Raw genomic sequence first — 72,089 nt, 5'->3', positions numbered from 1 at the left:
GACAATACTCAAACCTATTATTATTTGTATATTATCCTCAGTTTTCTGTCCTTGTTCTTATCGCAGCGCTTGATTTAAAAGTCACCTGCTTCATTGCAAGAAACCGAAGCTGTTTGTCACGTAAAAATAAAAAAAATAATTCAAAGATACCAGACCAGTCATAATAACGCGCGATACGTATGAGGTAACTTAGGCCTAGGACTTTTAACTATTGTTTGTTCGAGTTTGTCTACAGATCGCGACAACATTCTACATCGAACTTCAGTGCACGTTCAAATCCTACTGGACGTTTCAACGAACTTCTACCTAAATATCGATTCACGAAGATGTTCGGCACGATTAAACCTCAGCGTGCTAATCCAAGACGCACGTTAACACCTGACATTCACCCAACAAACACTTTCGCAGCGGGGGACTTTCTGCAGAGAAACTATTTTATTTAAACGTCATTTTTTGTGTATTGAAATTCCGTACAAAGCGCAAATGCAATGTAGGTCAATCGCTTCGTTTCTATTTCGCCAGATGCGTTAATCTCGCACAGATGTGTTAATCGGTTTATATTTTTAATTTCGAAATCGACGTTCCTTAATAATCGCATTTTTCTCATTTTCGAAAATATTATAAATACCGTCGCACGGCCTTAAGCCAAGAGAGACCAGAGATAGTACGAGAGGGAACGAACAAATTACGCGCATGCTAAGAAACATTGTACGTGTATTAAACCAAGGTATGTTTGTTTATCGTTTTGTGTAATAATTAAAAAGCCGCAAAGGTAGTTTCTTTGGCAGATGTTTTTAATAGTCTTAGGAGTCAGATAAACGGCAGTGTATTGTTCTGCACACTTAGGTCCCTGCAGAAATTGGCGACACCCTTTGACGTGATATTTGAACACGCAAATTTAAACCTTCTGATATATTAACTGCGCAATTGAAAAAGTAAAATTGTAGTCATTTTTCTACAATTTTAAGAAAAATAACTTGTGAAACGAGAAATAACCATGTCAAGCAAGTTTTTCAGGTTTGTTCCGCGTAAGATATTTTGGCAGACAGGTACAACGAAAGAAACAAGCAATTGGGTATTTCGAAAAGGTTTGGTGCATTTTTTATTGTGTTAAAACGTTCTATAATTAAGCTCAATGCCAAACTGCTTTGAAAAGCATGTTTTGTTGAAACGCAATTAAGTAAATGTTAATGATTGTTACATAATGCCTCCGGCATTTTAATGGTTACGTCATGTTATGTCAACCTTATATAATGTTGTGCGGATATTATTGAATAGGCCTACGTTTTCAAATTTCACCAAATAGGCTAATACATGACTCCGAATCGTCAATTAATTATTTTTTATTGCGGGACTAACGGCTTCTTAATACCCGAAATCGAATTAACATCGGACGTGGATAATCCTATTTGTTGTCTGTGATAAAGGATACGGTATAACAATGATTTTAGATTTGTTATTGTCATGGTTAATTCCAAAACGTAAACTTTTATATTAATTAATCAACTTGTCAATAGGAAAAACAACAGGAGAATTACATTTATACAGAATGGTGTTTTCAGTGAGCAATCACAGGGCTATCGCGCTCGTCGCGACGCATTCACTTAATGCACACATCTTTTTCACATTTCCGGACAACAAGTCCGAAGCGCAGCACGAGACTGCTAGTCGCACGGCGCACCTGACGCCTCAACTTCGCAAGTGACCAGAAGCCACACGCTTGGTTGCTGAGCCTGAAGCCATGCATTGTGCAGTGGGTGAATTAAAAATCCACTTAGTGATTTAACCATTAGCTCATTTTGCACTGGTAACTTTCAATGCGACTATATTTTTTTATTATTTTTCACAGACCGCAGCTTGACACATTCCTCACACACCTTTCGCTGCGTGTCGACAAATTGCCTTGTGGGAGATTCGTGATTACGGCCAAAACACGAATTACATTTCACATTGCAACACCTTTCCCATAAAGCCCGTCACCTAGTGGACTGTATTAAATGCCAATTCTGGAAATTACTAAAGACATGTTTGATTTTTTCACTGTTAATTTGAACTTTTGACACATGACAATACTCAAACCTATTATTATTTGTATATTATCCTCAGTTTTCTGTCCTTGTTCTTATCGCAGCGCTTGATTTAAAAGTCACCTGCTTCATTGCAAGAAACCGAAGCTGTTTGTCACGTAAAAATAAAAAAAATAATTCAAAGATACCAGACCAGTCATAATAACGCGCGATACGTATGAGGTAACTTAGGCCTAGGACTTTTAACTATTGTTTGTTCGAGTTTGTCTACAGATCGCGACAACATTCTACATCGAACTTCAGTGCACGTTCAAATCCTACTGGACGTTTCAACGAACTTCTACCTAAATATCGATTCACGAAGATGTTCGGCACGATTAAACCTCAGCGTGCTAATCCAAGACGCACGTTAACACCTGACATTCACCCAACAAACACTTTCGCAGCGGGGGACTTTCTGCAGAGAAACTATTTTATTTAAACGTCATTTTTTGTGTATTGAAATTCCGTACAAAGCGCAAATGCAATGTAGGTCAATCGCTTCGTTTCTATTTCGCCAGATGCGTTAATCTCGCACAGATATGTTAATCGGTTTATATTTTTAATTTCGAAATCGACGTTCCTTAATAATCGCATTTTTCTCATTTTCGAAAATATTATAAATACCGTCGCACGGCCTTAAGCCAAGAGAGACCAGAGATAGTACGAGAGGGAACGAACAAATTACGCGCATGCTAAGAAACATTGTACGTGTATTAAACCAAGGTATGTTTGTTTATCGTTTTGTGTAATAATTAAAAAGCCGCAAAGGTAGTTTCTTTGGCAGATGTTTTTAATAGTCTTAGGAGTCAGATAAACGGCAGTGTATTGTTCTGCACACTTAGGTCCCTGCAGAAATTGGCGACACCCTTTGACGTGATATTTGAACACGCAAATTTAAACCTTCTGATATATTAACTGCGCAATTGAAAAAGTAAAATTGTAGTCATTTTTCTACAATTTTAAGAAAAATAACTTGTGAAACGAGAAATAACCATGTCAAGCAAGTTTTTCAGGTTTGTTCCGCGTAAGATATTTTGGCAGACAGGTACAACGAAAGAAACAAGCAATTGGGTATTTCGAAAAGGTTTGGTGCATTTTTTATTGTGTTAAAACGTTCTATAATTAAGCTCAATGCCAAACTGCTTTGAAAAGCATGTTTTGTTGAAACGCAATTAAGTAAATGTTAATGATTGTTACATAATGCCTCCGGCATTTTAATGGTTACGTCATGTTATGTCAACCTTATATAATGTTGTGCGGATATTATTGAATAGGCCTACGTTTTCAAATTTCACCAAATAGGCTAATACATGACTCCGAATCGTCAATTAATTATTTTTTATTGCGGGACTAACGGCTTCTTAATACCCGAAATCGAATTAACATCGGACGTGGATAATCCTATTTGTTGTCTGTGATAAAGGATACGGTATAACAATGATTTTAGATTTGTTATTGTCATGGTTAATTCCAAAACGTAAACTTTTATATTAATTAATCAACTTGTCAATAGGAAAAACAACAGGAGAATTACATTTATACAGAATGGTGTTTTCAGTGAGCAATCACAGGGCTATCGCGCTCGTCGCGACGCATTCACTTAATGCACACATCTTTTTCACATTTCCGGACAACAAGTCCGAAGCGCAGCACGAGACTGCTAGTCGCACGGCGCACCTGACGCCTCAACTTCGCAAGTGACCAGAAGCCACACGCTTGGTTGCTGAGCCTGAAGCCATGCATTGTGCAGTGGGTGAATTAAAAATCCACTTAGTGATTTAACCATTAGCTCATTTTGCACTGGTAACTTTCAATGCGACTATATTTTTTTATTATTTTTCACAGACCGCAGCTTGACACATTCCTCACACACCTTTCGCTGCGTGTCGACAAATTGCCTTGTGGGAGATTCGTGATTACGGCCAAAACACGAATTACATTTCACATTGCAACACCTTTCCCATAAAGCCCGTCACCTAGTGGACTGTATTAAATGCCAATTCTGGAAATTACTAAAGACATGTTTGATTTTTTCACTGTTAATTTGAACTTTTGACACATGACAATACTCAAACCTATTATTATTTGTATATTATCCTCAGTTTTCTGTCCTTGTTCTTATCGCAGCGCTTGATTTAAAAGTCACCTGCTTCATTGCAAGAAACCGAAGCTGTTTGTCACGTAAAAATAAAAAAAATAATTCAAAGATACCAGACCAGTCATAATAACGCGCGATACGTATGAGGTAACTTAGGCCTAGGACTTTTAACTATTGTTTGTTCGAGTTTGTCTACAGATCGCGACAACATTCTACATCGAACTTCAGTGCACGTTCAAATCCTACTGGACGTTTCAACGAACTTCTACCTAAATATCGATTCACGAAGATGTTCGGCACGATTAAACCTCAGCGTGCTAATCCAAGACGCACGTTAACACCTGACATTCACCCAACAAACACTTTCGCAGCGGGGGACTTTCTGCAGAGAAACTATTTTATTTAAACGTCATTTTTTGTGTATTGAAATTCCGTACAAAGCGCAAATGCAATGTAGGTCAATCGCTTCGTTTCTATTTCGCCAGATGCGTTAATCTCGCACAGATGTGTTAATCGGTTTATATTTTTAATTTCGAAATCGACGTTCCTTAATAATCGCATTTTTCTCATTTTCGAAAATATTATAAATACCGTCGCACGGCCTTAAGCCAAGAGAGACCAGAGATAGTACGAGAGGGAACGAACAAATTACGCGCATGCTAAGAAACATTGTACGTGTATTAAACCAAGGTATGTTTGTTTATCGTTTTGTGTAATAATTAAAAAGCCGCAAAGGTAGTTTCTTTGGCAGATGTTTTTAATAGTCTTAGGAGTCAGATAAACGGCAGTGTATTGTTCTGCACACTTAGGTCCCTGCAGAAATTGGCGACACCCTTTGACGTGATATTTGAACACGCAAATTTAAACCTTCTGATATATTAACTGCGCAATTGAAAAAGTAAAATTGTAGTCATTTTTCTACAATTTTAAGAAAAATAACTTGTGAAACGAGAAATAACCATGTCAAGCAAGTTTTTCAGGTTTGTTCCGCGTAAGATATTTTGGCAGACAGGTACAACGAAAGAAACAAGCAATTGGGTATTTCGAAAAGGTTTGGTGCATTTTTTATTGTGTTAAAACGTTCTATAATTAAGCTCAATGCCAAACTGCTTTGAAAAGCATGTTTTGTTGAAACGCAATTAAGTAAATGTTAATGATTGTTACATAATGCCTCCGGCATTTTAATGGTTACGTCATGTTATGTCAACCTTATATAATGTTGTGCGGATATTATTGAATAGGCCTACGTTTTCAAATTTCACCAAATAGGCTAATACATGACTCCGAATCGTCAATTAATTATTTTTTATTGCGGGACTAACGGCTTCTTAATACCCGAAATCGAATTAACATCGGACGTGGATAATCCTATTTGTTGTCTGTGATAAAGGATACGGTATAACAATGATTTTAGATTTGTTATTGTCATGGTTAATTCCAAAACGTAAACTTTTATATTAATTAATCAACTTGTCAATAGGAAAAACAACAGGAGAATTACATTTATACAGAATGGTGTTTTCAGTGAGCAATCACAGGGCTATCGCGCTCGTCGCGACGCATTCACTTAATGCACACATCTTTTTCACATTTCCGGACAACAAGTCCGAAGCGCAGCACGAGACTGCTAGTCGCACGGCGCACCTGACGCCTCAACTTCGCAAGTGACCAGAAGCCACACGCTTGGTTGCTGAGCCTGAAGCCATGCATTGTGCAGTGGGTGAATTAAAAATCCACTTAGTGATTTAACCATTAGCTCATTTTGCACTGGTAACTTTCAATGCGACTATATTTTTTTATTATTTTTCACAGACCGCAGCTTGACACATTCCTCACACACCTTTCGCTGCGTGTCGACAAATTGCCTTGTGGGAGATTCGTGATTACGGCCAAAACACGAATTACATTTCACATTGCAACACCTTTCCCATAAAGCCCGTCACCTAGTGGACTGTATTAAATGCCAATTCTGGAAATTACTAAAGACATGTTTGATTTTTTCACTGTTAATTTGAACTTTTGACACATGACAATACTCAAACCTATTATTATTTGTATATTATCCTCAGTTTTCTGTCCTTGTTCTTATCGCAGCGCTTGATTTAAAAGTCACCTGCTTCATTGCAAGAAACCGAAGCTGTTTGTCACGTAAAAATAAAAAAAATAATTCAAAGATACCAGACCAGTCATAATAACGCGCGATACGTATGAGGTAACTTAGGCCTAGGACTTTTAACTATTGTTTGTTCGAGTTTGTCTACAGATCGCGACAACATTCTACATCGAACTTCAGTGCACGTTCAAATCCTACTGGACGTTTCAACGAACTTCTACCTAAATATCGATTCACGAAGATGTTCGGCACGATTAAACCTCAGCGTGCTAATCCAAGACGCACGTTAACACCTGACATTCACCCAACAAACACTTTCGCAGCGGGGGACTTTCTGCAGAGAAACTATTTTATTTAAACGTCATTTTTTGTGTATTGAAATTCCGTACAAAGCGCAAATGCAATGTAGGTCCATCGCTTCGTTTCTATTTCGCCAGATGCGTTAATCTCGCACAGATGTGTTAATCGGTTTATATTTTTAATTTCGAAATCGACGTTCCTTAATAATCGCATTTTTCTCATTTTCGAAAATATTATAAATACCGTCGCACGGCCTTAAGCCAAGAGAGACCAGAGATAGTACGAGAGGGAACGAACAAATTACGCGCATGCTAAGAAACATTGTACGTGTATTAAACCAAGGTATGTTTGTTTATCGTTTTGTGTAATAATTAAAAAGCCGCAAAGGTAGTTTCTTTGGCAGATGTTTTTAATAGTCTTAGGAGTCAGATAAACGGCAGTGTATTGTTCTGCACACTTAGGTCCCTGCAGTGTATCAGCGTTTTCCACTGTATAATAAAGCTTGTACTGCAAAAAATATTTTTCATCGAAAAGTCATATACTGCAAAATGCACAAGTGCTGAAATCGCACAGTTACATACGTTGTGCAACCGCAAAAGCAATACTGGAGTATCAGCGTTTTCCACTGTATAATAAAGCTTGTACTGCAAAAAAATATTTTTCATCGAAAAGTCATATACTGCAAAATGGACAAGTGCTGAAATCGCACAGTTGCATACGTTGTGCAACCGCAAAAGCAATACTGGTGTATCAGCGTTTTCCACTGTATAATAAAGCTTGTACTGCAAAAAATATTTTTCATCGAAAAGTCATATACTGCAAAATGCACAAGTGCTGAAATCGCACAGTTACATACGTTGTGCAACCGCAAAAGCAATACTGGAATATCAGCGTTGTCCACTGTATAATAAAGCTTGTACTGCAAAAAAATATTTTTCATCGAAAAGTCATATACTGCAAAATGGACAAGTGCTGAAATCTCATAGTTACATACGTTGTGCAACCGCAAAAGCAATACTGGTGTATCAGCGTTTTCCACTGTATAATAAAGCTTGTACTGCAAAAAATATTTTTCATCGAAAAGTCATACACTGCAAAATGCACAAGTGCTGAAATCGCACAGTTACATACGTTGTGCAACCGCAAAAGCAATACTGGAGTATCAGCGTTTTCCACTGTATAATAAAGCTTGTACTGCAAAAAAATATTTTTCATCGAAAAGTCATATACTGCAAAATGGACAAGTGCTGAAATCACGTTGTGCACCCGCAAAAGCAATACTGGTGTATCAGCGTTTTCCACTGTATAATAAAGCTTGTACTGCAAAACAATATTTTCATCGAAAAGTCATATATTGCAAAATGGACAAGTGCTGAAATCTCATAGTTACATACGTTGTGCAAGCGCAAAAGCAATACTGGAATATCAGCGTTGTCCACTGCATAATAAAGCTTGTACTGCAAAAAATATTTTTATCGAAAAGTGATGTACTGCAAAATGGACAAGTGCTGAAATCGCATAGTTGCATACGTTGTGCAACCGCAAAAGCAATACTGGAATAGCAGCGTTTTCCACTGTATAATAAAGCTTGTACTGAAAAAAAATATTTTTTATCGAAAAGTCATATACTGCAAAATGGACAAGTGTTGAAATCGCACAGTTGCATACGTTGTGCAACCGCAAAAGCAATACTGGAATACCAGCGTTTTCCACTGTATAACAAAACTTGTACTGCAAAAAAATATTTTTCATCGAAAAGTCATATACTGCAAAATGGACAAGTGCTGAAATCTCATAGTTACATACGTTGTGCAACCGCAAAAGCAATACTGGAGTATCAGCGTTTTCCACTGTATAATAAAGCTTGTACTGCAAAAAAATATTTTTCATCGAAAAGTCATATACTGCAAAATGGACAAGTGCTGAAATCGCATAGTTACATACGTTGTGCAACCGCAAAAGCAACACAGGAATATCAGCGTTGTCCACTGCATAATAAAGCTTGAACTGCAAAAAAATATTTTTCATCGAAAAGTGATATACTGCAATATGGACAAGTGCTGAAATCGCATAGTTACATACGTTGTGCAACCGCAAAAGCAATACTGGAGTACCAGCGTTTTCCACTGTATGATAAAGCTTGTACTGAAAAAAAATATTTTTCATTGCACAACGTATGCAACTATGCGATTTCAGCACTTGTCCATTTTGCAGTACATCACTTTTCGATAAAAATATTTTTTTTCATTACAAGCTTCATTATACAGTGGAATACGCTGGTACTCCAGTATTGCTTTTGCGGTTGCACAACGTATGTAACTATGCGATTTCAGCACTTGTCCATTTTGCAGTATATGACTTTTCGATAAAAAATATTTTTTTTCAGTACAAGCTTTATTATACAGTGGAAAACGCTGCTACTCCAGTATTGCTTTTGCGGTTGCACAACGTATGTAACTATGCGATTTCAGCACTTGTCTATTTTGCAGTATATGACTTTTCGATAAAAAATATTTTTTTTCAGTACAAGCTTTATTATACAGTGGAAAACGCTGCTACTCCAGTATTGCTTTTGCGGTTGCACAACGTATGTAACTATGCGATTTCAGCACTTGTCCATTTTGCAGTACATCACTCTCCCAGTCATAAATTTAGGCACGGCCCTTGTCACTTTATGTCAAGATACGCTTGGCATCAAGCTTGGGCGACGCATGTTCACCGTACTTAAATGTTGGATATATGTTCGGCGTATGTTCTACAATTGAACAAATCCAAGCTTGGCCGAGCGAGCTTTCGCCGTGCGTTTACCGAACATAGTGATACTGCCTGTCTACTTTCAAAATATGACCTCATCAAACTCGCTACTTGACCGTCTCGCACGTAACACGACTTAAATTACATAATATTTTATTGAAAGTAACAACCCAAAAACAAAAATACAGTGGCAAGCGCAGTGCAAGTACGGTGTAACATTAGGTGCACTGTTCGACGAAACTATGTACTCTGAGACGTGGTGGGCTTAATTGAGGATAAATTGCCGTTTCTTGATATTCTGTGGTCACTCCGTCAACAACTCCAGGTAAAACTCGTTTCACCGCTGTGGCGATTTCTTGGTATTTAACTGCCGGCGTCTTGCATCTTTCAATGCGTCTGCAGAACACAAAACATAAGATTTAGTTAAAATTTTGGTAACATTCTATCGTGCACAGAAATTAAATATTTGACATGTGGGAATTAAATATGTGAAAGTTGTGACAACTTCACAATCGGAAGGCTTTACAATGAGGCCCGCAGTGTGGCGTGTCTTGTGAGATTTCTAAAGCAATTTGACTCACCCAACATAAATGCCAACAGAGGATGTGATTTGAATGGGATTTTTGTTTTCCTGCGTCCAACCGCCAAAACAAAATTGAAGAGCCAGGTGTTTTGTCATAAACAGCTTTACAGAATTCCGGAAGGTGCCACGAAGTTGGTCAATGTCCATCACTTGGGCAAGTTTTACTTTGTCCTTTTGAAAAGTATCAACATACAAAATGATTGAAATGTAGAGCAGATGTCATTTACAGTGTAAAGCATGCAGACAAAAGCCTCAGTGCATTAGGTAAAAAGAAAGCTCACATTTGGTTTAGTAAGTAGAGCCATCAGATGTTCTTCGTTGACAGCTGATTGCGGCAAAATCTTTTCTGCCACACATGTGTTTTTTTTCTGTCAGAGTTTCCATTCTCTGAATTCGGTCACCAATCCTCCGCATTTCTTCCTTCACCTTTATTGTTTTGTCGATAAGGATGCCAATGTTTTCAGACAGTTCATGCTCCTGTCATTGTGACATTGTTTTTGCTGCTTGGGTGGCAAGAACCTGTTGAAAGTAAACTAAAATAAGCAAATGCACAAGCAAAGGTCCCCAGTCAATTAAAAAACTAGATGAATAATATGTGCCAGTTTTATGCATAAAAATCAGCACAAGGTTTATGGACACCTTTTTTTGCAAGAGAGGTATCGTGGAAGAAGAACTGCTTTCAGTGGATTCGCTCATTAGAATGTTCCTATCCAGATCAGCAAATCTACATTTTCTTTTCAAACAACGGGCATGTGTGCCTGAAAAGAACAAAATGCATGAAACAAAAATGCACAATTATTTGGCACAAACACACAACTTACTCCCTTCACAAAGAATGGTGGAAGGACATGTCTGCCAAGCTGCATCCGCAGAAATTTCATTTTTCAAGAAGCTTTGTACATCCAAATCGCTGGGTATCCACTTACATGCATTGGCGCCGACCATCCAGCTCTTGGGGATTTTATACAAACAAAATTTTCCATTCTAATGTACTGTGGAAGAAACAAATATACATGCAGATATATCATGTGGCATAAAGCAAATTAATGACAACGAAATGTCCTTTATATGGCAACAGAACACATTTTTAATTTGATCATTAACTTTCAGCAGAAAATAATCACCATTCAAACCACACACTTTGTAAATTCCGACATGTTTTAAGTTGACAAGGTTTTTGAGAAGACGACAAAAGGCAATATTGCTTTGACAGTTTTTTCGACTGGATATTATATAGAATTAGGAAACATATAATGGGAAGTTTGGTTTTCATAAAATGCAAATCTTGCAATTTGTTGCATAGGTTTGTAGCCAGATTTAAAACTTTTTTTCAAACAACCCAAGTAATTTTCAAATTGAAAACAGCCAATGTTTTCCAATGAACCATGTTTTTCATAATCATTACACAAGTGGATCAAACAATGAACATTGTAACTGACAAATGCTTTACCATAAATATGTGAAGATTTGCTAACAAAGTCTTTTAGCATTTGGACACATAACGAAATCTCATGTGTGTTAATGTTTGGCGACAACACACATCTCGTAGCTAAAGAAAAATGCAGAAAATGACAATACGTTTATGGCACAGCACATTTTTATCTTTCAACAGCACAGCACCACTCCCACATACAGCATAAATAGTCTAAATTCTGTTGCTTTCCAGTAAAGCAAATCAGACAGAGGCCTCGATTTTCTGTTGAATTCAAGCGGTATAAATTCCTTATATTTTGTAAGGTTGTGGTGACGTTAACATGACGACAGTTGAAGAAAGCTTAACTTGCAATTGGCGTGGTCTACCCCTCCACCAGATTAACAATCGACGCACTACACCCAAACATGCAAGATGCGTATTCACCCTTGATCTAAATTTGAGTCGCAAGTATATCAAACAGAAATACCTGACATAAAACAACTGCTGTCGTAAACCACCTGTAAATTTAGACAAGGTTTCCCGCCGTCAAGTCATTACAACAAACAACTCATTCATTACGCAGTTAGCCAAGCCTCCTAGCCTGCCCTGCCTGCTTGTTGTTCATCCAACCATGACGAAGCAGCGCATCAGCTTCGCTTTGAAATATTTAAAAAAACATTTTAGTTAGCTCGCAAAATCAACAAATATTATGGAAAAATCACTGACAATAATTTGCCCTCCAAAACTGCATGTGTCACAACCCCACGGCAGAACTCACCAAGAGAGGTACAACCAAACTACCTCAAAATACAATAAAATCAACTTCATGCTTCTATGCCCACCTTATGACAAAACAATATGATATGTGTGACACATGTATACACAGAAAAACTCCCGCCGACGAAACTCACCTTCAAGCACCGTATTACACTTCAAAATTATTTTGCGCAGAGGGAAATTATGCAAACTTAAGCACGGCGCACCATTCGTAAACCGAACGTATAAGTTTGGCTGACGTCCAATTAAGTGCTGATTGGCCGTGCCAAGCTTAAACGCACTAAACCGAGCTTAAACCAAGCTAGGCCCATACTAAAGGTGTAGATAATTTTTGACTGGGAAGCTTTATTATACAGTGGAAAACGCTGCTATTCCAGTATTGCTTTTGCGGTTGCACAACGTATGTAACTATGCGATTTCAGCACTTGTCTATTTTGCAGTATATGACTTTTCGATAAAAAATATTTTTTTTCAGTACAAGCTTTATTATACAGTGGAAAACGCTGCTACTCCAGTATTGCTTTTGCGGTTGCACAACGTATGCAACTATGCGATTTCAGCACTTGTCCATTTTGCAGTACATCACTTTTCGATAAAAATATTGTTTTTCATTACAAGCTTTATTATACAGTGGAAAACGCTGGTACTCCAGTATTGCTTTTGCGGTTGCACAACGTATGTAACTATGCGATTTCAGCACTTGTCTATTTTGCAGTATATGACTTTTCGATAAAAAATATTTTTTTTCAGTACAAGCTTTATTATACAGTGGAAAACGCTGGTACTCCAGTATTGCTTTTGCGGTTGCACAACGTATGTAACTATGCGATTTCAGCACTTGTCCATTTTGCAGTATATGACTTTTCGATAAAAAATATTTCTTTTCAGTACAAGCTTTATTATACAGTGGAAAACGCTGGTACTCCAGTATTGCTTTTGCGGTTGCACAACGTATGTAACTATGCGATTTCAGCACTTGTCTATTTTGCAGTATATGACTTTTCGATAAAAAATATTTTTTTTCAGTACAAGCTTTATTATACAGTGGAAAACGCTGCTACTCCAGTATTGCTTTTGCGGTTGCACAACGTATGTAACTATGCGATTTCAGCACTTGTCTATTTTGCAGTATATGACTTTTCGATAAAAAATATTTTTTTTCAGTACAAGCTTTATTATACAGTGGAAAACGCTGCTACTCCAGTATTGCTTTTGCGGTTGCACAACGTATGCAACTATGCGATTTCAGCACTTGTCCATTTTGCAGTACATCACTTTTCGATAAAAATATTGTTTTTCATTACAAGCTTTATTATACAGTGGAAAACGCTGGTACTCCAGTATTGCTTTTGCGGTTGCACAACGTATGTAACTATGCGATTTCAGCACTTGTCTATTTTGCAGTATATGACTTTTCGATAAAAAATATTTTTTTTCAGTACAAGCTTTATTATACAGTGGAAAACGCTGGTACTCCAGTATTGCTTTTGCGGTTGCACAACGTATGTAACTATGCGATTTCAGCACTTGTCCATTTTGCAGTATATGACTTTTCGATAAAAAATATTTCTTTTCAGTACAAGCTTTATTATACAGTGGAAAACGCTGGTACTCCAGTATTGCTTTTGCGGTTGCACAACGTATGTAACTATGCGATTTCAGCACTTGTCTATTTTGCAGTATACGACTTTTCGATAAAAAATATTTTTTTTCAGTACAAGCTTTATTATACAGTGGAAAACGCTGCTACTCCAGTATTGCTTTTGCGGTTGCACAACGTATGTAACTATGCGATTTCAGCACTTGTCTATTTTGCAGTATATGACTTTTCGATAAAAAATATTTTTTTTCAGTACAAGCTTTATTATACAGTGGAAAACGCTGCTACTCCAGTATTGCTTTTGCGGTTGCACAACGTATGCAACTATGCGATTTCAGCACTTGTCCATTTTGCAGTACATCACTTTTCGATAAAAATATTGTTTTTCATTACAAGCTTTATTATACAGTGGAAAACGCTGGTACTCCAGTATTGCTTTTGCGGTTGCACAACGTATGTAACTATGCGATTTCAGCACTTGTCCATTTTGCAGTATATGACTTTTCGATAAAAAATATTTTTTTGCAGTACAAGCTTTATTATACAGTGGAAAACGCTGGTACTCCAGTATTGCTTTTGCGGTTGCACAACGTATGTAACTATGCGATTTCAGCACTTGTCTATTTTGCAGTATATGACTTTTCGATAAAAAATATTTTTTTTCAGCACAAGCTTTATTATACAGTGGAAAACGCTGGTACTCCAGTATTGCTTTTGCGGTTGCACAACGTATGTAACTATGCGATTTCAGCACTTGTCTATTTTGCAGTATATGACTTTTCGATAAAAAATATTTTTTTTCAGTACAAGCTTTATTATACAGTGGAAAACGCTGCTACTCCAGTATTGCTTTTGCGGTTGCACAACGTATGTAACTATGCGATTTCAGCACTTGTCCATTTTGCAGTATATGACTTTTCGATAAAAAATATTTCTTTTCAGTACAAGCTTTATTATACAGTGGAAAACGCTGGTACTCCAGTATTGCTTTTGCGGTTGCACAACGTATGTAACTATGCGATTTCAGCACTTGTCTATTTTGCAGTATATGACTTTTCGATAAAAAATATTTTTTTTCAGTACAAGCTTTATTATACAGTGGAAAACGCTGCTACTCCAGTATTGCTTTTGCGGTTGCACAACGTATGCAACTATGCGATTTCAGCACTTGTCCATTTTGCAGTACATCACTTTTCGATAAAAATATTGTTTTTCATTACAAGCTTTATTATACAGTGGAAAACGCTGGTACTCCAGTATTGCTTTTGCGGTTGCACAACGTATGTAACTATGCGATTTCAGCACTTGTCCATTTTGCAGTATATGACTTTTCGATAAAAAATATTTTTTTGCAGTACAAGCTTTATTATACAGTGGAAAACGCTGGTACTCCAGTATTGCTTTTGCGGTTGCACAACGTATGTAACTATGCGATTTCAGCACTTGTCTATTTTGCAGTATATGACTTTTCGATAAAAAATATTTTTTTTCAGTACAAGCTTTATTATACAGTGGAAAACGCTGGTACTCCAGTATTGCTTTTGCGGTTGCACAACGTATGTAACTATGCGATTTCAGCACTTGTCCATTTTGCAGTATATGACTTTTCGATAAAAAATATTTCTTTTCAGTACAAGCTTTATTATACAGTGGAAAACGCTGGTACTCCAGTATTGCTTTTGCGGTTGCACAACGTATGTAACTATGCGATTTCAGCACTTGTCTATTTTGCAGTATATGACTTTTCGATAAAAAATATTTTTTTTCAGTACAAGCTTTATTATACAGTGGAAAACGCTGCTACTCCAGTATTGCTTTTGCGGTTGCACAACGTATGTAACTATGCGATTTCAGCACTTGTCTATTTTGCAGTATATGACTTTTCGATAAAAAATATTTTTTTTCAGTACAAGCTTTATTATACAGTGGAAAACGCTGGTACTCCAGTATTGCTTTTGCGGTTGCACAACGTATGTAACTATGCGATTTCAGCACTTGTCTATTTTGCAGTATATGACTTTTCGATAAAAAATATTTTTTTTCAGTACAAGCTTTATTATACAGTGGAAAACGCTGCTACTCCAGTATTGCTTTTGCGGTTGCACAACGTATGTAACTATGCGATTTCAGCACTTGTCTATTTTGCAGTATATGACTTTTCGATAAAAAATATTTTTTTTCAGTACAAGCTTTATTATACAGTGGAAAACGCTGCTACTCCAGTATTGCTTTTGCGGTTGCACAACGTATGCAACTATGCGATTTCAGCACTTGTCCATTTTGCAGTACATCACTTTTCGATACAAATATTGTTTTTCATTACAAGCTTTATTATACAGTGGAAAACGCTGGTACTCCAGTATTGCTTTTGCGGTTGCACAACGTATGTGACTATGCGATTTCAGCACTTGTCCATTTTGCAGTATATGACTTTTCGATAAAAAATATTTTTTTTCAGTACAAGCTTTATTATACAGTGGAAAACGCTGGTACTCCAGTATTGCTTTTGCGGTTTCACAACGTATGTAACTATGCGATTTCAGCACTTGTCCATTTTGCAGTATATGACTTTTCGATAAAAAATATTTCTTTTCAGTACAAGCTTTATTACACAGTGGAAAACGCTGGTACTCCAGTATTGCTTTTGCGGTTGCACAACGTATGTAACTATGCGATTTCAGCACTTGTCTATTTTGCAGTATATGACTTTTCGATAAAAAATATTTTTTTTCAGTACAAGCTTTATTATACAGTGGAAAACGCTGCTACTCCAGTATTGCTTTTGCGGTTGCACAACGTATGCAACTATGCGATTTCAGCACTTGTCCATTTTGCAGTACATCACTTTTCGATAAAAATATTGTTTTTCATTACAAGCTTTATTATACAGTGGAAAACGCTGGTACTCCAGTATTGCTTTTGCGGTTGCACAACGTATGTAACTATGCGATTTCAGCACTTGTCCATTTTGCAGTATATGACTTTTCGACAAAAAATATTTTTTTTCAGTACAAGCTTTATTATACAGTGGAAAACGCTGGTACTCCAGTATTGCTTTTGCGGTTGCACAACGTATGTAACTATGCGATTTCAGCACTTGTCTATTTTGCAGTATATGACTTTTCGATAAAAAATATTTTTTTTCAGTACAAGCTTTATTATACAGTGGAAAACGCTGGTACTCCAGTATTGCTTTTGCGGTTGCACAACGTGTGTAACTATGCGATTTCAGCACTTGTCCATTTTGCAGTATATGACTTTTCGATAAAAAATATTTCTTTTCAGTACAAGCTTTATTATACAGTGGAAAACGCTGGTACTCCAGTATTGCTTTTGCGGTTGCACAACGTATGTAACTATGCGATTTCAGCACTTGTCTATTTTGCAGTATATGACTTTTCGATAAAAAATATTTTTTTTCAGTACCAGCTTTATTATACAGTGGAAAACGCTGCTACTCCAGTATTGCTTTTGCGGTTGCACAACGTATGTAACTATGCGATTTCAGCACTTGTCTATTTTGCAGTATATGACTTTTCGATAAAAAATATTTTTTTTCAGTACAAGCTTTATTATACAGTGGAAAACGCTGCTACTCCAGTATTGCTTTTGCGGTTGCACAACGTATGCAACTATGCGATTTCAGCACTTGTCCATTTTGCAGTACATCACTTTTCGATAAAAATATTGTTTTTCATTACAAGCTTTATTATACAGTGGAAAACGCTGGTACTCCAGTATTGCTTTTGCGGTTGCACAACGTATGTAACTATGCGATTTCAGCACTTGTCCATTTTGCAGTATATGACTTTTCGATAAAAAATATTTTTTTTCAGTACAAGCTTTATTATACAGTGGAAAACGCTGGTACTCCAGTATTGCTTTTGCGGTTTCACAACGTATGTAACTATGCGATTTCAGCACTTGTCCATTTTGCAGTATATGACTTTTCGATAAAAAATATTTCTTTTCAGTACAAGCTTTATTACACAGTGGAAAACGCTGGTACTCCAGTATTGCTTTTGCGGTTGCACAACGTATGTAACTATGCGATTTCAGCACTTGTCTATTTTGCAGTATATGACTTTTCGATAAAAAATATTTTTTTTCAGTACAAGCTTTATTATACAGTGGAAAACGCTGCTACTCCAGTATTGCTTTTGCGGTTGCACAACGTATGCAACTATGCGATTTCAGCACTTGTCCATTTTGCAGTACATCACTTTTCGATAAAAATATTGTTTTTCATTACAAGCTTTATTATACAGTGGAAAACGCTGGTACTCCAGTATTGCTTTTGCGGTTGCACAACGTATGTAACTATGCGATTTCAGCACTTGTCCATTTTGCAGTATATGACTTTTCGACAAAAAATATTTTTTTTCAGTACAAGCTTTATTATACAGTGGAAAACGCTGGTACTCCAGTATTGCTTTTGCGGTTGCACAACGTATGTAACTATGCGATTTCAGCACTTGTCTATTTTGCAGTATATGACTTTTCGATAAAAAATATTTTTTTTCAGTACAAGCTTTATTATACAGTGGAAAACGCTGGTACTCCAGTATTGCTTTTGCGGTTGCACAACGTGTGTAACTATGCGATTTCAGCACTTGTCCATTTTGCAGTATATGACTTTTCGATAAAAAATATTTCTTTTCAGTACAAGCTTTATTATACAGTGGAAAACGCTGGTACTCCAGTATTGCTTTTGCGGTTGCACAACGTATGTAACTATGCGATTTCAGCACTTGTCTATTTTGCAGTATATGACTTTTCGATAAAAAATATTTTTTTTCAGTACCAGCTTTATTATACAGTGGAAAACGCTGCTACTCCAGTATTGCTTTTGCGGTTGCACAACGTATGTAACTATGCGATTTCAGCACTTGTCTATTTTGCAGTATATGACTTTTCGATAAAAAATATTTTTTTTCAGTACAAGCTTTATTATACAGTGGAAAACGCTGCTACTCCAGTATTGCTTTTGCGGTTGCACAACGTATGCAACTATGCGATTTCAGCACTTGTCCATTTTGCAGTACATCACTTTTCGATAAAAATATTGTTTTTCATTACAAGCTTTATTATACAGTGGAAAACGCTGGTACTCCAGTATTGCTTTTGCGGTTGCACAACGTATGTAACTATGCGATTTCAGCACTTGTCCATTTTGCAGTATATGACTTTTCGATAAAAAATATTTTTTTTCAGTACAAGCTTTATTATACAGTGGAAAACGCTGGTACTCCAGTATTGCTTTTGCGGTTGCACAACGTATGTAACTATGCGATTTCAGCACTTGTCTATTTTGCAGTATATGACTTTTCGATAAAAAATATTTTTTTTCAGTACAAGCTTTATTATACAGTGGAAAACGCTGGTACTCCAGTATTGCTTTTGCGGTTGCACAACGTATGTAACTATGCGATTTCAGCACTTGTCTATTTTGCAGTAGGCCTATATGACTTTTCGATAAAAAATATTTTTTTTCAGTACAAGCTTTATTATACAGTGGAAAACGCTGGTACTCCAGTATTGCTTTTGCGGTTGCACAACGTATGTAACTATGCGATTTCAGCACTTGTCCATTTTGCAGTATATGACTTTTCGATAAAAAATATTTCTTTTCAGTACAAGCTTTATTATACAGTGGAAAACGCTGGTACTCCAGTATTGCTTTTGCGGTTGCACAACGTATGTAACTATGCGATTTCAGCACTTGTCTATTTTGCAGTATATGACTTTTCGATAAAAAATATTTTTTTTCAGTACAAGCTTTATTATACAGTGGAAAACGCTGCTACTCCAGTATTGCTTTTGCGGTTGCACAACGTATGTAACTATGCGATTTCAGCACTTGTCTATTTTGCAGTATATGACTTTTCGATAAAAAATATTTTTTTTCAGTACAAGCTTTATTATACAGTGGAAAACGCTGCTACTCCAGTATTGCTTTTGCGGTTGCACAACGTATGCAACTATGCGATTTCAGCACTTGTCCATTTTGCAGTACATCACTTTTCGATACAAATATTGTTTTTCATTACAAGCTTTATTATACAGTGGAAAACGCTGGTACTCCAGTATTGCTTTTGCGGTTGCACAACGTATGTAACTATGCGATTTCAGCACTTGTCCATTTTGCAGTATATGACTTTTCGATAAAAAATATTTTTTTTCAGTACAAGCTTTATTATACAGTGGAAAACGCTGCTACTCCAGTATTGCTTTTGCGGTTGCACAACGTATGTAACTATGCGATTTCAGCACTTGTCTATTTTGCAGTATATGACTTTTCGATAAAAAATATTTTTTTTCAGTACAAGCTTTATTATACAGTGGAAAACGCTGGTACTCCAGTATTGCTTTTGCGGTTGCACAACGTATGTAACTATGCGATTTCAGCACTTGTCCATTTTGCAGTATATGACTTTTCGATAAAAAATATTTCTTTTCAGTACAAGCTTTATTATACAGTGGAAAACGCTGGTACTCCAGTATTGCTTTTGCGGTTGCACAACGTATGTAACCATGCGATTTCAGCACTTGTCTATTTTGCAGTATATGACTTTTCGATAAAAAATATTTTTTTTCAGTACCAGCTTTATTATACAGTGGAAAACGCTGCTACTCCAGTATTGCTTTTGCGGTTGCACAACGTATGTAACTATGCGATTTCAGCACTTGTCTATTTTGCAGTATATGACTTTTCGATAAAAAATATTTTTTTTCAGTACAAGCTTTATTATACAGTGGAAAACGCTGCTACTCCAGTATTGCTTTTGCGGTTGCACAACGTATGCAACTATGCGATTTCAGCACTTGTCCATTTTGCAGTACATCACTTTTCGATAAAAATATTGTTTTTCATTACAAGCTTTATTATACAGTGGAAAACGCTGCTACTCCAGTATTGCTTTTGCGGTTGCACAACGTATGTAACTATGCGATTTCAGCACTTGTCTATTTTGCAGTATATGACTTTTCGATAAAAAATATTTTTTTTCAGTACAAGCTTTATTATACAGTGGAAAACGCTGCTACTCCAGTATTGCTTTTGCGGTTGCACAACGTATGCAACTATGCGATTTCAGCACTTGTCCATTTTGCAGTACATCACTTTTCGATAAAAATATTGTTTTTCATTACAAGCTTTATTATACAGTGGAAAACGCTGGTACTCCAGTATTGCTTTTGCGGTTGCACAACGTATGTAACTATGCGATTTCAGCACTTGTCCATTTTGCAGTATATGACTTTTCGATAAAAAATATTTTTTTTCAGTACAAGCTTTATTATACAGTGGAAAACGCTGGTACTCCAGTATTGCTTTTGCGGTTGCACAACGTATGTAACTATGCGATTTCAGCACTTGTCTATTTTGCCGTATATGACTTTTCGATAAAAAATATTTTTTTTCAGTACAAGCTTTATTATACAGTGGAAAACGCTGGTACTCCAGTATTGCTTTTGCGGTTGCACAACGTATGTAACTATGCGATTTCAGCACTTGTCCATTTTGCAGTATATGACTTTTCGATAAAAAATATTTCTTTTCAGTACAAGCTTTATTATACAGTGGAAAACGCTGGTACTCCAGTATTGCTTTTGCGGTTGCACAACGTATGTAACTATGCGATTTCAGCACTTGTCTATTTTGCAGTATATGACTTTTCGATAAAAGATATTTTTTTTCAGCACAAGCTTTATTATACAGTGGAAAACGCTGCTACTCCAGTATTGCTTTTGCGGTTGCACAACGTATGTAACTATGCGATTTCAGCACTTGTCTATTTTGCAGTATATGACTTTTCGATAAAAAATATTTTTTTTCAGTACAAGCTTTATTATACAGTGGAAAACGCTGCTACTCCAGTATTGACTTTGCGGTTGCACAACGTATGTAACTATGCGATTTCAGCACTTGTCCATTTTGCAGTACATCACTTTTCGATAAAAAATATTTTTTTTCAGTACAAGCTTTATTATACAGTGGAAAACGCTGCTACTCCAGTATTGCTTTTGCGGTTGCACAACGTATGCAACTATGCGATTTCAGCACTTGTCCATTTTGCAGTACATCACTTTTCGATAAAAATATTGTTTTTCATTACAAGCTTTATTATACAGTGGAAAACGCTGGTACTCCAGTATTGCTTTTGCGGTTGCACAACGTATGTAACTATGCGATTTCAGCACTTGTCCATTTTGCAGTATATGACTTTTCGACAAAAAATATTTTTTTTCAGTACAAGCTTTATTATACAGTGGAAAACGCTGGTACTCCAGTATTGCTTTTGCGGTTGCACAACGTATGTAACTATGCGATTTCAGCACTTGTCTATTTTGCAGTATATGACTTTTCGATAAAAAATATTTTTTTTCAGTACAAGCTTTATTATACAGTGGAAAACGCTGGTACTCCAGTATTGCTTTTGCGGTTGCACAACGTGTGTAACTATGCGATTTCAGCACTTGTCCATTTTGCAGTATATGACTTTTCGATAAAAAATATTTCTTTTCAGTACAAGCTTTATTATACAGTGGAAAACGCTGGTACTCCAGTATTGCTTTTGCGGTTGCACAACGTATGTAACTATGCGATTTCAGCACTTGTCTATTTTGCAGTATATGACTTTTCGATAAAAAATATTTTTTTTCAGTACCAGCTTTATTATACAGTGGAAAACGCTGCTACTCCAGTATTGCTTTTGCGGTTGCACAACGTATGTAACTATGCGATTTCAGCACTTGTCTATTTTGCAGTATATGACTTTTCGATAAAAAATATTTTTTTTCAGTACAAGCTTTATTATACAGTGGAAAACGCTGCTACTCCAGTATTGCTTTTGCGGTTGCACAACGTATGCAACTATGCGATTTCAGCACTTGTCCATTTTGCAGTACATCACTTTTCGATAAAAATATTGTTTTTCATTACAAGCTTTATTATACAGTGGAAAACGCTGGTACTCCAGTATTGCTTTTGCGGTTGCACAACGTATGTAACTATGCGATTTCAGCACGTGTCCATTTTGCAGTATATGACTTTTCGATAAAAAATATTTTTTTTCAGTACAAGCTTTATTATACAGTGGAAAACGCTGGTACTCCAGTATTGCTTTTGCGGTTGCACAACGTATGTAACTATGCGATTTCAGCACTTGTCTATTTTGCAGTATATGACTTTTCGATAAAAAATATTTTTTTTCAGTACAAGCTTTATTATACAGTGGAAAACGCTGGTACTCCAGTATTGCTTTTGCGGTTGCACAACGTATGTAACTATGCGATTTCAGCACTTGTCTATTTTGCAGTAGGCCTATATGACTTTTCGATAAAAAATATTTTTTTTCAGTACAAGCTTTATTATACAGTGGAAAACGCTGGTACTCCAGTATTGCTTTTGCGGTTGCACAACGTATGTAACTATGCGATTTCAGCACTTGTCCATTTTGCAGTATATGACTTTTCGATAAAAAATATTTCTTTTCAGTACAAGCTTTATTATACAGTGGAAAACGCTGGTACTCCAGTATTGCTTTTGCGGTTGCACAACGTATGTAACTATGCGATTTCAGCACTTGTCTATTTTGCAGTATATGACTTTTCGATAAAAAATATTTTTTTTCAGTACAAGCTTTATTATACAGTGGAAAACGCTGCTACTCCAGTATTGCTTTTGCGGTTGCACAACGTATGTAACTATGCGATTTCAGCACTTGTCTATTTTGCAGTATATGACTTTTCGATAAAAAATATTTTTTTTCAGTACAAGCTTTATTATACAGTGGAAAACGCTGCTACTCCAGTATTGCTTTTGCGGTTGCACAACGTATGCAACTATGCGATTTCAGCACTTGTCCATTTTGCAGTACATCACTTTTCGATACAAATATTGTTTTTCATTACAAGCTTTATTATACAGTGGAAAACGCTGGTACTCCAGTATTGCTTTTGCGGTTGCACAACGTATGTAACTATGCGATTTCAGCACTTGTCCATTTTGCAGTATATGACTTTTCGATAAAAAATATTTTTTTTCAGTACAAGCTTTATTATACAGTGGAAAACGCTGCTACTCCAGTATTGCTTTTGCGGTTGCACAACGTATGTAACTATGCGATTTCAGCACTTGTCTATTTTGCAGTATATGACTTTTCGATAAAAAATATTTTTTTTCAGTACAAGCTTTATTATACAGTGGAAAACGCTGGTACTCCAGTATTGCTTTTGCGGTTGCACAACGTATGTAACTATGCGATTTCAGCACTTGTCCATTTTGCAGTATATGACTTTTCGATAAAAAATATTTCTTTTCAGTACAAGCTTTATTATACAGTGGAAAACGCTGGTACTCCAGTATTGCTTTTGCGGTTGCACAACGTATGTAACCATGCGATTTCAGCACTTGTCTATTTTGCAGTATATGACTTTTCGATAAAAAATATTTTTTTTCAGTACAAGCTTTATTATACAGTGGAAAACGCTGCTACTCCAGTATTGCTTTTGCGGTTGCACAACGTATGTAACTATGCGATTTCAGCACTTGTCTATTTTGCAGTATATGACTTTTCGATAAAAAATATTTTTTTTCAGTACAAGCTTTATTATACAGTGGAAAACGCTGCTACTCCAGTATTGCTTTTGCGGTTGCACAACGTATGCAACTATGCGATTTCAGCACTTGTCCATTTTGCAGTACATCACTTTTCGATAAAAATATTGTTTTTCATTACAAGCTTTATTATACAGTGGAAAACGCTGGTACTCCAGTATTGCTTTTGCGGTTGCACAACGTATGTAACTATGCGATTTCAGCACTTGTCCATTTTGCAGTATATGACTTTTCGATAAAAAATATTTTTTTTCAGTACAAGCTTTATTATACAGTGGAAAACGCTGGTACTCCAGTATTGCTTTTGCGGTTGCACAACGTATGTAACTATGCGATTTCAGCACTTGTCTATTTTGCCGTATATGACTTTTCGATAAAAAATATTTTTTTTCAGTACAAGCTTTATTATACAGTGGAAAACGCTGGTACTCCAGTATTGCTTTTGCGGTTGCACAACGTATGTAACTATGCGATTTCAGCACTTGTCCATTTTGCAGTATATGACTTTTCGATAAAAAATATTTCTTTTCAGTACAAGCTTTATTATACAGTGGAAAACGCTGGTACTCCAGTATTGCTTTTGCGGTTGCACAACGTATGTAACTATGCGATTTCAGCACTTGTCTATTTTGCAGTATATGACTTTTCGATAAAAGATATTTTTTTTCAGCACAAGCTTTATTATACAGTGGAAAACGCTGCTACTCCAGTATTGCTTTTGCGGTTGCACAACGTATGTAACTATGCGATTTCAGCACTTGTCTATTTTGCAGTATATGACTTTTCGATAAAAAATATTTTTTTTCAGTACAAGCTTTATTATACAGTGGAAAACGCTGCTACTCCAGTATTGACTTTGCGGTTGCACAACGTATGTAACTATGCGATTTCAGCACTTGTCCATTTTGCAGTACATCACTTTTCGATAAAAAATATTTTTTTTCAGTACAAGCTTTATTATACAGTGGAAAACGCTGGTACTCCAGTATTGCTTTTGCGGTTGCACAACGTATGTAACTATGCGATTTCAGCACTTGTCCATTTTGCAGTATATGACTTTTCGATAAAAAATATTTCTTTTCAGTACAAGCTTTATTATACAGTGGAAAACGCTGGTACTCCAGTATTGCTTTTGCGGTTGCACAACGTATGTAACTATGCGATTTCAGCACTTGTCTATTTTGCAGTATATGACTTTTCGATAAAAAATATTTTTTTTCAGCACAAGCTTTATTATACAGTGGAAAGCGCTGCTACTCCAGTATTGCTTTTGCGGTTGCACAACGTATGTAACTATGCGATTTCAGCACTTGTCCATTTTGCAGTACATGACTTTTCGATAAAAAATATTTCTTTTCAGTACAAGCTTTATTATACAGTGGAAAACGCTGGTATTCCAGTATTGCTTTTGCGGTTGCACAACGTATGTAACTATGCGATTTCAGCACTTGTCTATTTTGCAGTATATGACTTTTCGATAAAAAATATTTTTTTTCAGTACAAGCTTTATTATACAGTGGAAAACGCTGCTACTCCAGTATTGCTTTTGCGGTTGCACAACGTATGTAACTATGCGATTTCAGCACTTGTCTATTTTGCAGTATATGACTTTTCGATAAAAAATATTTTTTTTCAGTACAAGCTTTATTATACAGTGGAAAACGCTGCTACTCCAGTATTGCTTTTGCGGTTGCACAACGTATGTAACTATGCGATTTCAGCACTTGTCTATTTTGCAGTATATGACTTTTCGATAAAAAATATTTTTTTTCAGTACAAGCTTTATTATACAGTGGAAAACGCTGCTACTCCAGTATTGCTTTTGCGGTTGCACAACGTATGCAACTATGCGATTTCAGCACTTGTCCATTTTGCAGTACATCACTTTTCGATACAAATATTGTTTTTCATTACAAGCTTTATTATACAGTGGAAAACGCTGGTACTCCAGTATTGCTTTTGCGGTTGCACAACGTATGTAACTATGCGATTTCAGCACTTGTCTATTTTGCAGTAGGCCTATATGACTTTTCGATAAAAAATATTTTTTTTCAGTACAAGCTTTATTATACAGTGGAAAACGCTGCTACTCCAGTATTGCTTTTGCGGTTGCACAACGTATGTAACTATGCGATTTCAGCACTTGTCCATTTTGCAGTATATGACTTTTCGATAAAAAATATTTCTTTTCAGTACAAGCTTTATTATACAGTGGAAAACGCTGGTACTCCAGTATTGCTTTTGCGGTTGCACAACGTATGTAACTATGCGATTTCAGCACTTGTCTATTTTGCAGTATATGACTTTTCGATAAAAAATATTTTTTTTCAGTACAAGCTTTATTATACAGTGGAAAACGCTGCTACTCCAGTATTGCTTTTGCGGTTGCACAACGTATGTAACTATGCGATTTCAGCACTTGTCTATTTTGCAGTATATGACTTTTCGATAAAAAATATTTTTTTTCAGTACAAGCTTTATTATACAGTGGAAAACGCTGCTACTCCAGTATTGCTTTTGCGGTTGCACAACGTATGCAACTATGCGATTTCAGCACTTGTCCATTTTGCAGTACATCACTTTTCGATACAAATATTGTTTTTCATTACAAGCTTTATTATACAGTGGAAAACGCTGGTACTCCAGTATTGCTTTTGCGGTTGCACAACGTATGTAACTATGCGATTTCAGCACTTGTCCATTTTGCAGTATATGACTTTTCGATAAAAAATATTTTTTTTCAGTACAAGCTTTATTATACAGTGGAAAACGCTGCTACTCCAGTATTGCTTTTGCGGTTGCACAACGTATGTAACTATGCGATTTCAGCACTTGTCTATTTTGCAGTATATGACTTTTCGATAAAAAATATTTTTTTTCAGTACAAGCTTTATTATACAGTGGAAAACGCTGGTACTCCAGTATTGCTTTTGCGGTTGCACAACGTATGTAACTATGCGATTTCAGCACTTGTCCATTTTGCAGTATATGACTTTTCGATAAAAAATATTTCTTTTCAGTACAAGCTTTATTATACAGTGGAAAACGCTGGTACTCCAGTATTGCTTTTGCGGTTGCACAACGTATGTAACCATGCGATTTCAGCACTTGTCTATTTTGCAGTATATGACTTTTCGATAAAAAATATTTTTTTTCAGTACCAGCTTTATTATACAGTGGAAAACGCTGCTACTCCAGTATTGCTTTTGCGGTTGCACAACGTATGTAACTATGCGATTTCAGCACTTGTCTATTTTGCAGTATATGACTTTTCGATAAAAAATATTTTTTTTCAGTACAAGCTTTATTATACAGTGGAAAACGCTGCTACTCCAGTATTGCTTTTGCGGTTGCACAACGTATGCAACTATGCGATTTCAGCACTTGTCCATTTTGCAGTACATCACTTTTCGATAAAAATATTGTTTTTCATTACAAGCTTTATTATACAGTGGAAAACGCTGGTACTCCAGTATTGCTTTTGCGGTTGCACAACGTATGTAACTATGCGATTTCAGCACTTGTCCATTTTGCAGTATATGACTTTTCGATAAAAAATATTTTTTTTCAGTACAAGCTTTATTATACAGTGGAAAACGCTGGTACTCCAGTATTGCTTTTGCGGTTGCACAACGTATGTAACTATGCGATTTCAGCACTTGTCTATTTTGCCGTATATGACTTTTCGATAAAAAATATTTTTTTTCAGTACAAGCTTTATTATACAGTGGAAAACGCTGGTACTCCAGTATTGCTTTTGCGGTTGCACAACGTATGTAACTATGCGATTTCAGCACTTGTCCATTTTGCAGTATATGACTTTTCGATAAAAAATATTTCTTTTCAGTACAAGCTTTATTATACAGTGGAAAACGCTGGTACTCCAGTATTGCTTTTGCGGTTGCACAACGTATGTAACTATGCGATTTCAGCACTTGTCTATTTTGCAGTATATGACTTTTCGATAAAAGATATTTTTTTTCAGCACAAGCTTTATTATACAGTGGAAAACGCTGCTACTCCAGTATTGCTTTTGCGGTTGCACAACGTATGTAACTATGCGATTTCAGCACTTGTCTATTTTGCAGTATATGACTTTTCGATAAAAAATATTTTTTTTCAGTACAAGCTTTATTATACAGTGGAAAACGCTGCTACTCCAGTATTGACTTTGCGGTTGCACAACGTATGTAACTATGCGATTTCAGCACTTGTCCATTTTGCAGTACATCACTTTTCGATAAAAAATATTTTTTTTCAGTACAAGCTTTATTATACAGTGGAAAACGCTGGTACTCCAGTATTGCTTTTGCGGTTGCACAACGTATGTAACTATGCGATTTCAGCACTTGTCCATTTTGCAGTATATGACTTTTCGATAAAAAATATTTCTTTTCAGTACAAGCTTTATTATACAGTGGAAAACGCTGGTACTCCAGTATTGCTTTTGCGGTTGCACAACGTATGTAACTATGCGATTTCAGCACTTGTCTATTTTGCAGTATATGACTTTTCGATAAAAAATATTTTTTTTCAGCACAAGCTTTATTATACAGTGGAAAGCGCTGCTACTCCAGTATTGCTTTTGCGGTTGCACAACGTATGTAACTATGCGATTTCAGCACTTGTCCATTTTGCAGTACATGACTTTTCGATAAAAAATATTTCTTTTCAGTACAAGCTTTATTATACAGTGGAAAACGCTGGTATTCCAGTATTGCTTTTGCGGTTGCACAACGTATGTAACTATGCGATTTCAGCACTTGTCTATTTTGCAGTATATGACTTTTCGATAAAAAATATTTTTTTTCAGTACAAGCTTTATTATACAGTGGAAAACGCTGCTACTCCAGTATTGCTTTTGCGGTTGCACAACGTATGTAACTATGCGATTTCAGCACTTGTCTATTTTGCAGTATATGACTTTTCGATAAAAAATATTTTTTTTCAGTACAAGCTTTATTATACAGTGGAAAACGCTGCTACTCCAGTATTGCTTTTGCGGTTGCACAACGTATGTAACTATGCGATTTCAGCACTTGTCTATTTTGCAGTATATGACTTTTCGATAAAAAATATTTTTTTTCAGTACAAGCTTTATTATACAGTGGAAAACGCTGCTACTCCAGTATTGCTTTTGCGGTTGCACAACGTATGCAACTATGCGATTTCAGCACTTGTCCATTTTGCAGTACATCACTTTTCGATACAAATATTGTTTTTCATTACAAGCTTTATTATACAGTGGAAAACGCTGGTACTCCAGTATTGCTTTTGCGGTTGCACAACGTATGTAACTATGCGATTTCAGCACTTGTCTATTTTGCAGTAGGCCTATATGACTTTTCGATAAAAAATATTTTTTTTCAGTACAAGCTTTATTATACAGTGGAAAACGCTGCTACTCCAGTATTGCTTTTGCGGTTGCACAACGTATGTAACTATGCGATTTCAGCACTTGTCCATTTTGCAGTATATGACTTTTCGATAAAAAATATTTCTTTTCAGTACAAGCTTTATTATACAGTGGAAAACGCTGGTACTCCAGTATTGCTTTTGCGGTTGCACAACGTATGTAACTATGCGATTTCAGCACTTGTCTATTTTGCAGTATATGACTTTTCGATAAAAAATATTTTTTTTCAGTACAAGCTTTATTATACAGTGGAAAACGCTGCTACTCCAGTATTGCTTTTGCGGTTGCACAACGTATGTAACTATGCGATTTCAGCACTTGTCTATTTTGCAGTATATGACTTTTCGATAAAAAATATTTTTTTTCAGTACAAGCTTTATTATACAGTGGAAAACGCTGCTACTCCAGTATTGCTTTTGCGGTTGCACAACGTATGCAACTATGCGATTTCAGCACTTGTCCATTTTGCAGTACATCACTTTTCGATACAAATATTGTTTTTCATTACAAGCTTTATTATACAGTGGAAAACGCTGGTACTCCAGTATTGCTTTTGCGGTTGCACAACGTATGTAACTATGCGATTTCAGCACTTGTCCATTTTGCAGTATATGACTTTTCGATAAAAAATATTTTTTTTCAGTACAAGCTTTATTATACAGTGGAAAACGCTGCTACTCCAGTATTGCTTTTGCGGTTGCACAACGTATGTAACTATGCGATTTCAGCACTTGTCTATTTTGCAGTATATGACTTTTCGATAAAAAATATTTTTTTTCAGTACAAGCTTTATTATACAGTGGAAAACGCTGGTACTCCAGTATTGCTTTTGCGGTTGCACAACGTATGTAACTATGCGATTTCAGCACTTGTCCATTTTGCAGTATATGACTTTTCGATAAAAAATATTTCTTTTCAGTACAAGCTTTATTATACAGTGGAAAACGCTGGTACTCCAGTATTGCTTTTGCGGTTGCACAACGTATGTAACCATGCGATTTCAGCACTTGTCTATTTTGCAGTATATGACTTTTCGATAAAAAATATTTTTTTTCAGTACCAGCTTTATTATACAGTGGAAAACGCTGCTACTCCAGTATTGCTTTTGCGGTTGCACAACGTATGTAACTATGCGATTTCAGCACTTGTCTATTTTGCAGTATATGACTTTTCGATAAAAAATATTTTTTTTCAGTACAAGCTTTATTATACAGTGGAAAACGCTGCTACTCCAGTATTGCTTTTGCGGTTGCACAACGTATGCAACTATGCGATTTCAGCACTTGTCCATTTTGCAGTACATCACTTTTCGATAAAAATATTGTTTTTCATTACAAGCTTTATTATACAGTGGAAAACGCTGGTACTCCAGTATTGCTTTTGCGGTTGCACAACGTATGTAACTATGCGATTTCAGCACTTGTCCATTTTGCAGTATATGACTTTTCGATAAAAAATATTTTTTTTCAGTACAAGCTTTATTATACAGTGGAAAACGCTGGTACTCCAGTATTGCTTTTGCGGTTGCACAACGTATGTAACTATGCGATTTCAGCACTTGTCTATTTTGCCGTATATGACTTTTCGATAAAAAATATTTTTTTTCAGTACAAGCTTTATTATACAGTGGAAAACGCTGCTACTCCAGTATTGCTTTTGCGGTTGCACAACGTATGCAACTATGCGATTTCAGCACTTGTCCATTTTGCAGTACATCACTTTTCGATAAAAATATTGTTTTTCATTACAAGCTTTATTATACAGTGGAAAACGCTGGTACTCCAGTATTGCTTTTGCGGTTGCACAACGTATGTAACTATGCGATTTCAGCACTTGTCCATTTTGCAGTATATGACTTTTCGATAAAAAATATTTTTTTTCAGTACAAGCTTTATTATACAGTGGAAAACGCTGGTACTCCAGTATTGCTTTTGCGGTTGCACAACGTATGTAACTATGCGATTTCAGCACTTGTCTATTTTGCCGTATATGACTTTTCGATGAAAAATATTTTTTTTCAGTACAAGCTTTATTATACAGTGGAAAACGCTGGTACTCCAGTATTGCTTTTGCGGTTGCACAACGTATGTAACTATGCGATTTCAGCACTTGTCCATTTTGCAGTATATGACTTTTCGATAAAAAATATTTCTTTTCAGTACAAGCTTTATTATACAGTGGAAAACGCTGGTACTCCAGTATTGCTTTTGCGGTTGCACAACGTATGTAACTATGCGATTTCAGCACTTGTCTATTTTGCAGTATATGACTTTTCGATAAAAGATATTTTTTTTCAGCACAAGCTTTATTATACAGTGGAAAACGCTGCTACTCCAGTATTGCTTTTGCGGTTGCACAACGTATGTAACTATGCGATTTCAGCACTTGTCTATTTTGCAGTATATGACTTTTCGATAAAAAATATTTTTTTTCAGTACAAGCTTTATTATACAGTGGAAAACGCTGCTACTCCAGTATTGACTTTGCGGTTGCACAACGTATGTAACTATGCGATTTCAGCACTTGTCCATTTTGCAGTACATCACTTTTCGATAAAAAATATTTTTTTTCAGTACAAGCTTTATTATACAGTGGAAAACGCTGGTACTCCAGTATTGCTTTTGCGGTTGCACAACGTATGTAACTATGCGATTTCAGCACTTGTCCATTTTGCAGTATATGACTTTTCGATAAAAAATATTTCTTTTCAGTACAAGCTTTATTATACAGTGGAAAACGCTGGTACTCCAGTATTGCTTTTGCGGTTGCACAACGTATGTAACTATGCGATTTCAGCACTTGTCTATTTTGCAGTATATGACTTTTCGATAAAAAATATTTTTTTTCAGCACAAGCTTTATTATACAGTGGAAAGCGCTGCTACTCCAGTATTGCTTTTGCGGTTGCACAACGTATGTAACTATGCGATTTCAGCACTTGTCCATTTTGCAGTACATGACTTTTCGATAAAAAATATTTCTTTTCAGTACAAGCTTTATTATACAGTGGAAAACGCTGGTATTCCAGTATTGCTTTTGCGGTTGCACAACGTATGTAACTATGCGATTTCAGCACTTGTCTATTTTGCAGTATATGACTTTTCGATAAAAAATATGTTTTTTTCAGTACAAGCTTTATTATACAGTGGAAAACGCTGCTACTCCAGTATTGCTTTTGAGGTTGCACAACGTATGTAACTATGCGATTTCAGCACTTGTCTATTTTGCAGTATATGACTTTTCGATAAAAAATATTTTTTTTCAGTACAAGCTTTATTATACAGTGGAAAACGCTGCTACTCCAGTATTGCTTTTGCGGTTGCACAACGTATGCAACTATGCGATTTCAGCACTTGTCCATTTTGCAGTACATCACTTTTCGATAAAAATATTGTTTTTCATTACAAGCTTTATTATACAGTGGAAAACGCTGGTACTCCAGTATTGCTTTTGCGGTTGCACAACGTATGTAACTATGCGATTTCAGCACTTGTCCATTTTGCAGTATATGACTTTTCGATAAAAAATATTTTTTTTCAGTACAAGCTTTATTATACAGTGGAAAACGCTGGTACTCCAGTATTGCTTTTGCGGTTGCACAACGTATGTAACTATGCGATTTCAGCACTTGTCTATTTTGCAGTAGGCCTATATGACTTTTCGATAAAAAATATTTTTTTTCAGTACAAGCTTTATTATACAGTGGAAAACGCTGGTACTCCAGTATTGCTTTTGAGGTTGCACAACGTATGTAACTATGCGATTTCAGCACTTGTCCATTTTGCAGTATATGACTTTTCGATAAAAAATATTTCTTTTCAGTACAAGCTTTATTATACAGTGGAAAACGCTGGTACTCCAGTATTGCTTTTGCGGTTGCACAACGTATGTAACTATGCGATTTCAGCACTTGTCTATTTTGCAGTATATGACTTTTCGATAAAAAATATTTTTTTTCAGTACAAGCTTTATTATACAGTGGAAAACGCTGCTACTCCAGTATTGCTTTTGCGGTTGCACAACGTATGTAACTATGCGATTTCAGCACTTGTCTATTTTGCAGTATATGACTTTTCGATAAAAAATATTTTTTTTCAGTACAAGCTTTATTATACAGTGGAAAACGCTGCTACTCCAGTATTGCTTTTGCGGTTGCACAACGTATGCAACTATGCGATTTCAGCACTTGTCCATTTTGCAGTACATCACTTTTCGATACAAATATTGTTTTTCATTACAAGCTTTATTATACAGTGGAAAACGCTGGTACTCCAGTATTGCTTTTGCGGTTGCACAACGTATGTAACTATGCGATTTCAGCACTTGTCCATTTTGCAGTATATGACTTTTCGATAAAAAATATTTTTTTTCAGTACAAGCTTTATTATACAGTGGAAAACGCTGCTACTCCAGTATTGCTTTTGCGGTTGCACAACGTATGTAACTATGCGATTTCAGCACTTGTCTATTTTGCAGTATATGACTTTTCGATAAAAAATATTTTTTTTCAGTACAAGCTTTATTATACAGTGGAAAACGCTGGTACTCCAGTATTGCTTTTGCGGTTGCACAACGTATGTAACTATGCGATTTCAGCACTTGTCCATTTTGCAGTATATGACTTTTCGATAAAAAATATTTCTTTTCAGTACAAGCTTTATTATACAGTGGAAAACGCTGGTACTCCAGTATTGCTTTTGCGGTTGCACAACGTATGTAACCATGCGATTTCAGCACTTGTCTATTTTGCAGTATATGACTTTTCGATAAAAAATATTTTTTTTCAGTACCAGCTTTATTATACAGTGGAAAACGCTGCTACTCCAGTATTGCTTTTGCGGTTGCACAACGTATGTAACTATGCGATTTCAGCACTTGTCTATTTTGCAGTATATGACTTTTCGATAAAAAATATTTTTTTTCAGTACAAGCTTTATTATACAGTGGAAAACGCTGCTACTCCAGTATTGCTTTTGCGGTTGCACAACGTATGCAACTATGCGATTTCAGCACTTGTCCATTTTGCAGTACATCACTTTTCGATAAAAATATTGTTTTTCATTACAAGCTTTATTATACAGTGGAAAACGCTGGTACTCCAGTATTGCTTTTGCGGTTGCACAACGTATGTAACTATGCGATTTCAGCACTTGTCCATTTTGCAGTATATGACTTTTCGATAAAAAATATTTTTTTTCAGTACAAGCTTTATTATACAGTGGAAAACGCTGGTACTCCAGTATTGCTTTTGCGGTTGCACAACGTATGTAACTATGCGATTTCAGCACTTGTCTATTTTGCCGTATATGACTTTTCGATAAAAAATATTTTTTTTCAGTACAAGCTTTATTATACAGTGGAAAACGCTGGTACTCCAGTATTGCTTTTGTGGTTGCACAACGTATGTAACTATGCGATTTCAGCACTTGTCCATTTTGCAGTATATGACTTTTCGATAAAAAATATTTCTTTTCAGTACAAGCTTTATTATACAGTGGAAAACGCTGGTACTCCAGTATTGCTTTTGCGGTTGCACAACGTATGTAACTATGCGATTTCAGCACTTGTCTATTTTGCAGTATATGACTTTTCGATAAAAAATATTTTTTTTCAGCACAAGCTTTATTATACAGTGGAAAACGCTGCTACTCCAGTATTGCTTTTGCGGTTGCACAACGTATGTAACTATGCGATTTCAGCACTTGTCTATTTTGCAGTATATGACTTTTCGATAAAAAATATTTTTTTTCAGTACAAGCTTTATTATACAGTGGAAAACGCTGCTACTCCAGTATTGACTTTGCGGTTGCACAACGTATGTAACTATGCGATTTCAGCACTTGTCCATTTTGCAGTACATCACTTTTCGATAAAAAATATTTTTTTTCAGTACAAGCTTTATTATACAGTGGAAAACGCTGGTACTCCAGTATTGCTTTTGCGGTTGCACAACGTATGTAACTATGCGATTTCAGCACTTGTCTATTTTGCAGTATATGACTTTTCGATAAAAAATATTTCTTTTCAGTACAAGCTTTATTATACAGTGGAAAACGCTGGTACTCCAGTATTGCTTTTGCGGTTGCACAACGTATGTAACTATGCGATTTCAGCACTTGTCTATTTTGCAGTATATGACTTTTCGATAAAAAATATTTTTTTTCAGCACAAGCTTTATTATACAGTGGAAAGCGCTGCTACTCCAGTATTGCTTTTGCGGTTGCACAACGTATGTAACTATGCGATTTCAGCACTTGTCCATTTTGCAGTACATGACTTTTCGATAAAAAATATTTCTTTTCAGTACAAGCTTTATTATACAGTGGAAAACGCTGGTACTCCAGTATTGCTTTTGCGGTTGCACAACGTATGTAACTATGCGATTTCAGCACTTGTCTATTTTGCAGTATATGACTTTTCGATAAAAAATATGTTTTTTTCAGTACAAGCTTTATTATACAGTGGAAAACGCTGCTACTCCAGTATTGCTTTTGCGGTTGCACAACGTATGTAACTATGCGATTTCAGCACTTGTCTATTTTGCAGTATATGACTTTTCGATAAAAAATATTTTTTTTCAGTACAAGCTTTATTATACAGTGGAAAACGCTGCTACTCCAGTATTGCTTTTGCGGTTGCACAACGTATGTAACTATGCGATTTCAGCACTTGTCCATTTTGCAGTACATCACTTTTCGATAAAAAATATTTTTTTTCAGTACAAGCTTTATTATACAGTGGAAAACGCTGGTACTCCAGTATTGCTTTTGCGGTTGCACAACGTATGTAACTATGCGATTTCAGCACTTGTCTATTTTGCAGTATATGACATTTCGATAAAAAATATTTCTTTTCAGTACAAGCTTTATTATACAGTGGAAAACGCTGCTACTCCAGTATTGCTTTTGCGGTTGCACAACGTATGTAACTATGCGATTTCAGCACTTGTCTATTTTGCAGTATATGACTTTTCGATAAAAAATATTTTTTTTCAGCACAAGCTTTATTATACAGCGGAAAGCGCTGCTACTAAAGTATTGCTTTTGCGGTTGCACAACGTATGTAACTATGCGATTTCAGCACTTGTCCATTTTGCAGTACATCACTTTTCGATAAAAAATTTTTTTTTTTAGTACAAGCTTTATTATACAGTGGAAAACGCTGGTACTCCAGTATTGCTTTTGCGGTTGCACAACGTATGTAACTATGCGATTTCAGCACTTGTCCATTTTGCAGTACATGACTTTTCGATAAAACATATTTTTTTTCAGAACAAGCTTTATTATACAGTGGAAAACGCTGGTACTCCAGTATTGCCTTTGCGGTTGCACAACGTATGTAACTATGCGATTTCAGCACTTGTCCATTTTGCAGTATATGACTTTTCGATAAAAAATATTTTTTTTCAGTACAAGCTTTATTATACAGTGGAAAACGCTGGTACTCCGGTATTGCTTTTGCGGTTGCACAACGTATGTAACTGTTCAATTTCAGCACTTGTCCATTTTGCAGTATATGACTTTTCGATAAAAAATATTTTTTTGCACTAAAAGTTTTATTATACATTGGAAAACACTGGTACACCACTATTGCTTTTGCGGTTGCACAACGTATGTAACTGTTTAATTTCAGCACTTGTCCATTTTGCAGTATATGACTTTTCGATAAAAAATATTTTTTTGCACTAAAAGTTTTATTATACATTGGAAAACACTGGTACACCACTATTGCTTTTGCGGTTGCACAACGTGTGTAAATGTGCGATTTCAGCATTTGTCCATTTTGCAGTATATGACTTTTCGATAAAAAATATTTTTTTTCCGTACAAGTTTTATTGTACATTGGTAAACACCCGTACTCCAGTATTGCTTTTGCGGTTGCACAATGTATGTAACTGTGCGATTTCAGGACTTGTCCATAGGCCTGATGCTCTTTGGCATTGTTATTGTTTAAGAAAATGTGCACTGAATTTGCAGAATGAGGTTGACACTAATCATCCTGAAGAGGAAAAACGCATCATTGCTAAAAGCACATTTGATGGACTGATATTTACAAGCATAAATATGGTTTCACTGTGCAGAAGACTTCTGGACAATGGCCTCAACTATGTGTGTCTGGGAATGCTGACACATAAGATGTAATTGTAACGGGTCACTTATTGAGGCTGGCTGAACCTGTTGGCCGGGCCACAGGGCTGTAACTGATTATTGCAGTCTTTACTCGTTTCCAAGTCGAAATCTTCATCAATGAAAGCATTTATTTAATTCGTGTTGGAAAACGGTTTAAACACTGTTTTTCAGCCTACCAATTACAGCCTGAATCAAAATAGAATTAGAAATTAGTATTAGCACACGTCTGTGTTTTCAAGCGTCCCTCCACAACCGAAGACACCACACGTGATTGTAGACTCGCAGTTCCCAGCCATGTGCCCCCGTCTTAGACACTTGAAACACAGTTCCTTGGTGCGAACAAATGCACGTCGTTCGAGTTCGCATGTTGACTCATTTCACTTATGAACTCGGACAGCGCAACAAAATTTGCTCGGCGGCCTGTTTGTTTCTCAATTTCTGGGGCCTTTATAATCCAGTTATACTGCATCGCTAGAAGCACACTTGATTTCGTGCAGAAATGTGCAGCACTTGTCCATTAAAACAGACAGTCTCATTAGACCATCTGGGTTCCGTTCCTTAACGTCAGGGGTGCCCTTTAAATGTTGCTCACACCGATGTGCTATCACATGGGGCTGACCGAACTCCTGGTGTAATGTCTGCCATGCCTGCTTGTACCCTTCTTTTGGCTCCTTGGAGTTAAATCACTCCAACCTTTCGCGAACATGATTTTCACAATGCTATTGCAGGAACAGCAGACGCATATCGTCATTTGGAGCTCTTTTTGCAATATACATGTCGAATTGACGAACAAACGACCAATAATTCAGTGGATCACCGTTAAACTTTTTAATGACAGGTTTTGGTCAAACTCCTGCCTTTCACGCCGGTAGTCGCCTTTATAAACAGTGCTTTCAGGCAAAATGTCGCTGACCGACATCCTTCCACACAAGTCCATCATATTCCTAAAATCCAGGTCGAGGTGGGGCAGGAAGTCACGTAGTGGACCTGCACCTTCTTTATTCATCATTAAATGTTCGGCCCTGAGGTAACTGTTCCGCAGCAGCTTTATAGCATCGGCTAGTGTTGCCTTATTTTCGGCCATATTTTTTTTTCTTTTTTCACAGCAGCTTCGTAACAATCAATCACTTTGCAGACGAAGCGACAAGCAAAATATGTCTTAGTGTTTAAACGGTGTAACGGGCCACTAATCTGGCTGAACCTGTTGGCCGCGCCACAGTGCTGTAACTGATTATTGCAGTCTTTACTCGTTTCCAAGTCAAAATCTTCATCAATGAAAGCATTTACTTAATTCGTGTTGGAAAACGGTTTAAACACTGTTTTTCAGCCTACCAATTACAGCCTGAATCAAAATAGAATCAGAAATTAGTATTAGCACACATTCAAAATTTCAAAACACATTTTTGCCACGTTGACAGCTGTGCACATACAACAAAGGTAGTGTGACGTCATATTTAACAACTTATTGAATTGAGTGGGGAGCAAGTTCACGAGAAATTCTTACAGTAATGGATGCAGTGTTTGCCAACTTGGTAAATTTCATTTGTAATTTCTTGTTGCAAAACAAACAAGTAGTAATACATATATTTTCAGATAGCTTTGATGCACAGGAATATGAACCTAGACATCCATCAAGCTGCATTTGGCATAACCACCATCACACAAAGAAAAGCCGTAAAAAGAGTTCATGGTGGAAATACAACGTATGGGGTAAAAAATGCATGGACCAAAGTTTACCATGAACTAATTCACAAAGTAAATAAATAATACACGCACTTAACAAAAAAATGTCACTACAACATCACAGATACACTATAAAACACACACACATAAATTGTTTTATGTATAAGCTGCAGACAGTTGGCCACTGTTTCGACCTAAAAGGTTTCATCAGTGCAGCTGGTGTGACTATCAGACGACTTTGCTGACCAAACGGCCAAGCAAAGACTTCCACTTTGTGGTGACTATACAATCACCGTCATCCGTTGGGTACTCTGCAGTTTATACACAATTCATATTATTGGCTCCACATTGCTTATCATAAAAACCCTACATTTTTTTAATTCCCCTTGTAGGCCAGTTGAAAACTTGAAGAAGTTATATTTTTATATTTAAATTTTGCAAAATTATGACCCAACATCTTGACCAATGTTAGCAACAAATGATTTAAAATATTGGAAATTTCTTCTCTAGGTAAAGTAATCTTATCAGTTAGCGACTTTATAAGCATTTTTAGTGACCCATCAGACCCTGCAACAGGTGAAAAAATTGATTTTTTTAGCTTGTTTTCCGGTTTCAATATTGTGCAAATAGTACATCTTTTGTAATACAATTTGAAAGTCTTTTGGGAAAAACCTTTTTCCTTGTTTTTCCATTTTTTGTAAAAAAATTCCATTTGGTTTTTCCTGGCAGTGCCTTAAACAGATCCTCATGCTTTGTTTCATTATATTGTTTAAATCCCCTGTGAAGAAGAATCCCTCCAATGTATTCCAGGATATCTAAAAAAGGTAAATGGTTAAAGGAACATTGTGCATGTACTTGTATCACAGATTGTACAAAATTTCACCAACCTGTGTCACGTTGATTCCAGATATAGTCGTGGTTTGATGGCTTTCTTTGCTGAAGTGATTTAAAATTGTGCCATGAACTTTAATTAAAAGCATTGCTGCTTGGCTTTGGGGCATGTCAAAAATGTTTGAGGCATTTTTCCATGTTTTAGAATACATCATGTAGTTTTTGATGTGCTTTTTAGCTTGTAGTGAAGGTATAGTGGAATCCAGTTCTGTGTGCTTTTCAGTCAATTTTACTGCATTGTTATATATAATATTTATTTCCTCGTCTGTGGGTGGTGAAATACATTTTTACCTAAAACCATTATGCCACTGTAATGTGGTGATAGTTTCATTCTAGAGTAAAGTGATTTAAAACTTTGCTCACAGCTACTACAGCCAAATAAAAAACGAGATAAAAAAAACGTATTAACGTATATTGAGATTTGCAAAGCATTTATTTATACGTAACAGAACAATTAGGCTCCACTTCTTCCACCTCTTCTTCCACCAAATCTGGGCGTGCAATTAATACAGATATTCGTACAGAAAGACAAACGTTTTCACTTCCCTGTCTTACATTGGTGGCCTACGACCTCTAGTAAAACAAGACGTCTACGGAATTTCGTCAAACTTTAGGACCGGAAAATGCATACGTTTACGACATCATAGGGAATGCTGCCAGTGCCATGTTGAATAAAGTCAAGATGTTACTCCGTAGTATGTTTGAGAGATTTTTGACGTAACATTTTTTGATGTGATAGAACAATCAGAATGGCTGCAACGGGTAGTCCTAACATCAAATCGAGACAAAGTATGGATGCCAACGACACAAAGCGCCTTTTCTGTGATTTTGAATGACACGAATTATTTTCGAGTGATATCACAGCTGTGTGCTGTGATTAAATTTGTGTTCAACGAAATTTCAGTATTCTGTTTTCATCATCCTGTATTCACTAAAACAGGAAAAATCGTGAAAAATAGCTACCCAGCTAACTGTTGAAGAATACAAGCCTAATGGAATTAACTATGCATATATGATTGTTTTTAATTAGTTATTCTACGGCGAACAATAGGCCTGTTTACATGATCGGGACTATCTCCGTTTACATGATGAAGTTTTATTATACAGTGGAAAACACTGGTACACCAGTATTGCATTTGCGGTTGCACAACGTATGTAACTGTGCGATTTCAGCACTTGTCCATTTAGCAGTAGCCTATATGACTTTTCGATAATAAATTTTTTTTTTCAGCACAAGTTTTATTATACAGTGGAAAACACTGGTACTCCAGTATTGATTATGCGGTTGCACAATGCATGTAAATGTGCGATTTCAGCACTTGTCCATTTTGCAGTATATGACTTTTCGATAAAAAATATTTTTTTTTGTGCAAATTGTATTGTACAGTGGAAAACACTGGTACTCCAATATTGCATTTGCGGTTGCACAATGTATGTAACTGTGCGATTTTAGCACTTGTCCATTCTGCAGTCCTACATGACTTTTCGATAAAAAATATTTTTTCTGTGCAAGTTTTGTTATACAGTGAAAAACACTTGCATTCCAGTATTGCTTTTACGGTTGCACAAACTTTTTAAGGTGACACACTAAACGTAGACAAACTTGTATGCCATTACTTTGCTTCATATATGTTCTTGTAGCAGGAGGGTTGGACGGCCTTACGTTATGTAAAATATGGGATTACTGCCGCAATCAACAAATCACAACGTTTAAAATAATATAGCCTAAGCTACGGGAAAAATTTGTCATTTTTCAAAAATATTATATCTCAGAAAATAAACACGTACAATTTGGCCAATTGGTCAAAGAACGGCACCCTAAACTTCTAGTTAATATGAGGGATTACAATTGTGTTGGTTAGCTCTTGTAGTAATGCACAGTTTTTAATTTATCAATTGCAAGTTTCTATTTTACGCGGCTGGGTTGAGTTATTCCATCGTTGCTGTCGTTTTCACCCAAAATTTCGTCGTTTTCGTCGTCGAAGTACTCATCCACGTCAAATGAACACTCCGAAGAAACATCGACGCTTGTTTTTATGCAATATTCTTCTACTGTTGTTGGGACAACAACTCCATCCTTTTCCGCGGCTATGCGACTTTCTCTAACCTTAAAGTAAAGCTAATATATTTTGGGCAGAATTTCAGGTCAACTGGACTACAGAAGCCATATGCTCTACCAACTAACCGACATCCTATACGTTTAATTGCAAATTGTGTGCTTATTACCATGATACTCTTCAACGGAAAAGAGCTACTGTAACATCAAAAATCACTCAATCAAGAATAATACTGCGTTATACAGTACTTATTTGAATTATTGCAACACAATGCCAATTTGGTCTAATTGACGTAATAATGCTATAGAACTGCTTTCCTTCTGCTATGCTTAGTCAAACCAGAGACTACAAGTAGAGACTGAATACTGCGTTTTTTTAGATTGGTTCCGCTTGATGCACCTGGTAACTTCGCGGTAGTTTTAATGAAAATGCATAGGAGAAAGTGGGGTACTCGCATGTTTTTTCGCATTTGCGTGATTTGTAGGCCTTTTGATTTAGTTTTGGGCTTTGGTGCAACTACTACAATACTTCTGCTAACATATTATGTAAAACATCAGCCGTCAGGCAGATATACAGGGCAGAGGTAGCGATTGCATGAGACACTTTTAGCGCAAAACTTACTGATGCCCAAATCAAGTTTTACCAGTATACATATTATTACAGTTTACTGCACAGGGACGACCCAGGTCTATACTTTTTTACTGTAGTGACTGGTAAGTGGATACAAGGCTGCTTTGTGATTCAATATAGGCCTGATGCTCTTTGGCATTGTTATTGTTTAAGAAAATGTGCACTGAATTTGCAGAATGAGGTTGACACTAATCATCCTGAAGAGGAAAAACGCATCATTGCTAAAAGCACATTTGATGGACTGATATTTACAAGCATAAATATGGTTTCACTGTGCAGAAGACTTCTGGACAATGGCCTCAACTATGTGTGTCTGGGAATGCTGACACATAAGATGTAATTGTAACGGGTCACTTATTGAGGCTGGCTGAACCTGTTGGCCGGGCCACAGGGCTGTAACTGATTATTGCAGTCTTTACTCGTTTCCAAGTCGAAATCTTCATCAATGAAAGCATTTATTTAATTCGTGTTGGAAAACGGTTTAAACACTGTTTTTCAGCCTACCAATTACAGCCTGAATCAAAATAGAATTAGAAATTAGTATTAGCACACGTCTGTGTTTTCAAGCGTCCCTCCACAACCGAAGACACCACACGTGATTGTAGACTCGCAGTTCCCAGCCATGTGCCCCCGTCTTAGACACTTGAAACACAGTTCCTTGGTGCGAACAAATGCACGTCGTTCGAGTTCGCATGTTGACTCATTTCACTTATGAACTCGGACAGCGCAACAAAATTTGCTCGGCGGCCTGTTTGTTTCTCAATTTCTGGGGCCTTTATAATCCAGCTATACTGCATCGCTAGAAGCACACTTGATTTCGTGCAGAAATGTGCAGCACTTGTCCATTAAAACAGACAGTCTCATTAGACCATCTGGGTTCCGTTCCTTAACGTCAGGGGTGCCCTTTAAATGTTGCTCACACCGATGTGCTATCACATGGGGCTGACCGAACTCCTGGTGTAATGTCTGCCATGCCTGCTTGTACCCTTCTTTTGGCTCCTTGGAGTTAAATCACTCCAACCTTTCGCGAACATGATTTTCACAATGCTATTGCAGGAACAGCAGACGCATATCGTCATTTGGAGCTCTTTTTGCAATATACATGTCGAATTGACGAACAAACGACCAATAATTCAGTGGATCACCGTTAAACTTTTTAATGACAGGTCCAGGTAAGTAACGCTCCTCCACCTCTGGGTTTTCATAACCAACGAGTCTAGACTTCACCTTCGCGCTTGTGCGACGGTACGGTTCTCGGGTAGTAGATAAAGGGTGATAACATGGGGTTTATAGACAGGGTCTTTTTCACACGAATCTGAAGGCACATTAAACTTCGACGTTTTACCAAAAGGGGTTCAGGAAGTAGTTCACGGATAGGTTCCGAAGGAACGTACGATACTCTACCATAACTAGCTTGTCGTTCTAACCTGGTATGGGACCCACACAAAGACTCTTCTTCCCAAGCTTCCATTTCGACTTCCTCCAAATCCAGTTGACGTTTCTTCTCGTCCAATGACTGACGTGCTTTTTCGACGACAATGCGTCGCCTCTTTTCGGCCTCCTCTTTAGCAGCCAGTCGCTTTTCTTCAGCTTCACGTTCAGCCTTTGTAGGTTCTCAACCTCTTGCTGGTGAGCCAGACGAGCAATTTTTACCTTAACTCTACTGCGATGTATTTCACTTCGCAGGGAACTCGATGTAGACCCAACTGAGGAGTGAACAGAACGTAAATCTATAGTTTAAGGATCTTTCCCTTTGGGAGATGGCAAAGGATTTGGATTCAGCGAAGCAAACCATTGTTTAACTCTTTGGTCAAACTCCTGCCTTTCACGCCGGTAGTCGCCTTTATAAACAGTGCTTTCAGGCAAAATATCGCTGTCCGACATCCTTCCACACAAGTCCATCATATTCCTAAAATCCAGGTCGAGGTGGGGCAGGAAGTCACGTAGTGGACCTGCACCTTCTTTATTCATCATTAAATGTTCGGCCCTGAGGTAACTGTTCCGCAGCAGCTTTATAGCATCGGCTAGTGTTGCCTTATTGTCGGCCATATTTTTTTTTCTTTTTTCACAGCAGCTTCGTAACAATCAATCACTTTGCAGACGAAGCGACAAGCAAAATATGTCTTAGTGTTTAAACGGTGTAACGGGCCACTAATCTGGCTGAACCTGTTGGCCGCGCCACAGTGCTGTAACTGATTATTGCAGTCTTTACTCGTTTCCAAGTCAAAATCTTCATCAATGAAAGTATTTACCTAATTCGTGTTGGAAAACGGTTTAAACACTGTTTTTCAGCCTACCAATTACAGCCTGAATCAAAATAGAATCAGAAATTAGTATTAGCACACATTCAAAACACATTTTTGCCACGTTGACAGCTGTGCACATACAACAAAGGTAGTGTGACGTCATATTTAACAACTTATGTTGTTTACAAGGCAGTTAAAAAGGCATGTAATTAAACATAAAACAATTCTGAACAACTGTTGATTTTTTAGGCAAATTGCGCCTAAAACTGGCAAATAATGCTTACACACTATTCGCAAAGGGAAGAAAACAACAAAAGACATTATGATGACTGGTATGAAGTTCCGGCACACCAGTAGTCTATTCGTTATGATGAAAAAGTGTCGCATGCAATCGCTACCTCAGCCCTGTATATCTGACTGACAACATAAATTTTGTCCCAATATGTTTGCAGATGTATTCTAGTAGTTGCACAAAAGCCCAGAACTAAATCAAAAGGCCTACAAATCACGCAAATGCGAAAAAACATGCGAGTACCCCACTTTCTCCCATGCATTTTCATTAAAACTGCCGCGAAGTTACCAGGTGCATTCAAGCGGAACCTATCTAAATGTTTTCGCAAAACACCTTTATCGTTTAAAAAAGAATAAGATTGATTTTAAATCTAATTTAAATTTTAAAAAATCAAGTTTATTATGTTTAACATTTTTGCAAAGTTATAACTTCATACGTTGTGTATTAAATTATTTGTGTCGTTGGTACGTGCGCAGTATTCAGTCTCTACTTAGTAGTCTCTGGTCAAACTCAGTTGTTCAGGTTTATGTGTTTGTGCCACTTGTAGCGTGCTTTGTAGTTGGTATTAAGTTTATTATACAGAAGCTAAAGTTACATATTTTCTATTTGAATAAGCATGAACAAGCAACATGAATCTGATTGGTTTGATGATGTTATTTGTATCTGGCTCAAAACTCCGGTAAGCACATTTTTATTGCCATAATATCAGTGAATGGCTGGGATGATAAATGTATGTTTTCTTGACTGAAAACCGTGTTGTGAAAGTGTTATTGTACGTGCTAGTGAAAGAGCTACGTGTTTGTGAACGTGTCCGTGTGCCAAATACACGCATTTTCGGAAATTGAGATTTTATCTTGGTGTCGCGGCGGCACGGTGCCTGACGCACAAATTCTGCCGTTACAGCTACCATAATCCCGAAGCTTCATAGAAATATTTGTTAAATGCTATAATAATTTATCTAATTAAACAGATGAAAGTTTGTTTTCTTCTAATTGCCTATTGTCTGTATGGATAACGGTGACCCAGTAACAGATTTAACATAAAAATGTTTCACGAAACAGACGACTCAGGATTATTTATAGTATTTTCTAATTAAACAGCAGTTAATTTACCTGCTGTTGTACAAGCTCTTCATATTTCTTGCTTTTCATATCTTTCCATTCTTTAAACATAACCGACGCATCAATATTTGCGGGTGACAGGGTGTTTGGTTCATTGAGAAGAGATATAATGCTCATCAAAATTGTTCGAACATTTTGTGTAGGATTCCATCTCTCTTGCGGAAGTTCCCCAGCTTGGGGATCATCTACTGGTTGGTGCAAGATTGAAATACACACCTAAGTGAAGATAAGTAAATTTTAATGAAATACTTAAAATTTGTGTTTTCGGCCTATTTTTTCAACCGATACCGAAAGTAATAGTTGCGATTTCGTGTTTTAAATTCATTCCTGCGAATATACGAATGCTTTTTTTTACCTGCTTGTTACTTATTCTTTACGGTTAGCCAATTATTTCTGTAGCCTAAATTTTAAACTTGAAAAACAAAACAAAAAACGATTCATCTAAAATGTGTTTAGACGTCACCTACAAACGTAGAATGAAAGTAACTCCACAAAAAGCGACAAGAGATTGCCGTTCGTCCTGATCTTTACACATTAAAGTGTACTTAGTGTCTTTTAAAGCCTTAGGTCGCAGTACTTCAGGAGCAGTGAAAACGTTTTCAGGACAGGTTCTATCGGAATGTTTTGGAAATCGAGGCTACGTAAGACATGTACGTAACAACCAAGGTTAACACAAACGGACTTCATACCTAAAAATTGAAAAACGTCTGATTCCTCGTGTTTTATTGGTTTTTAAACAAGTGCCCTAAAAAAAGTTTTTTCATTGCAGTGGAAGTTGAAAGAACATTTGTGTAGGTTGTTTCTGAAAAATTTCATAAAATATAAGACAATTTAACTTTTGTGTGTAAACTTTTGTGCGCATTTTTTTAATAACGTGGTCATTAGAAAACGTCCAGCACCGCTTCATTATATTCCGATAATCTGTACACGCTTAGACACGTAAACTAAGCACGCTAGTCCAAAATACGTTTCATATAAAAAGGACACTTGCATTTTCTAAGACACTGCTTGTATAATTAAGTTCAAAAATTAGAAATAAGCACGTTATGGTAACCCCAGTTCCATTTCATTTACGTTGTAGTAGTTAGCACAAAAATAAAATAATTTGTTTGCTGTTGTTTCTTTTATACAATTAATATAATGCGATTGAAACTACCGAAAAGTTACGCAGCGGAAACTTAAGTAAAACTGCCTTTATGAAGAAATGTAGAAGATTCAGTGATTTTTTTTAAAAATGGCGTTCGCTTATAGAAGCTACGTATTTTTAATTTTTTATATCACATTTATGGAAACTGGTATTTCGAAGGTTAAAATCTCTTTTGGCTTTTAAACAACACAAACGCTAAAATCATTGTCAGTGTCTGTAAAAAGGAACGGGAACATTGCACACCTACAAATGTCTCGGGTTTGAGTTGCTCACTCAGCGTGCAACTCAAACCCTTCGCACAAGACTCGCACAAAAAACAGGCCTTCCCAACCTTTTAGGTGTTGCGGCCAACTTTTATATGAAGGAGGTTATTGCGGGCTTCAAACTTTTTACCAAAATTAAATACCAATCAAGTCCGTTGTTTACCGTTTTTACTCGATTGTAGGTCGTGAATTATAAAGTTTTTTACCCCAGCTTTTGGGCGGCTTACAATCGGGGGCGGCTAATATTTTTTGATGAAGCAACTATATTTTATCTGCAGCTCGGTGTTTCATTGAAATTCACCATTAGATCCGTCTTACGTTACGATACTACAACAGAGGTTGTATCGTACAGGGTTGTCAGCGTAATTTCCAATTTTGAGCCACATATTTGGTGACAATACTTGTTGTGGCGCATTAAACATTTCCTTTGAAAATTTACGTGCGGCTTACATTCCAGGGCGCCATTGTTAAATTTTTTTTAGCAGGCCTGCAATAAAGTATTAAAACACGCGGGAAAAAATAAAAACAACTTTGATATTACCAAATCGCGCGAGAAGAAATATAAACCATTCATATGCAACGCGGCAAAGTCATTTTCCTAACCTCGGAAATACATGTTTTAATTAATGTGGTCGAAAGAAAACGGTGAAAATCATTGTGATTATAGGGCTAGTATGGGAAAAGATACCCTGGCGCGTTGAATAGGAATTCATATTTCCTGACAACATTTTACTAACATGTTAAACCGGTTAGTTTTGTTTCATGCATACACAAACGTAATGCAAGACAAATATTTAATTTGTCTGGAAAAAAGGAATACTATCTTAATAATCTGTTCTTCTGGCACATATAAAATAAAGGAATACTATCATTAACTTATAACAATGCAGTCATACGCATCTTAACTTACTTCACCGTTTTCATATACGTTGGGATGCCATATACGTGATATAAATCTAAATGAAGGTGGGGAATACGGATAATCTCCAGGAAAACGGATATGCGCTTTGAAGTATCCGCCTTGAAATAATGTTCCAGGTGGGCCAAATATGGCTACTTGCCAATCGAACAAATTGTTTTCATCGACAAGGGTAATTCTAAACCCTTCCAGAGGTTCTTCTTGCAAGTTTTTAAGTTCCTTCGATAAAGCTTTTGCGGAGCTAGCCATTGGTAAAGCCATGATGTTACTAACTATTTGCAAGGAACCTGCTGAGGTGTTTGGTTTGTCATCCATTGTTTCGTAATACTAAAAACTGTCTTTGCTTATTGTTGAGCTGCACAATGCTAAAAGCAATAGCAAATGACTTGTGGAAGACCCCAATAGCCAATAGGCTTCTAGGTTACTACCGCAACCCTTAAGTATTGCACTACTAAATCATTTCCAAAAATACTCTACATAAACAACCAAAATTCCTTTCAAATTGCGATAAATGTTACAATCAAAATGGAAATATATTCCAATTGAAGATCTAACACGTCTCGTTTTTTTCGTAACATTAACATAAAATTTCGTTTTATGTTACTGTTATGCTGCCATGCAAAACATAGTTTATACGAAACCGACCTTTTGGCACAAGTTAACGTGAATGTATTACACCTGATGACTTATTTGCTTGAAGCCAGGCAAGATTTAGCCTTTCAAAGCCAATCTACCGACAAGGTTAAATCAAATCAAGTCATTTGTTTTTTCACAAAAATCTACTATGCGGATCAATGACAAAAAGAGTGGCGGTACCGATAAAAAGAAATAAAGTGCACGAGTCACGGTGATGGCAACTTTGCGTAAAACTAAAGGTACATATGCAATAAACATATTACCAAAGTTTTTCGGTTCTACGTCAACTGTAGAAAATCGCACGAAAAGTAGCGGCGACTAAAATTTGGAAACCTTTTTCGCTGTAGCGAATTTGACACCACACAAGGCGCTCGCGTCAAAAAAATGCATGTTCCATAAGAAAAGGCGCTTTTATTGCAGAAATCGAATAGTTTCAAACATAGGAGAATTTACAAATTACTTTACCTCGAAGGTCAGGACTAGTCTCTGGTCAAGACAAGGTTTTACATCATACGAAAATATGTCACTGTGACGTCACAAATCAAAGGCTTATTTGTGCCTAATTATCGGAAGACCAAAGGGTGTAGCAGCAACGACATTAATCTGTACTTCGATAAGTCGGGGATGGTGCGTTTCTTTGCCCAGTGACATTAAATGACGTCATTTTGGGTGTGATGCCATAACTTTAACGTCACCTTTGTGTTGACTTTAATTTGATGATTACAACTTTGTAGTTACAAACTATATTGCGAAAAATACAGTAGTGATTGATTGTGGCGAATTAATCAAATCATTTATGACGCGAACTCGTAGGCAACGCTACTGCCAGACAAGTGGTACTACAGAATAACAGTTTAGTGTTGCATTTTCAGCTAATTTGGTCGGTATTTCGGCGGTCTTTGCCAGCCCAAAAATTCAATTACTTCTATCTTTTGCTGTGAGTGGACAAAATGACAATGTTTAATTGACTATATAATATATAAAACCTAATAGATCGAAACAGCGGCCATCTGTCTGCAGCTCAAATTAACATAAAAATCCGTTTGTCGCACTTGTTCACTTGTTGTGCCCCGTTTAATGCAAAACTATACTAAACCAGCTCGGTTCACAGATAATTATTAATTTTATTTTTCCCGTCGTGATAGCAGTGTAATTACACGGTAAACATGTGCAATGAACTGAAGAGAACCGAACAGTTTTGAACCGTAGGCGTTTATCGAGAAGCTGTCGGGAGAAGGTGGTGGTATTGTAGTGAACACAGATGTAATGTAAATTTTTAATATGTATTTTTATAATGTATGTTGTATCACGTGCATTACTATGTTTGTGCAAATTTTATACCCTGGAACGTTTACTCACGCATTCATGTAACTCTGAACGACCATTTAAAACTTTCACGACCATCGCTCTAAAACAATTAACTCGCTTGCGACCCCGATAAAAACGTGTCAGTGTCTCCGCCTTGTCTGGACGCAGTAATAGTGCGCTGGCACATCATGACTTGACCTAGAGGCATTTTTAACTTGAAGAAGTTTATTGTACGAAAGAAAGTTGCAAGTGGGTATAAAAAAACGATGTAAGTCATTTAGATCAGATCACTCTAACAATTCAACTCGATGCCATTCTAACTATTTCGATACCGAACTTAAATTGATAAATCAACTCTTGGATTTGCTGTTGCAGAGAAATTGTGTGATTAAACGTCATTTTTTGTGTATTGAAATTCCGTACAAGCGCAGCTAGCATGTAGGTCAATCGCTTCGTTTCTATTCGCCAGATGGGTTAATCTCGCACAGATGTGTTAATCGGTTTTAGTTTTAATTTCTAAATCGACGTTCTTTAATAATCCGTCCTTATTCGCATTTTTCTCATTTTCGATAATATTATAAATACCGTCACACAGCCTGAAGCCAAAGAGACCGAGTAGAGGGAATGAGATTGACCGAATGAGAGACCGAATTACGCGCATACTAAGAAACATCGTATGTGTGTTAAACCAAGGTATGTTTGTTTATCGTTTTATGTTTTAATTAAAAAGTCGCAAAGGTATTTTCTTTGGTAGATGATTTTAATAGTCTTAGGAGTCAGATAAACGGCGTGTTTCTTTCTGCAAACCTTAGGTCTCTGCACTGTTTTGATGTCTGTGAAGTTTTTGCCATGTCAATAAAAGATTGTTTATTCCGAAATGGTGTCAGATCTATACGGAGTTTCCTGAAAATAGAACACGCATCTACAAATTGGTTTACCTCGACGTGATATTGGATTTTCTGCAAAGAACTGAAACCGTGCGTACTTTCTGTCTTATATATTGAAGAACTCTAAACTGAAAAAGTATTCTCACGATAAATCTACGCTAAAAAAGCTATTTATTATCTTTGCACCTTTACGATGAACTTGGGGATGATAATCTTGACTTTTTGCCATTTCTGAAACAATGAAAGATAAAAACAAACTGTGTCAAAATAGTTGCAAATCAATTCTTCTCGACGATAGAGCCTGTTGTCTTTGGCTTTTCTTTTTCTGACTGAATTTCGAGGTTGGACAAACACCGTTTGACAATTTCAATACGAACAATTCTTCATTCATTCGATGGTGACATTTTGTCTGGTTGACAACGATATTCTATATCACTTGAGGATTCTGCGGACACGAATTCTACGGACACTTTGGTTGCTGATACACTTATCTGGAGGAAATTCTTTTTTTTGAAGGAATTATACTTTTTGAAGGAATTATACGAGGACTTGGAACTTCATCGTAAGGAATTTTATTGGAAGGAGCATCGTCGTTGAATCCACCTTAATTGTTTCGTATTTGGTAAAGTGCTTGTTTTTATTTCTTATGTTTGAACGACAACTGCGTTGCTAATTAATTTTCCTACTTTGCTTTTCACGTTTAAACCTTGTTAGTTTATGGAGAAATTTATATCGTTTTTGCCCCAAAATGAAACAAACACCTACTACCCCAGCTTATTTAGCGCCTAGTTTGCAAGTCAATAGGGACGATTTTCAGCCCACTGTATATAATCAGGATGGGGAAACTCTTCTTAGGCAGCCGGGTTTGTCATCTTCTCACTTAGAGGGAACGCATATAAGTGACACGGAGCAAATAAGGCTTAAATCCCTATCCAGGCTAAATGCAGCCAATACTAATGTAACTTTTTCTGAGCCTAACATAACTAGAAACCATTCTAACACTTTTCCTTCCAGGTTACGTACAGGTATTTCAGTTTCAGGTGCTCCTAAACTGCGTTTGCCGGAATTCTGGTCTAAGATGCCGAAGGCTTGGTTCAGTAGCATAGAACGGATGCTTGCTGCTTGTGGTGTAACAAGTGAGTCACAGAAATTTAACTACACTGTCTCATGTCTGAATGAGGAACAAATCTCAAAGGTAGGACATGTAGTATTGAATATGGACACTTACAGACCTTATGCTGAGCTTAAAGAGGCTTTGTTGATATTTTATGAAAAGGATGAAATCAGTCGCTTAAACGAGTTGTTTAACAGAACATCTTTGCATGATAAGAAACCCTCTGAATTTTTGCATGAAATGTTAATCCTTCTAAACCATTCTGGAGATTTAGAACCTAGTACAGAGCGCTTGCTAAAACGTTTCTTCATTGACAAGTTGCCGCCGAATATTCGCTTAATTCTTGCTACTGATTATGATTTGGAATTGAATACTCTTGCTCTTAAAACTGATGCCATGTTGTCTATAAGTTCTCCTAGTCAGCCTGTTTCGCGTGTTGAAGAAGAAAAAACAACTGTTAATTTTCAAATGCTTATTAATGACCATCTGGATCGAAAAATAGAGCAGATTAATCAAAAGATTAGTGAATTGTCTTCTCAGCCGAAATCTTTTCCTATCCATTCTTATAAACCGCAATATTCTGACAATCATTCGTATCGCCCGAGGCGTGAACATGACCAATCTTGGGTTAACTCTGCTCGAAGAAATTGGAATGGCTATGATAATCTTTTCGGCTATGAAGGAATGGCTATGAAGGAAATGGCTATGATAATCTTTCGAAATTCTTTTTCATCTGCTCCCAGACATTTTTATGGTCATAATAGTAGAAGTCAAAACATTTGTTATTACCACTCGCGTCAGGGTTTTAATGCTCGGTCTTGTATTTCGCCTTGTTCTTTTTCAAATTCGTTTAATGGTCCAAAAAACTAAGGCCGGCCTCCTCAAGGTGGGGTTGGAGAGGCCATAGGTTTTCTCACGAAACCTTTAACGTTTATGACCCACGTTTGAATTTATCTTTTTTGGTTGACACTGCTTCTGATGTATCATTGGTTCCTTTATGGTTTGTTAAGCATTGCACTCAACGAGTTAACACCGTATTTCGCGGCATTTCTGGCAATTGTCTTAAGATTTTTGGAATAACGCACTTGAAAGTAAATTTTGGTCAGAATCGCTCTTATTCTTGGAAGTTTTATGTTGCTGATATTGACCAAGACATAATTGGAAGTGATTTTCTGAAATATTTTGATTTTCTTGTTGATGCCAAAGGAAGACGCTTGATCAATAATTTCAGACCTTTTTCGCGGAACAGATATAGACAGGAGGGCTTGCGTGATTACCATAATGCTCATGAAATGCGTAATATTTATTCCAAATTACCATCTTATGGGCGTTATAATCATTACGCACGTAATAATCGACGCAGATCTTTTCATGTAAACAACAAAAAGAAGTTTAGGTTGCACCTAGTTTGGTGCCCAACGGATGACGGTGACTGTATAGTCACCACAAAGTGGAAGTCTTTGCTTGGCCGTTTGGTCTGCAAAGTTCGTCTTATAGTCACACCAGCTGCACTGATGAGACCTTTTAGGTCGAAACAGTGGCCATCTGTCTGCAGCTTATACACAAAAAGAAGTTTGTTCGTGTTGTCCAGCGAAGTATTAATAGTTGTGGTGCAGTGACGTCAGATGTTAACAACAGAAATAATAATGTGACTTTTGAACGAAAAGAAAAAGAGTTGAATGAATTTGAGAAAATTGTATCTGAATTTCCCAGGGTTACTGAGCCCATGCGTATTGGTAAGCCTGTTCAACACACGGTGAAGCATAAGATTATTACTAAAGGCTACCCAGTCAGTTGTCGTCCTAGACGCTTGTCTCCGGAAATGCTTAAGGTTGTAGGGTACATGAACAGTTCGATGAACTTGAGAGCAAAGGTATTGTTCGCCCTAGCAATTCTCCTTGGTCTTCTGCCATTCATGTCGTTCCTAAACCCAATGGTAAATGGCGCATCTGTGGAGATTATCGGGGGCTAAATTTGATTACTGAGGCTGATAGATACCCAATTCCAGTTTTGGCTGATTTTGTTGACAATTTAGATGGTGCTACTGTTTTTTCTAAGCTGGACCTGCGCAATGCTTATTTTCAAATTTTGCTTGATAAGGAATCAATACCAAAAACATCTGTAGTCTTTCTACATAGATGAATGGAATACTTGCGATTGCCATTTGGGTTGTGTAATGCGCCACAGACGTTTCAAAGATTTATGGATCAGATTTTACGTGGTTTGCCCTTTGTTTTCGGGTATTTGGATGATATCTTGATTTCAAGTAAGTCTGAAACGGAGCATAAGGAACATTTAAGGCAGGTTTTGAAACGATTGCCTGATTATGGTTTGGAGATAAATGTAGAAAAGAGTAATTTTGGAGTTTCTGAACTAACTTTTCTTGATCACGAAATTTCTAAAGATGGTTTTTGCCCATTAAAAAGCAAAGTTGACGTAAATAAAAACTTTCCACGGCCAACGACAATTAAAGAGTTAAGGCGTTATCTCGGAATGGTAAATTTCTATAGACGTTTTATCCCTCATTGTGCGGAACATTTGCAGTTACTTACAAACATGCTGCGTAAGAATTCCACTAAAAACAAAAATTTAGCATGGTCCGCAGAGGCTATCGTTGCTTTCAAAAAATCTCGTGATCTTTTGAGTGACGAAACTTTGCTTCATTATCCAAAGTTAAATGGAAGTTTTTCTTTAGTGTGCGATAGCAGTAACTTTGCTATGGGTGCTGTTCTCAATCAACTTGACGTTGGTAATTGGCGTCCACTTGCTTTCTTCTCCCGAGGTTTGTCAAACGCACAACGAAAATATTCCACTTTTGATAAAGAACTATTGGCTATTTACGAAGCAATCAAGCATTTTAAACATTTGCTTCGAGGACGAAATTTTAACATAGTTATAGATCACAAACCTCTCATTAGAGCTTTCCATTCGAAATCGGACAACCTTTCGCCGAGACAAGAGCGACATTTTGATTATATTTCCCAGTTCACAAGTCGTATTGAACATATTCAAGGTTTTCACAATGTCGTAGCAGATTGTTTATCAAGAATTGAATTAAATACAATATCTCTTTCTCCTGATGTATTTGATTTGACAGAATTAGCTTCAGTTCAGGATTCTGATGAATTTAATGAGATGCTTTCTGAACATTGTCAGAGTTTAAGGTTAGTTAAGTGTAGACTTCCAAATTCTCATCTTAGTATTGTTGGTGACATTTCTACAGGAATGTTTAGAGCTGTTGTACCTTCCCAATTTAGAAAACGTGTTTTCAATGTTCTACATTCTCTTTCACATCCTGGTATTGCCATCACTCGCAAACTAATCAAAGAACGCTATGTGTGGCCTGGAATGAACTATGACATTCTACAATGGTGTAAAACGTGCATTCCTTGCCAATCTTGTAAGGTTCGTTTACATAATATCTCGCCTTTAGGCCATTACATTGAGCCTCAAGAACGCTTTACCCACCTTAACGTGGATATACCCGACGCGCTTTCCCCGTTTTCAACACTTCGAGATAAGCTTGAAAAGTCAGTGGATTTTGCTTCTTGTTGATCCCCTTGCAAGTTTGTTTGTTGGTGCTTCCTTTGCAATAATAGGTCTTGGCCGTAAGAGCCACTACACCTGTGCCACTCCATTCAACTTTAAAAAGCCCAGAGGTGCGTAGGTCATCTCGCTCTCGCCTCTGACAGCATTCCAGTTGGGTAAACTCTTTTCCCGAAACACGCCTCTTGGCAAATTCTGAGCGATGCAGGTCGCATGCTGGAGATGGAAACCACATGTGATAAGTTTCATAAAACTCCTTCAACAGTTGGGAACGAACCACATCATCCAAACGTTTACCAGCCATCGCCACATAGTAACTATCTGTGTCCATGAGACACAACTGATACATTTCCCTGTCGACAAATCGATCGAAAAAGTCGTAATGAAACTGTAGCATCCTCAGCTTGGCGTATTGGTAAACGAAAAATCCAATGTGCACTGGTAAATTTTGATTCATCCGACGCTTTTTCATCTTGACTTCATACAGGTCATCATTGATTTCCTCCAAGTGCTGGAACCTCGGGTTATTAACTGACATCCGAGCATCTTTAGCTTCCTGGTAGAAGATATCACGTTGAAGCTTTTTGTTCGTTAGCATCTTGCCGTAGGAGATATTGCCTGGAAATAAAGCACACTTGACAATAAATAAATAAATTTCAAAAATCAAAATGAAAAAAAAAATACCTAAAAATTTAAACGTGTCTCCAATGATCTTTTTGTCAGGGTTGACATCACCCAAACGTCGTGCTGCAGTAACTTCACCACCAAAGGTGTTGAAGCAGGGCTTTGGATCAATCAAAGCAAATCACTTGATATATATGTTCCAAAACTAGTCCATGTTCCAAGTACCAGCTCAGAAGAGGGGTGGCAAGCAAGATTTTCTTCCCCATCATGCTCCCAATTAAGCACCTTCGTTTGGTTTTCAAAACACCGTACTTCTCTGCATGTCCACGCATATACTGTCCAATATCAGCTCTGGATACTTCTATATTTTTAAACACAGGGCTTAATTCCTTGATATATTCTCTTTTTTCTGGTGGAACAATGATGTCACACTCCACTAGCCCGAACAAGTCATCTTCCGCAATGCTTCTCGCATGGTGAAAAAGTTTCTATTTTTGGGGATGCGGAACCTGGGAACTGGGTGAGATCTAACAAAATCACGCACTCGCTGATTGTTCTTTTGCAAAGCATACCAATCACATTCCCACATTTCAACAACCTTGTATCCAAGACTACCGAGGTATGCTGTATGTTCAGCTGTCTTTTTACGGGCTTTTGTAGCTTTTTCGAGGTCATTGAAATGGACACCACAGCAATCACAACCATGAAAAAAGCATCCGTGAAATTGAAAAACTTTCTTGACTTCTGCGCAGTAGCCATCCACGGGTAAATTTCGTTGACCGAGACGAGCTTCTCCCCCCTTGTTGAACTGATGAGGAATAAATATACCATATTCTTGTGCGCACCAATCAAGCCACACCCGACCCATGTGACCGTCACGTGAAAATTGCATCAAACTGAATCCTTCGGTTTCATTTTCGTATTTTAAAACAGTGAAAAAGAGGTTGGCATCTGTTGCATAATCCCCCAGAGGTAAAGAGCATTGCAGTCAAAGCCGATGACTGCTTGACATACACGGGCTTTAGTACCGTAGTCGACAGTGCGGATTTTGGTTTCATTTTGTTCCTGGTAGCGGTGAAAAATTGTTGCTGGACCTCCAACTATATTGGCCCGAATGAGATTGTGAATGTCCTTAAATCTTTCTGCAAACAGTGCAAGAGGCGTGTTTCGATCAAGAGACCTCATTAAATATTGTAGAGTTAATCCAGGTACGCTTATTACCTCTTTAAACGCGTCAACACCACGTTCCTTGTAAAAGTTGCAAAGCTTAGAAACAACATCGAGAAAAGGAACTACATCACGGTTATTGTACCACACAAGAAAATCCTTCAGGGTGAGCATTTTTTCGTCACGCCATGTGTCTAAACAAAACTGGTACTCATCTTCGGTTATAGTTGAACCTTTCAGTGAGCTGTAGAAAGCTGTGATTGGAGGCAATGAAGTTTCTTGTAACTTTTCAACTGAAGTCATGAATTCATAAGGAAAAAAAACCTTTGCGTGTTTTGCAGTTAAAGGCTTGCAACAGGGAATCATAAGAATAATTTGCGGCAACATAATTGCGTAAATCAAGAAAGTTAAAGGACGTGGTTTTAATAGACATGAAATCATTGTTTCTTTTGATTACATTTAATATTTTGTCCTCGGCCATTAAAGATGGAATCAAATGTCTCTTTGCCAAGTTGAGGTCATATTTACTTCCATTGAAAGATAAGCAGGTTAGATTAGATAAGTACAGATGTAAGTCGGATGATAGTCGTTGAAGAGAGTGCTTGCTTGGATCACAGGACTCCAACTTACAAGAAAGGTCTAGCATTGTTTCAAGTTGTTTCCTGATGCCCTGAAATCGGTGAAGCATGGACGACGCCGCAGAGAGGAAACCTGCCTTAAAGACCTTCTTTGTAACAGTCTGACATGATTTCTGATGTTCTTCACATTTTCCAAGTCTGTCAAAAGAAATTGAACAAATCCGACAATAAAAGGTCGATGAATATTTATTTATGTCAAAGATGTACCTAAAATGTTTCTCAAACAAATTCAGGTTGAGTATTTGAACCCGTTTGTCATTTAAGCGTGCAACACTACGCCAAATAAGTTTACACTTGACATCTTCCCCGGCAACCAGTTGGAAAACATTTATGTTCATCTTAAAATAAATTTCCAAATTAGGCAGGTCATCCAATTGTACACCAGGAAAATTAATGTGATCCAAACCGACGTGTATACAAATCTGTTTACATAGTTCAATAGCCCTCGAGGAAATACCGTCCCTCTCACTCGAATCCAAATGTATTGCAAGGCAACGAAAAAAGCAAAGGTTATCAGAATAAACTTGTCCACTTGGTGCTGTGATTATAAAGCAAATAGACCGGAATTTCGCGAAACGTACCGGGGCAAATTGACTCCCTTTCCAATTAATGGACTTTGCATGTAGTAAACATAAAAGGTTACATTTAAAATTTCGCTAGGTTTCCAGGAGCTATCAGGTCGCAGAAGTCGCGCACTTTCTAAGTCATCTTTGTCTTCTAGGCTTTCAAGAAAAGCAATCAAGTCGTCGCGTGTGCGGACAACATAAGGTGTGTCAAAAACTTGAAAATTTTTAGCACTCGAGTGAAAATAACGTTGTTCCCGGCTACATTTTCCATAGAAAAGCCAAAACTGGCTTTGATCCTGAAGGCTCGATTGCCAAAGCGCAAAACTTTATTGGCAATACTACTTAAATTCTCGTAGGAAATTAGTGCGCGGAAGTTGAAGACGCTTGTCACTTTACCGATTCTTCGGTGTGTTTGAATGGCTCTGATGTTCCGAGCGATGAGTCTATCTCGCTCATTTTCCTGTGGTCGTTGTTGGGCTTCACCACTACTTCCCCTACACGAAAAGTGAGTATAATTCTGGGTCCAAGGGCAACCATGTCTGAGAACTTACCAACCTCTTTCAATAAGAGAGGACGGGCTAGAAGAATTCGCATCTGCTTCCTTGCAAAATGTTTCTCTTTCCAATTCTTGAGAAGGTGTGAAGTCCAAATCAACTGCTGCCTCGGGTCTAATTTCGCTGGAAACAAACATTTCAGGTCATGATCGTCAAAAATTTAAACACACAAAACGTTACAAACCTTTCAACGCAGCTAACATTGTCGTCACCGCCGCTCGGTGCCACTCCTTCTGCAGTTTGGGGTCTCGTAAATTCATTATGACCCCCATCGACGTCCATAGTTTCACTGAATTATAATTGTACTTCATGAGCATTTGTTCTAATATTATAATTTACAGACAGGGTGTGTACGAGATTAACCCATCTGTCGGATAGAAAAGCTGCAGACAGGGTGTGTTGAGTGGCACTGTGCTAGCTTTTGCAGAGAAACTGTTTGATTAAACGTCATTTTTTGTGTATTTAAATTCCGTACAAGCGTATCTGGCATGTAGGTCAATCACTTCGTTTCTATCCGACAGATGGGTTAATCTCGCACAGATGTGCTAATCGGTTTAATTTTAATTTCTAAATCGACGTTCTTTAATAATCCGTCCTTATTCGCATTTTTCTCATTTTCGATGATATTATAAATACCGCCTCACAGCCTTAAGCTAGTAGAGAGAACAATAGGGACCGAATAGAGGGAACGAGATTGACCGAATTACGCGCATACTAAGAAACATCGTATGTGTATTAAACCAAGGTATGTTTGTTTATCGTTTTATGTTTTAATTAAAAAGTAGCAAAAGTAGTTTTTGTCAGATGATTTTAATAGTCTTAGGAGTCAGATTAACACGGAGTGTTTCTTTCTGCAAACCTTAGGTCCCTGCACTTTCACACTTCGTCGTCTCTGTTGTTCGGTATTGGGTACCCTGCAGATCGACGTTGACCGAAAGGTACCACAAAGTGGAGACTAGTGTGCCTGCTAGTGTGAAAGCTAGCACAGTGCCACTCAACAGCTGCACTGATGAGACCTTTCAGGTCGAAACAGTGCGTGTACACACCCTGTCTGCAGCTTTGTAATAATATGTTTTTTTTTGCACATATATTACGTTGGTGTTTTTGCCTTTTGCACTATCGGTTACCAAGCAGTTCTGTTTGGCCATAGTGCGCTCCACAGTGGTTCGTCGTCTCTGTTGTTCGGTACCTAGTATTGGGTACCCTGCAGATCGACGTTGACCGAAAGGTACCACAAAGTGGAGACTAGTGTGCCTGCTAGTGTGAAAGCTAGCACAGTGCCACTCAACAGCTGCACTGATGAGACCTTACAGGTCGAAACAGTGCGTGTACACACCCTGTCTGCAGCTTTGCAATAATATGGCTTTTTTGCACATATATTACGTTGGTGTTTTTGCCTTTTGCACTATCGGTTACCAAGCAGTTCTGTTTGGCCATAGTGCGCTCCTCAGTGGTTCGTCGTCTCTGTTGTTCGGTACCTAGTATTGGGTACCCTGCAGATCGACGTTGACCTAAAGGTACCACAAAGTGGAGACTAGTGTGCCTGCTAGTGTGAAAGCTAGCACAGTGCCACTCAACAGCTGCACTGATGAGACCTTTCAGGTCGAAACAGTGCGTGTACACACCCTGCCTAACCCTACCTCTCTGGCAAACTTTGTGGAATTTCACTTGGCGTAGCTATATCAAGAAATTATAGGGTTGTGACAATCGTTACACATCAACCCAACAGCTATTTTAAAGGTACAAACTGTACAATAGTATCGGCACGAGGCACTATGTGTATTGGCGATGCCCAAGGACTAGTGCTGGGGCGAACTATACCCGCAGCCTCCAATTGGTTGCTCACGTACTTTGTGTGAGTTCTCCGGCGACAAACGCCTTGGGCGACAAGAGACTGGGCGACCTGTAGTTTCTGTAACATGTTCGACGTCATGCTTAACTCTTCTATTGTTCGATACAGGTTGGGTTAATTCAGGAATCTCTAATAGTATATTTTCAAACCGTGTTGTTTGATTGTCATTTCTCCTAACTGATGTATTCGTAGCGTTCACCTCCATTGAACAGTCAAGATTGCTGTCATCAGACTTAGATTCGTCCTTTTTCCCCGATTCTCTCTGCACATTGCAAACAGTTCCAGTACATTTCAAAACGCCAGTACCTTTTTCGCGATTCTCTTCTTGTGTCGGTCCGGTCAAGTTTGGGCGTGGTTGATGGTCACGTGTTGGTAACTGAACTTCCTTTTTTTAGTCGTGGTCACGTGGACTGATCTCCTTTTTCTTTTTCCGTGCCCATTTGATTCGTTGTTGTCATCGGAATTCCCGGTTGATCAGCTTTGACCTCGACGTTACACGACGTTTGTATCGTCTTGGTTTTCGATCTCTCTTTTGCACAAACAATATCGTTAGATGAATTTCTTACCTGTTTCTGCGATCTCAATTTCATGTTCTGTTTATAATGGTGTTACGTACACGTAACATGGACATTGGACATTTACACATATCATGAACATTGATCACAAATAGCCAAATTACGTCAATAAAGTTCGGTATTTCTCAAATTCGGATTGTAATGTGGTAAAATAGGAATGCGCATTCGTTGGTGACCTCAAATCCTGATTTATGGTAGAATTATGCTTTTTCAAATCTCGCACGCCATTCTCATGCGATGTTCGTTGTTTTGTTTGATTGACGTGGGGTTACTTTACTGAATAGTCATTGTACTCGCATGTATATGCTCGCACGCATTGTACTCGCAAGCATATGCTCGTACGCATTGTGCTCGCATTAGATTGAAATGCGAATCGTCCGGTCATTGTTTCTCAATAATTGTTGTGATGTATCAATCGTTCTGATTTTTTTTTTCAGTAATTGTTTAGTTAAGAGAATGGGCTGCTGTTCATCAGATAAGATAATAGCTATTGTCGTGGTAATTTCGAACCGACTTTTTCGTTGTGGTGACTCTTATCGTAGTGTATATATATGTGCATGTTTCCTTGACTAACACAGACACAGTCTTAAATTCAGTCTCATACTCAGTCTCGGTATCTGTCTAATTCAACTATGCTTTGCTTTTAATCAGTTTACCTCATGATCTCGTAACTTGTAATTTCGATTTGATGTACTCAACCAATATAATCCTTAATCTAATAAATGGTAAAGTAACATTAAATCAGGTTTGCAATTGAAATCAGGTCAGAAAACACAAAAGTTAGAACTCACGTGTGGCCTTATGTCAAATGAATTAGTCAAATAGGATTCCGTTATTAATGGTTAATTAATTTTGTTAATATCCAACGTTAAGTTAACAACATTGGGCAATTAAGTCGCAACAAATGGATAGGATTAATTTTGACAGATTCGTCGTGATCGGTCCGATCCACGAGAGATCCGACCGGTAAATCCTTTTGCATTGCAATAGAAGTTGTTTGTATTTGGCACAATCTGTGCCTTTTGACATCCACGAGTATATCGCAAGCCTCTAAAAAGTCCGCTCCCAAAAACATTGGTCAACGTAGCAAACAAGAAATTTCCATTTAAAACAACCAATATTTAAGCACAAACTCAATGTAATAGAACCGTGAGAACAGAATTCGGTTCCTATAGCACATTTCATTTTCACAGGATTGTCGCGATAATAACGTCATGCTCCTGGGAATTAAACTCATTGAGCTTCCTGTATCTACAGGTAGGTTTAAATCGTTAGTTTTGTCATATACAGTAAATGGTAATAAAGTACAATATCTGCCTCTCTCACTGACAAGAGAGGCTATTATGCGTTTTTTGGCTTATTGTAGAAGTCAAACGGCTTTTCACAGCTGTACGCTCGTGATCCATACTTTCTGTGGTAATAACATAAATTCATACCTCTCAGTTGTTCTACACTGGACCCTGACCCATACCCGCTGTAAAAACGATTCCTTGATATACCTGCCTATATCAACCTGACATCGTTGTGCATCGGGGCTCAGTTTATGCGATAAGGTACTGATAAAGCCTTTCATTTTGCTAAGCAAGGGGCTGGGTCGTTTGTTGTCAAGTGGGGTTTCGTGAAACAGTTCGTGCATTTCAGAAATAGGGTTGGTGTCGTAGCTTTTTAAAAGTGCCGCCTTTAATTCAGAATAGGGGTGGAGCCTTCCCACGCTTAAAATCACTTCCGAAACGAGTTCGGCTTGTTCCTGTTTGAGTAAAGCAACTAACAAGTTGAATTTGTCCGTCTCTGAGGTTATATTGTGGTTTCAAAAAATCTTGTCAACGGATGCCAACCACAGTTTTACGGAGCCGCTCCAAAATTCGGGCAACTTAACCTTGGACAGCGACCCCGGATTGCCTATCACGTTGTTAGTAGGGTTGAAAACCGTAGGCAACGGTCTTCCGGGTGAAACGAAAGTAGTTTCCGTAAAAAGGGTTTGGCCATTCTGAGAGGTGTTGAAATTGGGGTAGTAACCGGAAGGACCGGGGTTAAAAGTGTAACCGGAAAGACCGGGGTTTAAAGTGTATTCGTTAGATCGGGGGGTTGATTGTATTTCTGCTGGAATTTGGGGGTTGTCACTAATTACTGGATAAGCGGCCCCCATATCATGTTGTCCCTCTACTGACGAATCAGACACCGACCCGCGTTGCGACATGGGTATATGGACAATGGGCGTAATCAATACACTGTCCGCTAATATAACAAGCGGTTTACTTTCACACGTTACAGTCTTACCTTTACTACTAAATTTGATGATGCTAGGAAAAAATGAAGTTTTTTTACTAGCCATCAAACAACAAAAAATACGTCAATAGCAATTTCAAAGACTCCAACACTGTGCAATTAGTAATTACTGGTTTGTATTAAAATTAGTAAAGCATTCGAATACTCACAATAAAAGATGTAATTTCAATGATGCAGTTCGAGTAAATCCAATAATGCGAATGAGACAATATAATTGTTCAATGTTACGTTTCAGAAACTGTCTGGCTTTACAGCCCAAGCGGTCAATTATATCGACTAACTTTCAGGCGTGTTGACCGGGTAAAAATGTCATAAAACAAACGCAAAATTCAGGCTTTGGTCAGCGGAAAATTCCGATCACTAGAAGCTGTGCATGAAATGGTGAACAGATAATGGCACCTCTGTCATCATCAAATCTGACTTCTGGGCACCCACCCTTTTACCATACAGGTCTGGATTACATTGGCCCAATCCTGGTCAAAGTCGGCCGCAGCCAAACAAAACGATATGGCTATGTGTTCACATGCATGTTTACTCTAGCTGTCCACAAATAATATTCGTTAGATACTTCTTTGTTCTTACAGGTTTTTCGCAGGTCCATCAATCGTCGAGGATGTCCAAATGAATATGAAAACTTTCTGCGGATTTGCCCTTTCGAGACTTAATGGCGATTATTACACATAGGAAATAATTACTCAACTGTCTATAGCCGGGAAAGAAAGTATGTATAGATGAATGAATGAATAAACGGCCGACATTACAAATGTATTAGGCTACTATTTAGCATGTGTCATACCGAATGAATTAGCATCCACGGCAACATAAGGTCGTACGCCCGCAGGTTGTGCACCCCTGAGCTAGTATTTTGTTTCTTCTTTTAATCACAAGATGTGTTTCTTAACTTTGCTACTTTTTTCTTCCAGGTAATTTTACGGTAGGTTTGCTAACGCATGTAGCCGAAACGGTAATTTTGATTATTTTTTTTTTGCTGCGTGTAAATTGTCATCAGATAAATTTATGTCAGATAAGTTTACATGCCTTAACAAAAGTGCTACGATTGCTACGTTTTAGAAAGCCTTTGTTTACCGACATGCGTGTAGCCAACCTAGCCTAGAATTACCCTTGCTTCGATTTTTTTTGGGGGAATCTTAATGGACGATTTTGGCTACTCTTTTGTAGTATTTTGCCTTCTCCAGTTTTACTTAACGACGATTGACTATACGACTATTCCACACAAGTTTCCCCAAAACAACAAAGATAAACTTCGTGGCAGTGTTCGTTAATTTCTACTTCACGGCCTTTGTCGCGTCAACAAAGGCGTCATTCCTTTTTGTAGCTGCCTCGTGTTTGATGTCGCCAAATATAGTTGCGATCTCGGTTTTGGTCTCAGAACGAACTGTGGTCCAAGAACAGGTAGCCAGCATAGTGTCTGATAGAAACTTTCTTGATATCGGGTTTTTTAAGACTGTCAAGAACATCCAATCCAGGCCCTTTCCTTTACTATAGGATCGAATAAACCATCCATGAAGAAAACGACATTTCAAAAAACCTATACTCACAAATTTTTAACTTAGTTATTTGCGAGACCCCTTCCTGGTTACGCCAATGCCATTAAGGATGTAACATTTCAAGGGGGGCGCGAATCTTAATAATCTCATGTTTTCTCGAATGTGCAGACACAATAATGGTACAGGTTAGTAAGAGATGACGTCCGGCAGACCAGCGTACGGGGAACTTCTTTTGCGATGTAACGAGACAGCAGCGTGGGATCCTCGAGTTTGTTTTCCTCTTACAGGTGCTTCGTGGCCGTATTAAAGTTAACTTTTTCCCTTTTCACTTTACTTTTTATTTTTTTTTTATTTTACCGTCGTTGCTTTCAAACTTATCATCATCGTATAACTTTTCACATACACATGTATTCAATTACGCACTCAATTTGTACAGAGGCTGGTAAAACGCTTGCTGGGTAACCTATTTGGTATAGCCTACCTTAATTTTTTAATGCAATTCAATGCACATACGTTCGTCGAAATATAAGCAAGTGTCTTTAAAATAAGATGTAAATCTGTAAAAGTTCCAGCATTTGCTCTCTAGCATTTCCATGGTGTAAGAAATTATATCTTATAACATTTTTTGAAACGCAAGCCATATACGTTTTTTTCTTTTCAATGTCCGTTTCGAAACATTTGTAGAAAATTAAACAGAAAAATACATAACAAAAACCAAGCACCGAAAACACATTTGATTATAGTGTAGTGTCTTCAAAGGCCTTACTGCCTCTCAATAGACATTCCTTGGTCCAGCACATGTTGCTTCAACTCGTTGATTTTACTCTCTTCGAGCTTTTGTTCATCTAATTCCTAAAACAATACTAGGAATTATGTCAAAATTTAGATTAATTTGATTTATAATTATGTTGGGCTTGGCTTAAAATTTGTTTGCGAATTATAGTTCTTTTTATAAATGGATACATCACTAAAAAAAGTTTTTGTAGAATTTTCATCAGTGGTTGAAGGTCCACAGAGTAAATTGGCCCGGTGATCCACGAACCCAAACGAGTTGAACTTTGCTCTAAGTTCTAATCTATTCAGCTGACAAGATCGTCGCACCATAGGTGCACTGATGAGACCTATCAGGTCGAAGCAGTGGCCCTATATGCAGCTCACTATAAAAAAAAACATTATTGGCTCTATTGCTTCCACATCTAATTATCTGTCGTGCCGAAAATGATACTTTGTCCTAAGCTATTTTTCATTCGGTTCGATTTTTGCACCCAAAAGTTTTGCATAACTTACATTACGAAGCTGTATAATAAGGCACCATGGACAACCACATCCAATGCACCAATCATCACCATTTAAACCTGGAATACTGTTTTTCGTCCTATATATGGTCTTGCTTTTTCCAACAGAAAGAACAGATCCAATCCACAAAGGAGATAAAAGACAGAGCAAACTGTGTAGTACAAAATTCCCCATTCCTACAAAAAGTAGCAGAATATTCCCTTCAACTAATCATTCCAACCGTGTTTGTCTATTACTTCAGATAATACTGATGATGAACCCAGTAAGGGTTCGAAGCGTCTACTAATAAAATGATCAACAGTATTCTAGCTTTCCTTTTTAAAGTCATTAACTCCAGACATTTTGCACCCAAAAAACTTGAGACAAAGTTATATTAATGTGACTAAAACGACCTAAAAACAATAGTGTTGTGTGAAAAATTTGGAAACATTTCCTCTTTTTAAAGGTTTATAGCTGCAACCAGATTCTGGATGCTAAAGTTGATTCTATTAAATTGCTAGATGTTATACATACAGTAGATACACATCGGTTTGTCGAAATCCAGTAGGAGGAAATAGTTACAACTTTAAATGGATGAATCCATGCAAAGGTGCGACTTCTATTTAACCGAAACAAAATAGTCGACGCAGTAGTCAACAACCGAAACAAAATATTATTATTTAGGTTCATAAAAGCTTGGTTCTATCAGCACCATAACAAAGTTGCATAACGAACCAATATAATGGTTTATTTTTCTTCATTCTGTTATGGTGTGAGAAAACATGTGAAGAAAACACATACTCCACTCACCTAATTCCTCTGCGTTTTTTCCGTGTATAACACATGGCAAAACAAGTGCTTGTAATAAGAGTTGTGGGTTGTGCAAGCAATCCACACATCGGAATGTAAAATGACCTTCTCTTTGAATGACAAGCAACTTCTGTGCATCGCTCTCTATGATATCTCTTGTTTCAGTTTCTGATATAACGTTTACAAGGTGTACTTTTTCGGTCTTCTTTTTCGACTCCATGCTAGTACTGGTTTATCGGTTGCCAATTTTTTCCCTACTGGTGCGTTTATTTCAAAACTACAAGCAATGCGTTTGTATAAAAGTATTATGACATCATAACCGAAGTGTAAATGGCGTAAAACTTCAATAGAAATTTGATTTTTAAGGATGTTAACTGCAAATCACTAATCTCTGTATGGTTTGATTTTGGATTACAGGCTTCACAGCCCAGGCATTGCAGTCTAGCTGGTGGACTAAGGAAAGATGAAGGAAAACACGACATTTTTTATTTTTTACTGAACGTTTGAGTTGAAAACGCCAATAAGGCTTCGGACAGAGCCTGCTTTTTTACAGCAAAAGTTCGATTAGTCACATACATTGGTTTGGAAAATATGACGACATTTTCAAATTTTCTAAAGGATTATTCTTACCTTAACGAACTAAGGTAAGATAGCCCCTTCCAAATTACATTCTACAGAGAAGGATGTTGAATAAATGACATCAAGACATTTATTTTCATGTTTATTGGCAAAATTTGAAACAATTAGGGTGGTATTCACAATCTCCGATCAAGATTGATCCGCGATCCTGGATCAACCGATCCGAGATCAAGGATCGGATCAAGTTGGTATTCATCCGGATCAACCACAATTTTGATCGGGTTTTCGTGAGACAGTCAGTCGCTGTAGCGAGTTGTATCACGAAGTTTTATCATATTTTCCACGCTTCAGCAACTTTCGCCGAAAATCCACGTGGTTGATTTATGTGAGGTGGTACCGTGGTAGCACAGTAGCTGAAAGTACTGCTGTTATTATTTAGTTGATGTGTAATCGGTATTGCGCTTATTTTATGAATATTCTCTAATTTTTAACAAAACCGTACTAGTAATGATAGACCTACCTGTTCTTTGTTTTCGGGACACAGTAGCATGCAGTATACTATAGAGGAAGTCCGGTAGAGATTAGATTTCCGCAATATTGGACCAGTTCATTTCGATCAAATTTTTATATCAACAACCTGGCTAAAATTTGGCTAACCTATTTGAACTTCTTGCTGTTTTCCATTTAGGGTAGAGTGTCTTTTCAGAAATTAGAATTTTTTTTACTGCTATTTTTCTGCCGGGCATAGTAGTAATTAATGGAAATTGCCTTCTGGCACTTAAGTTTCGAAAATGTTTATTGAAACTGATGCTACCATCCAGTGAGACTTACTTAGGTTAATGATGGTAGACGAAACATTGACCGGACAGGTACCACAAAGTGGAATCTAGTGTGCCTGCTAGTGTAAAAGCTAGCACAGTGCCACTGCAACAGCTGCCATGATGAGGCCTCACAGGTCGAAACAGTACGTGTACACACCCTGTCTGCAGCTTACCAATATTATTATGTCTTTTTTTTGCACATATATTGCATTGGTGTTTTGCCTTTGGCGCTATCGGTTACCAAGCAGATCCGTTTGGCCATAGTGCGCTCCACAGTGGTTCGTCTCTGTTGTTTGGTACTCAGTGTAGGCTACCTAACAGATCGACGTTGACCGGACAGGTACCACAAAGTGGAATCTAGTGTGCCTGCTAGCACAGTGCCACTGCAACAGCTGCACTGATGAGACCTCACAGGTCGAAACAGTGCGTGTACACACCCTGTCTGCAGCTTACCAATATTATTATGGCTTTTTTTGCACATATATTGCATTGGTGTTTTGCCTTTAGCGCTATCGGTTACCAAGTAGATCCGTTTTGCCATAGTGCGCTCCACAGTGGTTCGTCTCTGTTGTTTGGTACTCAGTATAGGGTACCCAACAGATCGACGTTGACCGGACAGGTACCACAAAGTGGAATCTAGTGTGCCTGCTAGTGTAAAAGCTAGCACAGTGCCACTGCATCAGCTGCACTGATGAGACCTCACAGGTCGAAACAGTACGTGTACACACCCTGTCTGCAGCTTACCAATATTATTGTGGCTTTTTTTGCACATAGAAAACGTCAGATTATACAACGTGGAGGATTTTTATCAGCGTTGTTATCTCCGTTGATTGGTAGCATAATACCCGCCGTCACTAGTCTTCTGTCTGGTGGGAAGTGAAATGGAAAGTGTTCAAAAATTCGCTTTGGTGGACCCTCGTATTTTGAAAAGTCTACAGGGAAACACACCTTCACAAACGACGCCTGTTGAAAACGCATTAACCACACTGGATCGGAAAATGAAGGACATCATAAACGAGCCTTGGACGATGGAAGACAAAGTAAAACTTTACAACCAGGCACTTCAGCGGTATCAATTTTTTAACGACACCCTTGTGAATAAACCACTTAAGTTTACGGTTACCGAAGAAGCCCGAGGAAAAACTGTGGCTGGAGAAGTTGAGGAAACAAAGAAAAATGTTGTCGAAAGTCGTGTGATTGATTCTATGCCAAAGACGTTTAAATACAAAGCAAAGCGAGTCATGGATATTATCAAGGAAAGTCCAGAAATTGATTTCAACTCGACAGGAGAGCTTTCGGTTAAAGGGGAAGTTGTTAAAGGAAGCAACATTAAGGATCTGATTCACAATGCTGTGCGACGCCGCGGATCGATGTCAACGACGCCTATCGGATGGACTGATTTCCAGTCGGCATTGGAAAAAGCAAATGCACCAAAGTCATTGCTTGGGTATACAAATACAAGACCCGCGCCAGGTCAGCGCCCAGTTGGATCTAAACCGCCACCGGTGCAGAATAGACGATTTGCAAAGCAATGGGTAAATCTGTAAAGTTTTCTGAGAAATATTATCCCCCCTTGCAACCAGGGAGTCTCGGGGGCGTAAAGCGTCTCGCCCGTGCTTCAAAACGAAATAGAATTGAAGTAAAAGATTGGCTGCGAAAGCAGGACTCCACAAATCTCTACGTCGAAATTTTAAACGTCTTCGTGTTGTAGTCGGAGGTATTGATTTTCAGTGGCAGGCTGATTTGGTTGATTTGGTGAAACTAAGTCGTTACAACAATGGGTTCAAATGCTTACTTACCGTTATTGATGTGTTTTCGAAGTATGCGTGGGTTGCCTCAATAAAACAGAAAACGGGGCCAAGTCTTGTGGGAGCTTTCGAAAAAATCTTGCAAGATGGGGACCGCCAACCACAGAAATTACAGACAGATCGTGGCAAAGAGTTTGTGAATAAAGTTTTTCAGAATTGGTTACAAAATCACGGTATTTATTTTTTTACGACGTACAATGACGAAACAAAAGCTTCCACCGTTGAGCGATTTAATCGGACTTTGAAGGAGCGTTTATGGCGGTACTTCACGTATGCCCAGACATCGAAATATATTGACGTGCTAGATGATGTAGTAGCAAGCTACAACCATAGCTATCACCGCAGCATTCGAACTACTCCCTCGTCCGTGAAACGAGATAATCAGGATACTGTCTGGGAAAATTTATGCGGCG

General features: G+C 37.4%; 2 protein-coding genes and 1 pseudogene across 2 annotated transcripts; all 3 read right to left on the bottom strand.

Annotated features, from left to right (window-relative positions):
• Nucleotides 1-42,353: 42,353 nt before the first annotated feature.
• On the bottom strand, nucleotides 42,354-49,389 carry LOC145898094 (ubiquitin-conjugating enzyme E2 R2-like). Its single transcript, XM_082986531.1, has 3 exons — nucleotides 49,114-49,389; nucleotides 46,785-47,009; nucleotides 42,354-42,554 (listed from the first exon to the last, which is right to left on the bottom strand). Exons 1-3 carry the CDS (start codon nucleotides 49,381-49,383, stop codon nucleotides 42,354-42,356), a joined length of 696 nt encoding a protein of 231 aa, XP_082842657.1. The 5' UTR covers nucleotides 49,384-49,389.
• Nucleotides 49,390-56,536: 7,147 nt separating this feature from the next.
• LOC145898093 (uncharacterized) lies at nucleotides 56,537-62,604 on the bottom strand (annotated as a pseudogene).
• A 4,524-nt stretch (nucleotides 62,605-67,128) lies between these two features.
• On the bottom strand, nucleotides 67,129-68,688 carry LOC145898092 (uncharacterized). Its single transcript, XM_082986530.1, has 3 exons — nucleotides 68,469-68,688; nucleotides 67,671-67,855; nucleotides 67,129-67,235 (listed from the first exon to the last, which is right to left on the bottom strand). Exons 1-3 carry the CDS (start codon nucleotides 68,686-68,688, stop codon nucleotides 67,146-67,148), a joined length of 495 nt encoding a protein of 164 aa, XP_082842656.1. The 3' UTR covers nucleotides 67,129-67,145.
• Between the last annotated feature and the right edge of the window lie 3,401 nt (nucleotides 68,689-72,089).

The sequence above is a fragment of the Ascidia mentula genome, chromosome 4, assembly GCF_947561715.1.
Source record: "Ascidia mentula chromosome 4, kaAscMent1.1, whole genome shotgun sequence".
Classification (NCBI taxonomy): domain Eukaryota; kingdom Metazoa; phylum Chordata; class Ascidiacea; order Phlebobranchia; family Ascidiidae; genus Ascidia; species Ascidia mentula.
The sequence above is the reverse complement of the archived record's forward strand: the minus strand, read 5'-3'. Positions and strand labels throughout refer to the sequence as shown.

Coding starts and splice junctions, on each gene's coding strand:
- LOC145898094 (XM_082986531.1), bottom strand. CDS start 49,383: ATGGCTTTACCAATGGCTAGCTCCGCAAAAGCTTTATCGAAGGAACTT. Junction 47,010..49,113: donor ACGTATATGAAAACGGTGAA/GTAAGTTAAGAT, acceptor ATCTTCACTTAG/GTGTGTATTTCAATCTTGCA. Junction 42,555..46,784: donor AAGAGCTTGTACAACAGCAG/GTAAATTAACTG, acceptor CTTTACTTTAAG/GTTAGAGAAAGTCGCATAGC.
- LOC145898092 (XM_082986530.1), bottom strand. CDS start 68,688: ATGGAGTCGAAAAAGAAGACCGAAAAAGTACACCTTGTAAACGTTATA. Junction 67,856..68,468: donor AAAAAACGCAGAGGAATTAG/GTGAGTGGAGTA, acceptor TACTTTTTGTAG/GAATGGGGAATTTTGTACTA. Junction 67,236..67,670: donor TTATTATACAGCTTCGTAAT/GTAAGTTATGCA, acceptor GTATTGTTTTAG/GAATTAGATGAACAAAAGCT.